The sequence below is a fragment of the Triticum urartu genome, chromosome 1A (assembly GCF_056163025.1).
Source record: "Triticum urartu cultivar PI428250 chromosome 1A, HENAU_Tu73, whole genome shotgun sequence".
Classification (NCBI taxonomy): domain Eukaryota; kingdom Viridiplantae; phylum Streptophyta; class Magnoliopsida; order Poales; family Poaceae; genus Triticum; species Triticum urartu.
In genome coordinates, this window is record NC_141873.1 from 129,947,175 (window position 1) to 130,019,263 (window position 72,089).

At 45.1% G+C, this 72,089-nt stretch overlaps 1 protein-coding gene across 1 annotated transcript; it reads right to left on the reverse strand.

Annotated features, from left to right (window-relative positions):
• Positions 1 to 32,367: 32,367 nt before the first annotated feature.
• On the reverse strand, positions 32,368 to 38,405 carry LOC125551387 (putative cellulose synthase A catalytic subunit 1 [UDP-forming]). The gene is made up of 14 exons (XM_048714602.2): positions 37,993 to 38,405; positions 37,131 to 37,326; positions 36,729 to 36,919; positions 36,531 to 36,615; positions 36,248 to 36,440; positions 35,804 to 36,070; positions 35,357 to 35,702; positions 35,140 to 35,277; positions 34,924 to 35,049; positions 34,612 to 34,824; positions 34,279 to 34,537; positions 33,916 to 34,112; positions 33,470 to 33,820; positions 32,368 to 33,255 (listed from the first exon to the last, which is right to left on the reverse strand). The coding sequence occupies exons 1-14, from the start codon at positions 38,077 to 38,079 to the stop codon at positions 32,668 to 32,670; spliced, it is 3,237 nt and encodes a 1,078-aa protein (XP_048570559.1). The 5' UTR covers positions 38,080 to 38,405; the 3' UTR covers positions 32,368 to 32,667.
• Between the last annotated feature and the right edge of the window lie 33,684 nt (positions 38,406 to 72,089).

The following is a 72,089-nucleotide window of genomic DNA, read 5'->3' on the forward strand; positions in this document are numbered from 1 at the left end:
GCTACTGCATATTATTATGAGGGAGGAATATATGCTTGTAGGAATTGCAATAATATCAAGTTTCCTCTCTATGTGCTTAAAGTTTTGAAGTTATGCTTGTTTTGCCCTCCTATGCTAGTTGATTATTGTTCCCACAAGTTGTTTGCTCACAAAATCCCTATGTATAGGAAGTATGTTAGACTTAAATGTGCTAGTCATATTCTTCATGATGCTCTCTTTATATTTCAATCCTTATCTTTTATGTGAGCATCATTGAAATCATCATGCCTATCTAGGGGCGTTAAAAGATAGCGCTTGTTGGGAGGCAACCCAATTTTATTTTAGTTCCTTGCTTTTTGTTCCTGTTTAGTAATAAATAATTCATCTAGCCTCTTTTTATATGTGGTTTTATGCTTTTAATTAGTGTTTGTGCCAAGTAGAACCTTTGGGAAGACTTGGGGAAAGTCTTGTTGATCATGCTGTAAAAAACAGAAACTTTAGCGCTCACGAAAATTGCTGCCATATTTATTTGGAAAGTGCTATTTAGTTAATTATTTTTGCAGATGATTAATAGATAAATTACTCAGGTCCAGCAATTTATTTGAGAATTTTATGAGTTCCAGAAGTATACGTTTGATTCAGATTACTACAGACTGTTCTATTCTTGACAGATTCTGTTTTTCATGTGTTGTTTACTTATTTTGATGAATCTATGGCTAGTAAAATAGTTTATAAACCATAGAGAAGTTGGAATACAGTAGGTTTAACACCAATATAAATAAATAATGAGTTCATTACAGTACCTTGAAGTGGTGCTTTGCTTTCTTATACTAACGGAGCTTACGAGTTTTCTGTTAAGTTTTGTGTTGTGAAGTTTTCAAGTTTTGGGTAAGGATTCGATGGACTATGGAATAAGGAGTGGCAAGAGCCTAAGCTTGGGGATTAACAAGTCACCCCAAGGTAATATTCAAGGACAAACAAGAGCCTAAGCTTGGGGATGCCCCGGAAGACATCCCCTCCTTCGTCTTCGTTCATCGGTAACTTTACTTGGAGCTATATTTTTATTCGCCACATGATATGTGTTTTGCTTGGAGCGTCAATTTATTTTGTTAGGATTTTCTTGATGTTATTTAGAACAATGTTTTTCATCTTTTATTTCAATAAAAGTGGCATTGATAGCCTCCACTATGCCTATGTTACAAGTATACATGTTGCTGTTTGAAAACAGAAAGTTTACCGCTGTTGCAATAATTCCCTACAAAAGTAAGAATGTGATAAAATGTTGAAACCATTTTCATATTAAGCTCTGATAAATTTACTACAGTTGGAATTTTCTTTCATAATTTTTGGAGTTAGGGAAGTATGGATGTTGCAGCATTCTTTACAGACTATCCTGTTTAGGCAGATTGCTGTTATGTTTGCATTGTTTGCATATGTTTGCTTCTTTAATGGTTCTATTTGAGGATAGGACTATTAAATATGCAGAGGCATTTAGTATCCAATGTTGAATAATAATTTTAGTGATTTGCTATAGTAGAGTATGATAAGGTTTTTGCAATGGTTTATACCAACTTATCACACGAGTCCTTGTTGAGTTTTGTGTGGATGAAGCTTTTGAGATTTAGGGAGACCGTGATATGAGAGGAATTAAGGAGACACAAAAGCTCAAGCTTGGGGATGCCCAAGGCACCCCAAGATAATATTCAAGAAGTCTCAAGCGTCTAAGCTTGGGGATGCCCCGGTTGGCATCCCACCTTTCTTCTTCAACAACTATCGGTTAGTATCGGTTGATCCTAAGTTTTTGCTTCTTCACATGATGTTTGCCATTCTTAGAATGTCATTTTATTTTTCTTTGCTTTATGTTTGAATAGAATACCAAGATCTCAAATTATTAGATGTTAGAGAGTCTTCAACTAGTTGCATAATTATTCAACTACTCATTGATCTTCACTTATATCCTTCAGAGTAGTTTGTCATTTGCTCTAGTGCTTCACTTATATCTTTTAGAGCATGGTGGTAGTTTTATTTTGAAGAAATAGATGAACTCTCATGCTTCACTTATATCATTATGAGAGTCTTAAATAGCATAGTAATTTGCTTAAAATCCTAATATGCTAGGTATTCAAGAATAATAAAACTTTCTTATGAGTGTGTTGAATACTATGAGAAGTTTGATACTTGATGATTGTTTTGAGATATGAGGATGTTAATATTAGAGTCATGCTAGTTGAGTAGCTGTGAATTTGAGAAATTCTTGTGTTGAAGTTTGTGATTCCCATAGCATGCACGTATGGTGAACCGTTATGTGATGAAGTCGGAGCATGATTTATTTATTGATTGTCTTCCTTATGAGTGGCGGTCGGGGACGAGCGATGGTCTTTTCCTACCAATCTATCCCCCTAGGAGCATGCGCGTAATACTTTGCTTTGATAACTTGTAGATTTTTGCAATAAGTATATGAGTTCTTTATGACTAATGTTGAGTCCATGGATTATACGCACTCTCACCCATCAACCCTTGCTAGCCTCTCTAGTACCGCGCACCTTTCGCCGGTACCATAAACCCACCATTTAACTTCCTCAAAACAGCCACCATACCTACCTATTATGGCATTTCCATAGTCATTCCGAGATATATTGCCATGCAACTTTCCACCGTTCCGTTTATTATGACATGCTTCATCATTGTCATATTGCTTAGCATGATCATGTAGTTGACATTGTATTTGTGGCAAAGCCACCATTCATAATTCTTTCATACATGTCACTCATGCATCATTGCACATCCCGGTACACCGCCGGAGGCATTCATATAGAGTCATCTTTGTTCTACTATCGAGTTGTATCATCGAGTTGTAAATAAATAGAAGTGTGATGATCATCATTCAATAGAGCATTGTCCCAAAAAAAGAAAGGGAAAGGCCAAATAAAAAAAGGCCAAATAAAAAATAATAAAAAATAAAATAAAAGGGACAATGCTACTATCCTTTTACCACACTTGTGCTTCAAAGTAGCACCATGATCTTCATGATAGAGAGTCTCCTATGTTGTCACTTTCATATACTGGTGGGAATCTTTCATTATAGAACTTGGCTTGTATATTCCAATGATGGGCTTCCTCAAAATGCCCTAGGTCTTCGTGAACAAGCGAGTTGGATGCACACCCACTAGTTTCTTTTGTTGAGCTTTCATACATTTGTAGCTCTAGTGCATCTGTTGCATGGCAATCCCTACTCACTCACATTGATATCTATTGATGGGCATCTCCATAGCCCGTTGATACGCCTAGTCGATGTGAGACTATCTTCTCCCTTTTTTTCCTCTCCACAACCACCATTCTATTCCACCTATAGTGCTATGTCCATGGCTCACGCTCATGTATTGCGTGAAGATTGAAAAAGTTTGAGAACATTAAAAGTATGAAACAATTGCTTGGCTTGTCATCGGGGTTGTGCACGATTTAAATATTTTGGGTGGTGAAGATGGAGCATAGCCAAACTATATGATTTTGTAGGGATAGCTCTCTTTGGCCATGTTATTTTGAGAAGACATGATTGCTTAGTTAGTATGCTTGAAGTATTATTATTTTTATGTCAATATGAACTTTTGTCTTGAATCTTTCGGATCTGAATATTCATATCACAAGTAAGAAGAATTACATTGAAATTATGCCAACTAGCATTCCACATCAAAAATTATCTTTTTATCATTTACCTACTCGAGGATGAGCAGGAATTAAGCTTGGGGATGCTTGATACGTCTCCAATGTATCTATAATTTTTGATTGCTCCATGCTATATTATCTACTGTTTTGGGCAATATTGGGCTTTATTTTCCACTTTTATATTATTTTTGGGACTAACCTATTAACCAGAGGCCCAGCCTAGATTTGCTATTTTATGCCTATTTCAGTGTTTTGAAGAAAAGGAATATCAGACGGAGTCGAAACGGAACGAAATCAACTGGAGAAGTTATTTTTGGAAGGAAACACACCTGATGGACTTGGACCCCACGTCAGAAGATACGGGAGCTGCCCACGAGGGTGGGGGCATGCCCCCTGCCTCGTGGGGCCCCCGTGGCTCCCCTGACATGCTTCTTCTGCCTATATAACTCCATATACCCTAAAACTTCCAGAACACACAATAGATCGGGAGTTCCACCACCAGAAGCCTCCGTAGCCACCGAAAACCAATCTAGACCCGTTCTGGCACCCTGTCGGAGGGGCAATCCCTCTCCGGTGGCCATCTTCATCATCCCGGTGCTCTCCATGACGAGGAGGGAGTAGTTCTCCCTCGGTGCTGAGGGTATGTACCAGTAGCTATGTGTTTGATCTCTCTCTCTCTCGTGTTCTTGAGAAGATACGATCTTGATGTATCGCGAGCTTTGCTATTATATTTGGATCCTATGATGTTTCTTCCCCCCTCTTCTCTCTTGTAATGAATTGAGTTTCCCCTTTGGAGTTATCTTATCAGATTGAGTCTTTAAAGATTTGAGAACACTTGATGTATGTCTTGCCATGGATATCTGTGGTGACAATGGGATATCACGTGATTCACTTGATGTATGTTTTGGTGATCAACTTGCGGGTTCCTCCCATGAACCTATGCATAGGGGTTGGCACACGTTTAAGTTGTGATTCTCCGGTAGAACTTTGGGGCACTCTTTGAGGTCCTTTGTGTTGGTTGAATAGATGAATCTGAGATTGTGTGATGCATATCGTATAATCATACCCACAGATACTTGAGGTGACATTAGGGTTTTGGTTGATTTGTGTCTTAAGGTGTTATTCTAGTACGAACTCTAGGGCTGTTTGTGACACTTATAGGAATAGCCCAACGGATTGATTGGAAAGAATAACTTTGAGGTGGATTCGTACCCTACCATAATCTCTTCGTTTGTTCTCCGCTATTAGTGACTTTGGAGTGACTCTTTGTTGCATGTTGAGGGATAGTTAAGTGATCCAATTATGATATTATTGTTGAGGGAACTTGTTGTAACGCCCCGAGACCGATGTGCCAGGGGTCCTCTAGTTATTCGCTGTTGTTGCCTTGTCTTTGCTTGCGTGTCATGCATTGCATATCATGTCATCATGTGCATTTCATTTGCATACGTGTTCGTCTATTGCATCTGAGCATTTTCCCCGTTGTCCGTTTTGCATTCCGGCGCTCCGTTCTCCTCCTGTGGTCATTTCTACCTTCTTCACTTGTGTGGGGATTAAACATTTCCGGATTGGACCGAGTCTTTCCAAGCAGCCTTGGTTTACTACCGGTAGACCGCCTGTCAAGTTTCGTACCATTTGGACTTCGTTTGATACTCCAACGGTTAACCGAGGGACGGAAAAGGCCTCGTGTGTGTTGCAGCCCAACAGCCCTCCAATTTGGCCCAAAACCCACCTAAACCTCCTCCATCATCTCGGTCGTTCGATCACGATCGTGTGGCCTAAGACCGCACCTCATTTGAACCCCGCCGCTGGTCAACGCGCCCCGCCGCGGGCCGAGGAACCCAGATCGGGCCCTCCCGGCCTGAATCGCCGCCCGCCGCCGCCAAGTGCGCCCGCGCCTCCTCGCCAGGCGTCCCATGCCGCCGCTCGTCCTTCGCCGGCGTGCTCCGCCGCGCCGCCACATCGCTGCTTCGCCGTTGCTCCGGCCGCCTGGGAGCGTCTCCGCCGCCGCCATGGGCCGCCCCCGCCACCGCTCATCGCGGATCCGGTCGGGCCGGACCGGATCCGACCGCCCTCACTTCTCCGGCGCCTCCCTGCCTTCTTTCCCATCTCCGGCGAGTCTCTCCGGCGAAGATCCGGCCACCTCGAAATCCGTGCCAAACCCTAGATCTGGAGGTGGTTATTTCTTCTAAGTCCTCGATTTTCCTGTTTCATATGCCCATGTTCATCGCCTCATAACTTTGCACCCATAGCTCCGATTCATGCATATAGCATATCAAAATGTTCGTCCCAGAGAGTACATCATTTCATCTCATTGCATCATTTTCATTTGAGTTCATTTTGATGACCGAAATGCTGTTAGAAGAGTGCTATTTGAGATAATTGTCAGATCTGCTGCTCCATTTAGATATTTGTCATTTTTGCCATGATTATTGTGTGTATGATATGCCCATGAGTTATACATATGTTTTGTTAAGGGTTTTGCCATCTTTCCAGAGGTGCAACCCATGTATTTTTGTGATGTGTGTGGTGACGAGCACAAGCTTGCAAATTGAGGCACTTGGTAATGCTGATTTCTGGGACTTAGCATTTCCACTAAGTCCTTGATCTGTTGCATTTCCACTAAGTCCTTGATCTGTTTATCTCATATGGCCATATGTTCATGTTGTTTCCTAGTGATCCGTGCCTCTTTTGAGGATGATCAGTAAGGATGTTTTGTTAATCTTGTAGTGCTCTATCCATCCATGTCTTTGTTTGCAATTATGGAGCACCCTAGCTTGAGTCAATCGAGCTCTACTTTTGCTATTTCGTGAATCTGGGCAGATTGTCTACTTGTTAGCGATTTTGCCGAGGATGTTGTAGTTTATCCGTGCATGCCATGTTATTGTTCTTGCCATGTCTAGCTTGTATAATGTGTATTCTTGATGGGTGTATGCTTATATTGTCATGACTTGCTCTGTAGTGAGTGCATCGAGCTCGTAAACATGCCTACTTGATATCTGATTTGCATGCTCCACTTTTTCTCTAAGTCTGTGATCTGATTATGTTTTTGCCATATTCACATGCTTGCAATTGTATTTTCTGATCCCTTTTGGCTCAAGGTCATTAAGGGACTTTTGTTAAGCTCTTTGAGTAGCTCCATTTAATGCCTTACTTTGCCATGTTCAGTTCCTGTAGTATCTAGTTTTCATGCTCCAAAGTGTGCTACCTGATCTGAAATTCCAGACAAGTGTTAATTTCACTAAGTCTGAGATCTGTTTACCGTTTGCATTTTTGCCATGCTTGTTTGAACCTGTTAATGGATGAATTGGCCGTAGCACGGTGCTAGACTTTTGTTAAGCATCTTGAATGGATCCCTGCCATGTATTTTGTTGCCATGCTTGAGTGCTGTAGCATAATTAACTTGTTGCATTTAGATGGCTACTTGCTGTAAATCGCAGAGCGTGGCCATATTTGAATTGCTTGCCATTTCCAAACCGTAACTCCGATTCCGGTGATCTTTATATCGTTTTCAAGCGATTTCATCTCACCTTTCTAGTGGCACACTTGGATTCCCAAGATGAGGCCAGGTTCATGCATTCCTTGTCAATTCTTGCATATGCATCGCATCCCGCATCCCGCATATCATACCATGTTCATGTGTTGGTTGTTTACTATGTTGTATGCTTCTTTCCGATGTTTGCTTCTTCGGGTTGGTTCCGGTTACGTCGCGTTTGTGAGGACCCATTCGTCTACGTCCGTTTGTTCTTCTTCATGGCCTCGTTCTTCTTCCTTGCGGGGTCTCAGGCAAGATGATCATACCCTCGAAATCACTTCTATCTTTGCTTGCTTAGATGCTCGCTCTTTTGCTATGCCTATACTGCGATACCTACCACTTGCTTATCATGCCTCCCATGTTGTTGAACCAAGCCTCCAACCCACCTTGTCCTAGCAAACCGTTGATTGGCTATGTTACCGCTTTGCTCAGCCCCTCTTATAGCGTTGTTAGTTGCAGGTGAAGATTGAAGTTTGTTCCTTGTTGGAACATGGAGATGCTGTTCCTTGTTGGAACATGTTACTTGTTGGGATATCACAATATCTCTTATTTAATTAATGCATCTATATACTTGGTAAAGGGTGGAAGGCTCGGCCTTATGCCTGGTGTTTTGTTCCACTCTTGCCGCCCTAGTTTCCGTCATATCGGTGTTATGTTCCCGGATTTTGCGTTCCTTACGCGGTTGGGCTATTATGGGAACCCCTTGACAGTTTGCCTTGAGTAAAACTCCTCCAGCAATGCCCAACATTGGTTTTACCATTTGCCACCTAGCCTTTTCTTTTCCCTTGGGAGTCGCGCTCCTAAGGGTCATCATTATTTTACCGCCCCCCCCCCCCCCCCGGGCCAGTGCTCCTCTGAGTGTTGGTCCAACCTGTCAGCTGTCGGTGGCCACCAGGGGCAACTCTGGGCTGGCCTACCTGTACCTAAGACAATCTGAGTGTGCCCTGAGAAAGAGATATGTGCAGCTCCTATCGGGATTTGTCGGCACATTCGGGCGGTGTTGCTGGTTTAGTTTTACCCTGTCAAAATGTCTTGTAGAACCGGGATACCGAGTCTGATCGAAATGTCTCGGGAGGAGGTCTATTCCTTCGTTGACCATGAGAGCTTGTCATGGGCTAAGTTGGGACACCCCTGCAGGGATTTGAACTTTCGAAAGCCGTGCCCGCGGTTATGGGCAGATGGGAATTTGTTAATGTCCGGTTGTAGAAAACCTGAAGTTGACCTTAATTAAAATGAATCAACCGCGTGTGTAACCGTGATGGTCTCTTTCCGGCGGAGTCCGGGAAGTGAACACGGTGTTGGAGTTATGTTTGACGTAGGTTGTTTTAGGATCACTTCTTGATCATACTTTTATCGACCGTGCTTTGCTTTCTCTTCTCGCTCTCATTTGCGTATGTTAGCCACCATATATGCTAGTCGCTTGCTGCAGCTCCATCTCATTTGCGTATGTAGGCCTGCCCTAAGGATCCCCTCCCCCGCATCGACCAGATTATCGATACCACCACAGGACACGATTCGCTATGCTTCCTCGATGCATATTCCGGATACCATCAAATCAAAATGAAGGAGTCCAATCAAGCCACAGCGCCATTCATTACCCCATACGGGCCATTCTGCTTCAACACCATGCCCTTCGGGCTCAAAAACGCTCGGGCCACCTACCAACGCATGATTCAAACATGCCTGGAGAAACAGATCGGCAAGATAGTTGAAGCATACGTGGATGACGTCGTCATTAAAACTAGGCACGTCGAGTCACTAAGAGACGATTTACGTCTCACATTCGACAACCTCCGTACATATGACATCAAGCTCAATCCAGCAAAGTGTGTTTTCGGCGTTCCTACTGGAAATCTGCTGGGCTTCATCGTTTCCAATAGAGGAATTGAAGCAAATCCAGCCAAAATCCGAGCCTTGGCACAATTGGCCACACCAACGGACCTTAAACAGCTCCAAAAACTCATTGGGTGCGTGGCCGCTTTATCTCCAGATTGGGGGGAAAGGCATTGCCATTGTATCGCCTCCTCCGGTGCACCGATCACTTCGAGTGGACGGATGCGGCAATAGCCGGACTGGAAGAAATAAAAACCCTTCTCGCGAGCAACCCAATCCTGGCCGCACCGAACATCGGTGAACCCATGCTATTATACATATCGGCAACACATCAGGTGGTGAGCGCCGTGCTCGTCGTGGAACAAGACCAGGATGGACGCAAATTCCCAATTCAGAAGCCGGTATATTACGTATCCACCGTCCTCACACCATGCAAATCCCGGTACCCTCATTATCAAAAGATAGCATACGCGGTCTTCATGGCATCCCGGAAGCTACGACACTACTTCCAAGAATGTTCTATCACGATGGCTTCCGAAGTACCACTCAATGATATAATAAACAACCGCGATGCTATGGGCCGGATAGCCAAATGGGCCATTGAGCTCCTTCCATTCGACATAACATACAAACCGCGCCGAGCCATCAAATCCCAAGTACTGGCGAACTTCGTCGCCGAATGGACAGAGCCCGAACTCCCTAAAGAGTACGGCACATATTCCAACTGGGTTATGTATTTCGATGGTTCCAAAATGCTGGCAGGATTAGGGGCGGGCGTCATTTTAACGTCCCCCACAGGAGACGTAGTCCAGTACGTACTCCAAATATTATACACAGACTCCAATAATGCAACCGAATACGAGGCCTTATTACATGGTCTCCGGATGGCTGTCTCTATGGGCATACAACGCCTGGAAGTGCGTGGGGACTCAAACCTCGCAGTATCTCAAATAAATGGAGATTTTGATGCCAAAGATCCGAAGATGGCGGCTTACCGCAACGCTGTCCTAAAAATGTCGGCTCGATTTGAGGGGCTTGAGTTTCATCATGTGGCTCGAGAAATTAATCAAGCGGCGGACGTCCTCACTCGCATTGGCGCCAAACGCGCCCCCGTCCCACCTAATATCTTTCTGGAAAGGCTCTTTAAGCCGTCCGTGGTGTGGCAAGGGGAGAGCGGCAACGCCAGTCCGGATCCGAACACAACCCAGCCTCAGAACACAATGATATAATCGGGGGCTCAGCCACCGAAATAACACCGTCGGCCCACCTAATCATGGAAGTCATTGTCCCATGGACCAAACCCTTCTTGGCCTACCTTAATAGTAAAGAACTCCCAGAGGACCAGAATGAGGCTCGCCGCATCATTCGGCGCTCGAAGGCCTACAAGGTTCATGAAGGAGAGCTCTACAAGAAAAGGGCTACCGGAGTTCTTCAAAGATGTATCTACGAAGAAGAGGGGCGGCAGCTCTTGGCTGAAATTCACTCCGGATTCGGCGGGCGCCACGCTGCATCTCAGGCCCTTGTTAGCAAGGCCTTCTGTACAGGTTTTTACTGGCCGACGGCCCGAGCAGATGCACAGGGCCTTGTCCAACGTTGCATCAGATGCCAGCTATTCGCCAACCAAAGCCACATGCCCCCCACCGCTCTACAAACAATCCCCATCACTTGGCCTTTCGCGGTCCGGGGGCTCGATATGGTCGGGCCCCTTAAAGGTGGAAGCCATAAGAGAAAGTATCTGCTGGTCATGGTGGATAAATTCACTAAGTGGATAGAGGCCAAACCAGTCAAAACGGCTGAGGTGGGGCCAGTAATAGACTTCATATCCGGCGTGGTGCACCGTTATGGTGTTCCACACAACATCATCACTGATAACGGCTCCAATTTCACAGCCAATGAGGTGAAAACTTGGTGTGCTAATCTGGGCATTAAGCTTGACTACGCCTTTGTCTACCACCCGCAAACAAATGGTCAAGTCGAACGGGCTAATGGTCTTATTATGAGCGGCATCAAACCCCGACTAGTGCGGTCTTTGAAAGAATCAAACAAGCACTGGGTTGAGGAGTTTGACTCCGTACTCTGGGGGCTGCGGACCACGCCTAACCGCACTACTGGATATACACCTTTCTTCATGGTGTACGGTGCGTAAGCTGTGTTGCCTTGCGATATTATCCATGACTCACCTCGAGTGCGCATGTATGAAGAGAGAGAGGCCGAGCTTGATCGGCAGGACAGCCTAGATACCCTGGAGGAGGAGCGTGATGTTGCAAGAGCCCGTTCCGCATTTTATCAACAACAGGCCCACAAATATCAAAGCAGAGAAGTACGGGCCAAGACCTATAATATAGGCGAACTCGTACTACGCTTGCCGGAGAAGAAAAAGGACAAACTCAAGACCAAGTGGGGGGTCCCTTCATAATTGACGAGGTTCTCACGGGAGGAGCGTACCGCCTGCGTGCCGCATCAGAAAATCGCCTAGAGCCTAACCCCTAGAACGCGGCCAGACTCCGAAGATTCTATGCCTAGCACCGAACTATGTGTTTGTCTCCTTCTCCCTATTGTCTCCTTTATTTTTTCCTTTTTTCTAGAACTTAAACTCTTTCGCATGGCTAAACCGTGCACCTGTGATGTACACATCCTTGAGCATGTGCGTCCACTATACCTGGAGGCTTCCCGGACAGAAGCTTATTTTCCGAGCATCAAGCTCATCACATATGTGTTTCTTCTCATATGTACCTTTTCTTTTTTTCGCCATTATATGCATCGATATGACTTAAGTTTTGGCCAAGCTGGGTTGCCTGGATCCTGTGCTTATGCCCTACATTCCCGTTAGTTCGGCTAGGGCATAAAGGGAGCACCTCTGCGATTGTTACTGTCGGGTCATCCGGATGTGTACCTCAGACTGGGTGAAGCCGAAAGCTAGCGTTCTTAACAGCATACTCGGTCGGCGGACTAAAGATGCTTTATATTCCTTCCATTATGAACCCCCAGATGATTACCTATACTGTAATGTTATCAATCATAGTTCGGACATGCATTTTAATGCATGCACACCCAGGGAAAGGAACCCCTAATGGAACTATTCTCCCTGGAAGATGTTTATTACAATCATAATGTAATATAACATAACTAGCCGGATACACATTGTCTATTCAAGCAACTATGACCCCTACGCCAGGTTCCCACGCATACCCTGGTCTATTTTACCGGTAAGGTATTCGGAAACACTCCACACCTTCGGGTCCAGAGGTTGAAGCGAAAAGATCTGCCATGACACTTGTTTTTATAATTCAGCTAGAGTCACATATGTCAAGGAAAGTACATAGTCACTAGGACTCAAAAATTTCCTCCTCTATGCCGTCCAGCAGGCAGTCTAACTTACAATCCTGCTGGGAATACTTGGCGGCTGCTTTTAGTTGGTCATATACCAAATTAACGGGAATTTCTTTTCCATCTGACCCTAGAGGTCCGACCCGAGCCATATGATTCGGATCAAGCTTGGTATACCGTGTTTTCACCATGGCCCAGGCTTCCCGTGCACCTTCCCGACAGGCCGATATCTTCCACAGTCAAAAGCGCCGCCGTGCTCCCTTGAATAGTTGTATCAGCTCCTCCATCTTTCCTGGAGGGGAGGCGGATGGCCATAGGGCCTTGGCAACACTTCGCATCGCCTACCAAGCTTGCTCGTGCACTTGTGACAGCTCTTGTAGCAGATCGGTCGATGATCCGGACATCTCCTCTTCGGGACGACCGGTCAGCATACCTGCAGATATAACTCTATCAGCACCTTCTGCCTCCGAATTATTCGAATGTAAGTTCGACCACATACTGAATATGCCGCCTCGTAGCCTTTTATTCTCCTTTACGAAGTTCGCCAGCTGGGCCCCTACATCCTTCAGTTCCTCGCCCAGTTGGGTGTTCGAATTCCGGAGCTTGTTTTTCTCCACAATGACCTTTGTTAACACACGCTCACCCGCGGCTAGCAGTTTTTTGGATCCTCATTCTCCTCTTCGAGCGGCTTCCAGTTATTCTTGCAGTTGACCTAATGATCCAATTAAGAGGTAAGCAACCATGTTAGCATTATTGGTATGCCATTATGTTTTCTCGATGGAGGGAAACATTACCACGAGATGCCTTCTTGGATTTCTCCAGTTCGGCATTGGCAGCATTAAGCTGGCTCTGACACTTTTCTAGTTCCTGAGATAACAGGATGTTCTTCTCCGTAAGCACCTGGTTATACATTGATCCTTAAATCAGTTGTATCAACTACTTTAAGTCTCGGGGGCTACTGGTGTATGATTATCAAATCTATGCTTACCTACATATCTTTCAAATGCTGGTCTGTGGCTCTGCCAAGCCCATCCCGAGCAGCTCGGATGTACGCATCGGCCGAATTAAAGTCATCAAATGCCTCTTTTGAAAATCCAGGGTTACGAAGAACGGCCCTCCGATGATGATGATTCATAGCGCTCTCCACTTCAGAGTTCATGACGGACATGTCATCTGAATCATTTGTGGGAGGACAGTTCGGCGCCAGTCCCATGTCAGCCCCCGTCCTTTGGCAAGGGTCCGGAAACTGACTAGTGAAGGCACGTCCGACCAGATCCCCGGGCACAGTCCGGCGGATACTTTTCCTGATAGGATGCGGCGAATGGCATTACAATTTGATGTGATGATCAGAAAGGGTATCCTTGAAGAGAAAAGCCTTACCCCTTTGACGAGGGTTCTGCCATGTTATCATTGGCCTTCCTCTTTGAAGATGTGCCAGGCATGGGCGCTGCTCTCCTCGGAGATTATTCTGGTGCATATTGCGGTGCCGAGCGCCTCCCCTTTGGAACACGGAATAGTGTATTGGGTGAGGCATAGTAAGGGAACTCTTTCAAAGAAAGTTCCTTTTAAATTACTTACATGCCAAGCAGGAAGGAGGCCGGGGTAATCGGCGATGATAGGTACATCTGTGCCGTCATAGCTCGTCTGATAGAATATTCCATCCTCGAGCTCCACAAATATGTCTGGATCTTCTTCATATCCGGGGTCAAGATCCCGGTTGTGATTCTTCGGCTGAGGGGCGGGGTCATGGATCCCTTCGACAGCCTTTCGCCATTCCTGTCAGGAGTAGATAGGATACTCCCCGTCAAAGATAATTCAGGGAGAGGAGTAAAATTGTGGAGTTAGAGCTTACCCAGCTAGGAGGATTATACATGGAAAATACGTCTCGATATTGGAGATGGGTGAACTCCTCCTTCTCCCCTTTATATAGTTCGGCCAATATTTTGGCCAGAGTGGCGGGGGTCTTTGGGCCTTTCTGACCGCAGCGTGAGGCGCTGTCTTCCCCATTGTAATGCCACATGGGCAGCCCTATGTATTGGAGTGGTTGGATCCCCCGCGCTATGGAGATTGCCATTACCTCGACTATTGACAATCCGGACTGAGCGAGCATCTTAATCTTGCCCATCAGCAGACTGGCCTCTGCGTTATCCTCTTCATCGAGGCTCCGAGGACGCCAGCTATGGCGTTTCTTCAACGAAGCACTTGAAAATTCGGGAAGGCCCATACGGACTGGGTCAGAAAGAGCGACATCGTAGATATAAAACCATTCGGAAGGCCACACTTCGGAAGCCTTCTTCGGCGTGCTGGACAGGTATCCGGTGTCGGCGATGCGCCACACTTCAGCTCCCCCACTTCAAATATTGACCCTCCTTGATTACAAGGGACAAGGCAGAACAGTCTTCTCCATAAATCGAAATGGGCCTCGCAGCCCAGGAATAGCTCGCATAGAGCAACATAACCCGCAATATGCAGGATGGAGGCGGGAGTAAGACTGTGCAGTTGGAGGCTGTAATACTCCAGCAGACCTCGGAGGAAGGGATGGATCGGAAATTCGACACCTCTTAACAAGAAGGGGACGAAGCATACTCGTTCCCCCCTGGACGGATTGGGGAAGTTCTCCGCTTGAGCCCCGCCATTGAAGGACGTCATCCCTGCTCATACGGGGACCAAATCCACGGGAGGAAGAAAGCCCTGTATTTGCAGCTTCACCAGCTGACTGTGAGAAACAAAACATCTCTCCCAATCCCCCTTTTTAGAGTTATGGTGGCGAGAGGAAGAGCTGGGAGCGCTGGCCATGTTGGGGTGGTTCTGCTCCGCAAGCTCTGAGGAATTTTTCCTTGGGGTTTGGAAGGGATCTGAGATCTATTCTCTTTAAATGGGCACCTTTCTGGTACGGTCAGGGTGGTATATGTAAAAATACCCCAACCTCTTGTATTCACTCGACACGTGGAAGCTGAAGTCAGGAAGGCGCGGAAGCCTAAGGGTGCGACATTAAATGGAGAGTTGAATACATCACTTTAAAGTCATAGGAGGAGGAACCCGCCTTGCAATGCCAAAGACTATCTGCACGCTGAAAACCTCGTCATTGAAGTCTGGTTCGGGGGCTACTGAGGGAGTCCTGGACTAAGGGGTCCTCAGGCGTCCGACCTATTGGATATGGGCTGGACTGATGGGCCGTGAAGATACAAAGACCGAAGACTCTACCCGTGTCCGGATGGGACTCCCCTTGGCGTGGAAGGCAAGCTTGGCGGCCAAATATGAATTTTCCTTTCTTTGTAACCGACCTTGTGTAAACCCTAGGTCCCTCCTGTGTCTATATAAACCGGAGGGCTAGGAATGTAGATACCCCCCGAATAATCATAGCCAGGTTAGACTTTTAGAGTTTAGCCATTATGATCTCGTGGTAGATCAACTCTTGTAACACTCATATTCATCAAGATCAATCGAGCAAGAAGTAGGGTATTACCTCCATAGAGAGGGCCCGAACCTGGGTAAACATTGTGTCCCCCGTCTCCTGTTACCATCGATCCTAGATGCACAGTTTGGGACCCCCTACCCGAGATCCGCCGGTTTTGACACCGACAGCGGTTAAGCCCACGCTACTGCTAAACATTAGTTGTAGCGCCGTACTAGTAGAGCTGCCACCCGCGCTACTAGTAGGCCTAAAACCCGCGCTACTGCTAGGCTTTTCCCTAGTAGTGTATGTGCTTTGTGAAAGTCCAATTAAGCGTCTTGATCTATCTCTATAGATCTTGATGACCAATATATAAGCAGCTTCACCGAGGTATTTCACTGAAAAATTCTTATTCAAGTATCCTTTTATGCTATTCAGAAATTCAGTATCATTTCCGATCAATAATATGTCATCCATTATAATATCAAAAATGCTACGGAGCTCCCACTCACTTTCTTGTAAATACAGACTTCTCCAAAAGTCTGTATAAAATCATATGCTTTGATCACACTATCAAAGCATATATTCCAACTCCGAGAGGCTTGCACCAGTCCATAAATGGATCGTTGGAGCTTGCAAACTTTGTTAGCACCTTTAGGATTGACAAAACCTTCTGGTTGCATCATATACAACTCTTCTTCCAGAAATCCATTCAGGAATGCAGTTTTGACATCCATTTACCAAATTTCATAATCATAAATGCGGCAATTGCTAACACGATTTGGACAGACTTAAGCATCGCTATGGGTGAGAAGGTCTCATCGTAGTCAACTCCTTGGACTTGTCGAAAACCTTTCGCAACAAGTCGAGCTTTGTAGACAGTAATATTACCGTCAACGTTAGTCTTCTTCTTGAAGATCCATTTATTCTCTATGGCTTGTCGATCATCGGGCAAGTCAACCAAAGTCCACACTTTGTTCTCATACATGGATCCCATCTCAGATTTCCTGGCCTCAAGCCATTTTGCGGAATCTAGGCTCATCATCACTTCCTCATAGTTCGTAGGTTCATCATGGTCAAGTAACATGACCTCCAGAACAGGATTACCATACCACTCTGGTGCGGATCTTGCTCTGGTTGACCTACGAGGTTCGGTAGTAACTTTATCAGAAGTTTCATGATCATCATCATTAGCTTCCTCACTAATTGGTGTAGGAATCACTGGAACTAATTTCCGTGATGAACTACTTTCCAATAAGGGAGAAGGTACAGTTACCTCATCAAGTTATAGTTTCCTCCCACTCACTTCTTTCGAGAGAAACTCCTTCTCTAGAAAGGATCCATTCTTAGCAACGAATATCTTGCCTTTGGATCTGTGATAGAAGGTGTACCCAACAGTCTCCTTTGGGTATCTTGTGAAGACACATTTCTCCGATTTGGGTTCGAGCTTATCAGGTTGAAGCTTTTTCACATAAGCATCGCAGCCCCAAACTTTAAGAAACGACAACTTGGATTTCTTGCCAAACCACAGTTCATATGGTGTCGTCTCAATGGATTTCGATGGTTCCCTATTTAATGTGAATGCAACCGTCTCTAAAGCATAACCCCAAAACGATAGCGGTAAATCAGTAAGAGACATCATACATCACACCATATCTAATAAAATGCAGTTACGACGTTTGGACACACCATTACGCTGTGGTGTTCCAGGTGGCGTGAGTTGCGAAACTATTCCGCATTGTTTCAAAGGAAGACCAAACTCATAACTCAAGTATTCACTTCCACGATCAGATCGTAGAAAACTAATTTTCGTGTTACGATGATTTTCCACTTCACTCTGAAATTCTTTAAACTTTTCAAATGTTTCAGACTTACGTTTCACTAAGTAGATATACCCATATATGCTCAAATCATTTGTGAAGGTCAGCAAATAACGATACCCGCCGCGAGCATCAACACTCATCGGACCGCATACATCTGTATGTATTATTTCTAATAAGTCTATTGCTCGCTCCATTGTTCCGGAGAACGGAGCCTTATGCCCATGAGGCACGGTTCGCAAGCATCAAGTGATTCCAAAAGCCCATCAGCATGGAGTTTCTTCATGTGCTTTACACCAATATGACCTAAACGGCAGTGCCACAAATAAGTTGCACTATCATTATTAAACTTATATCTTTTGGCTTCAATACTATGAATATGTGTATCACTACTATCGAGATTCAATAAAAATAGACCACTCATCAAGGGTGCATGACCATAAAATATATTACTCATATAAATAGAACATTCATTATTCTCTGATTTAAATGAATAACCATCTCGCATCAAACAAGATCCAGATATAATGTTCATGCTTAATGCTGGCACCAAATAACAATTATTCAGATCTAAAACTAATCCCGAAGGTAGATGTAGAGGTAGCATGCCGACCGCGATCACATCGATTTTGGAACCATTTCCCATGCGCATCATCACCTCGTCCTTAGCCAATCTTCGCTTAATCCGTAGCCCCTGTTTCGAGTTGCAGATATGAGCAACAGAACCAGTATAAAATACCTAGGCACTACTGCGAGCATTAGTAAGGTACACATCAATAACATGTATATCAAATATACCTTTCACTTTGCCATCCTTCTTATCCGCCAAATACTTGGGGCAGTTCCGCTTCCAGTGACCAGTCCCTTTGCAGTAGAAGCACTCAGTCTCAGGCTTAGGTCCAGACTTGGGCTTCTTCACTTGAGCAGCAACTTGCTTGCCGTTCTTCTTGAAGTTCCCCTTCTTCCCTTTGCCCTTCTTCTTGAAACTAGTGGTCTTGTTGACCATCAACACTTGATGCTCCTTATTGATTTCTACTTCCGCGGCTTTTAGCATTGCGAAGAGCTCGGGAATTGTCTTATCCATCCCTTGCATATTATAGTTCATCATGAAGCTTTTGTAGCTTGGTGGCAGTGATTGAAGAACTCTGTCAATGACACTATCATCAGGAAGATTAACTTCTAGTTGAGTCAAGTGGTTGTGGTACCCAGACATTCTAAGTATATGTTCACTCACAAAACTATTCTCCTCCATCTTGCAGCTATAGAACTTATTGGAGACTTCATATCTCTCAATTCGGGCATTTTCTTGAAATATTGACTTCAACTCCTGGAACATCTCATATGCTCCATGACGTTCAAAACGTCGTTGAAGTCCCGATTCTAAGCTATAAAGCATGGCACACTAAACTATCGAGTAGTTATCAGCTTTGCTCTGCCAGACGTTCATAACATCTGGAGTTGCTCCTGCAGCGGGCTTTGCACCTAGCGGTGCTTCCAGGACGTAATTCTTCTGTGCAGCAATGAGGATAATCCTCAAGTTACGGACCCAGTCCGTGTAGTTGCTACCATCATCTTTCAACTTAGCTTTCTCTTGGAATGCATTAAAATTCAAAGGAACAGTAGCACGGGCCATTTATCTTTAACAACATAGACATGCAAAATACTATCAGGTACTAAGTTCATGATAAATTAAAGTTCAATTAATCATATTACTTAAGAACTCCCACTTAGATAGGCATCCCTCTAGTCATTTAGATGATCACGTGATCCATATCAACTAAACCATGTCCGATCATCACGTGAGATGGAGAGGTTTTCAATGGAGAACATCACTATGTTGATCATATCTACTATATGATTCACGCTCGACCTTTCGGTCTTAGTGTTCCGAGGCCATATCTGCATATGCTAGGCTCGTCAAGTTTAACCTGAGTATTCTGCTTGTGCAAAACTGGCTTGCACCCGTTGTATGTGAACGTAGACCTTATCACACTCGATCATCACGTGGTGTCTCGGCACGACGAACTGTAGCAACGGTGCATACTCAGGGAGAACACTTGTACCTTGAAATTTAGTGAGAGATCATCTTATAATGATATCGCCGTACTAAGAAAAATAAGATGCATAAAAGATAAACATCACATGCAATCAAAATAAGTGATATGATCTGGCCATCATCATCGTGTGCCTTTGATCTCCATCTCCAAAGCACCATCATGATCACCATCATCACCGGCTTGACACCTTGATCTCCATCGAAGCATCATTGTCGTCTCGCCAACTATTGCTACTACGACTATCGCTACCGCTTAGTGATAAAGTAAAGCAATTACATGGTGATTTCATTTCATACAATAAAACAACAACCATATGGCTCCTGTCAGTTGCCAATAACTGTTACAAAATATGATCATCTCATACAACAATTTATATATCATCACGTCTTGACCATATCACAACACAGCAAGCCCTGCAGAAACAAGTTAGACGTCCTCTACTTTGTTGTTGCAAATTTTACGTGGCTGCTACGGGCTTCTAGCAAGAACCGTTCTTACCTATGCATCAAAACCACAACGATTTTTTGTCAAGTGTGTTGTTTTAAACTTCAACAAGGACTGGGTGTAGTCAAACTCGATTCAACTAAAGCTGGAGAAACAGATACCGCTAGCCACCTGTGTGCGAAGCACGTCAGTACAACCAGTCTCATGAACGCGGTCATGTAATGTCAGTCTGGGCCGCTTCATCCAACAATACCGCCGAATCAAAGTAAGACATGTTGGTAAGCAGTATGACTATTATCGCCCACAACACATTATGTTCTACTCATGCATATAACATCTACGCATAGACATGGCTCTGATACCACTGTTGGGGAACGCAGTATTTCAAAAAATTTACCTACGATCACGCAAGATCTATCTAGGAGATGCATAACAACAAGAGGGGAGAGTGTGTCTACGTACCCTCGTAGACCGAAAGCGGAAGCGTTTAGTAACGCGATTGATGTAGTTGAACGTCTTCGCGATCCAACCGATCCAAGTACCGAACGCTCGGCACCTCCGCGATCAGCACACGTTTAGCTCGATGATGTCCCTCAAACTCTTGATCCAGTGGAGGACGAGGGAGAGTTCCGTCAGCACGACGGCGTGGTGACGGTGATGATGAAGTTACCGACGCAGGGCTTCGCCTAAGCACTACAACAATATGACCGAGGTGTGTAACTGTGGAGGGGAGCACCGCACATGGATAAAAGATCAACGTGTGTGTCTATGGGGTGCCCCCTGGCCACGTATATAAAGGAGGGGAGGGAAGAGGTGGAGGCCCAAGGGGGGCATGCCACGTGTGGGGAATCCTACTAGGACTCCCTAGTCCAAGTAGGATTCCCCTCCTCTTTCCTATTCCTAGTAGGAGAAGGAGGGAAGGAGAAGGAGGAGAGAAGGAAAGGGGGGCCGCCCCCCCCCCAACCCTAACCCAATTAGGATTGGGCTTGGGGGCGCGCGCCACTCCTTGGCCAGCCTTCTGATGAGGACATCAATACCATTGTTACACCCACAACCCCTGCTGCTATACATACTGGACCAATTACTAGAGCTCGCGCACGCCAATTGAATTATCAGGTACTTTCGTTTCTTGGTAACGATTCTAATGCTCATGAGAATATGATGCTACCTAAATTGGATACATTTTTTTGCTTACAAATGAAGGGCCTAGCTTGGACAAGAAAGATGAACCTTGGAGCAAGTTCAAGCATGGAGATGATGGCATGCGCAAGGGGATAAAGAACGGAGTTACAAGTGATGATTTCAGGACTTTGAAGACACCATAAGGAGTGCCTGAAGCCTTGGACGAAATATACAAGATGTCACTTCATAAAATTTGTCCAGAGGCTATTCTAGGTGTTGCGTCACCTTATTATTAGGCCAGGCCCATGTATTTTCGAAATACTTAAGTATAGGCTGTTTTTAGAGTTCGTATGTGTGGGGAAATAAGAGTTAGGGTTGGTTTCGGACCCCTCCTCCAAGAGCCACGAAATCCCCCCTCTCTCCTCCATATATACAGCCCTTAGGGCATCGTTTAGACTTTGGGTTTTGTTTAGATTAAAAGTTTGCCATAGCTGCAACTTCGCGTACTTCGTTTGTGTCCAACGACCAGACCAAGACGTCACAGAACCCCACGTTGATCAATAAAGCTTTCATCTTATATTCGCAATATCCATATTGCAATCTCAGTTTCTTGCTTGTTCTTTGTTTGCTCGCAGGAAACAGACCCTCGTGGTCAGGTTGATCGTGCTCCGGCGTGGTCAATAACCCCTCGGAAGTTGGTTTAGCGATTGCTAAGGTGCGACGTCTCGCACGTTCGTAGTCGGATCGTCAAGGTCGACTCCCACAGAAACGATAGCCACCATCTCATCGAAACATCGGGACACCATTGCCTCTATCAAGTGGTATCAGATTTCCAGGTTGCTCGGTGAGATTTTACAGTTTTTCGTAGTTTAGATCGAGTCTGTTCTTCATACCTACAGTCCATGAAAAAAAAGCCAAAAAAAATTTAGGGTTAGTTCATCATCTCCGAACCAATCTGAGCCTTTGCATAGTCTTTTCAGTATTTTGCTTTGTTGAATTTGTGGTTGCATCGTCGTGTCTAGTTGCTGGTCTTAGAGTCTAGTCTTTTAGAGTTTCAAGTTCTGGTCATAAGTTGTCACGCCACCGCCGCACCATCATCATCGCTCCTGCCATCTACCACCACCGCTTATCCGCCATCGATCCATATCCATATACCACCACCAATCCGTATCCATATACCACCACCGCTGCCATATCCTACCATCATATATCCACTACCAATTCGAGTTCCTTTCATATTAGGTTTGTTTTCGAGGTCCATCTAATTTCCGATTCGTGTTTCCTTGCCTGAGTAGGTTTCGAAAAAAAGAGTCTGGAGACCCCCGGGCAGTTTTTAGGCCAAAATTTTCACAGGCAAAAATATTTTTCCCTATCCTATTTTTAGGCTTTTCTGAGTCTTTTGAGCCACGTGCCATCATAGTGATTTTTTGTCGCACTTTTTCGTCGTCGCTGCCCTGATTTCCGAAAAAAAGTAAAAAAAAAATCGTGCCCATCCTGTCAGTTTGACGAGGGAATAGTTTTGAGACACTCGCCATTATAGTGATTTTTCGCAAAAAAAAAGAGGAGCGCAAAAAAAAGAGCAAAAAAAAAGTTCCAGAGTGTGTTTTTTCCTTGTTTACGTGCAGCGCCGTGATTTTGTTAGTATTCTAGGCTCGCATCTCTAGCACGGTCTAGTCTAGGACCAGCACAGTACCGTCGTTGAGCGTTTATTCAACTTTGCATCTCTGAATTGATTATTGCTGACCCTTTTTGCTACCATATTATAAGCCTTCCTAGCTCCACATACATCTACGTCGTGCATTTGACTCTCCCTGGTAATCGCTCTATCCATGCTTTGAGAGTTTTGACTACGACGGTTGCCGATCATCGCCTGCTGCTGGGTAAGAATTGGTAAGAATTTGAGATTTGCTTGACGGATTTGTGACATCCACCACCACCTCTTGTTAGTAGTCTGTAGGATCATATTCTTGTGTGTTTCTATTGCTGCTAACCATGGCAGGATCACAAGCCGACGATACTGACTGGGAGAACATGACGAATAAGGAGTTGCATGATAAATTTCAGCAAATGATGAGTGGACAGGTGCAAGACGTGCTAAACAGATTTGAAGAGGCCATGGAGAAGATAGATGGCATGGAGAAGACGTTCGAAACAAAGCTCGATAACAAGTTTAATGAATTGCTCGCGCGTCTTCCACCACCACCACCAGCTGCCCCTAACGCACCTCTACAACAACAACGTCGCTTTCCAAATCAAGTGGGACGAGCACAGCACGTTCCCATTGACCCTGGGCAAAATTCTAGTGCCGCTGTTGATGCTTCTGTCGCTCCTGCTACTACTGCAGAGGTGGAGGACCATTACGAGGATGAGGTTGACCACAATTAGAACTATGTGCAACCACCAACACCACCACCACTAGGTCGTCCTCATGCATATCATCGCAATGGTAGGGCTGCACCACCACCTGAGGTACATGACCATCTTCCTAAACTAAAATTGAATATTTCACCATTTGAGGGTAGATATGTTCCTGATATATATCTTACTTGGGAGTTAGAAACTGAACAACGATTTACATGTTTACAATATCCTGAGGAGAGACGTGTTCCTGCTGCTGTTTGTGCTTTCACTAGCTTTGCATGTGTTTGGTGGTCTGAACATTATAGATTATATCCTATTCCAGCTACTTGGGCTGCTTTGAAAACTGCTATGCGTACTCGTTGGGTTCCACCATATTATCAACGTGAATTACTTCAAAAATTGCAGCGTTTAAGATAAGGAAAAAATTATGTAGAAGAATATTATCAGGAATTACAAACTGGCATGATTAGATGTGGTATTGCTGAGGAGAATGAAGCTATGCTTGCACGTTTTATGGGTGGATTAAATAGAGAGATTCAGACCATTCTAGAGTATAAGGAGTATACTAATATCACTCGTTTATTCCATCTTGCTTGTAAAACTAAACGTGAAGTGCAGGATCGACAGGCATTGGCGCGAACTAACTTTTCTACAGGTCGATCTTCATCATGGACACCACGTGCATCCTCTACTTCCACTCCACCAGCACCTCCATCAGGTGCCACCTCCAGCCGTGATACAAGAAAGCAGGTACAACCACCACTATCTGCCAAGAGCACACCTGCCGGACCTGCGTAGAACTCTTCTTCTTCCATGGCATCAACAGGGCATACAAGTGATATTATTTGTCGCTGTTGTAAGGGAAGAGGACATTTTGCGAGAGAATGCCAATCCCAGCATGTGATGATTGTTACTAAGGATGGTGGGTATGAGTCCGCTAGTGACTATGATGAGGAGACTTTGGCTCTTATTACACATGAAGAACACTGAGGAGAGGATTCTGATCATGAGATGCAATACATGGCTGTTGAAGATGCTGACATGTATGAATGTTTAGTTGCTCAACGTGTTTTGAGCGTGCAGGTTACACAAGCTGAGCAAAATCAGAGGCATAATTTGTTCCATACAAAGGGAGTTGTGAAGGAACGTTCTGTTCGCGTCATCATAGATGGAGGGAGCTGCAATAACTTGGCTAGCATGGAGATGGTGGAGAAGCTATCTCTCACCACAAGACCACATCCACATCCTTACTACATCCAATGGTTCAACAACAGTGGTAAGGTTAAGGTAACACGTATTGTTCGTGTGCATTTTAGTATCTCTACATATGCTGATTATGTTGATTGTGATGTGGTCCCTATGCAAGCATGTTCCTTATTACTTGGTAGACCATGGCAATTTGATAAAAATTCTGTAAACCATGGTAGAAACAATCAGTATACTCTTGTTCATAAGGATAAAAATATTACTTTGCTTCCTATGACTCCTGATTCCATTTTGAAAGATGATATTAATAGAGCTAATAAAGCAAAACAGGAGAAAAATAAAAGTGAAAATCAGATTGTGGCAAAAGAATTTGAGCAACAAATGCAGCCTAATAATAAACCATCTAGTGTTGCTTATGAAATTAAATTGAAAAGTGCATGTTTAATTGCCACCAAATCTGATATTGATGATTTAGATTTTAGCAAATCTGTTTGCTATGCTTTTGTGTGCAAAGAGGCATTATTTTCATTCGAGGACGTGCCTTCCTCTTTGCCTCCTGCTGTCACTAACATTTTGCAGGAGTTCGCTGACATCTTTCCACAAGACGTGCCACCGGGATTACCACCTATTCGAGGAATTGAGCATCAAATTGACTTAATTCCTGGTGCATCATTACCCAACCGTGCGCCATACCGTACCAATCCAGAGGAGAAGAAGGAGATTATGCGTCAAGTACAGGAGCTGCTCGACAAAGGTTATATACATGAATCCCTTAGTCCTTGTGTTGTTCCTATCATTTTAGTGCCGAAAAAGGATGGTACGTCGCGTATGTGTGTTGATTGTCGAGGCATTAATAATATTACTATTCGTTATCGTCATCCTATTCCTAGGCTAGACGACATGCTTGATGAATTGAGTGGCTCTACAATATTCTCCAAAGTTGATTTGCGTAGTGGATACCATCAAATTCGTATGAAATTGGGAGATGAATGGAAAATAGCATTTAAAACTAAGTTTGGATTATATGAGTGGTTAGTCAGGCCTTTTGGGTTAACTAATGCACCTAGTACTTTCATGAGGTTAATGAACGAAGTTTTACGTGCTTTCATTGGACGATTTGTGGTAGTCTATTTTGATGATATACTGATTTATAGTAAATCTTTGGAGGAACATTTGGAACATTTGTGTGCTGTTTTTATTGCTCTACGTGATGCACGTTTGTTTGGTAACCTTGGAAAATGCACCTTTTGCACCGACCGAGTATCTTTTCTTGGCTATGTTGTTACTCCACAGGGAATTGAAGTTGATAAAGCCAAGATTGAAGCTATTAAGAGTTGGCCGCAGCCCAAAACGGTCACACAAGTGAGGAGTTTCCTTGGTCTCGCTGGTTTCTATAGGCGTTTTGTGAGAGATTTCAGCACCATTGCTGCACCTCTCAACGAGCTTACAAAGAAGGATGTGCCTTTTGTTTGGGGTACCGCACAGGAAGAAGCCTTCACGGTATTGAAAAATAAGTTGACACATGCTCCTTTACTCCAACTTCTTGATTTTAATAAGACTTTTGAGCTTGAAAGTGATGCTAGTGGAATTGGATTAAGAGGTGTGTTATTACAAGATGGCAAACCAGTTGCATACTTTTCTGAAAAATTGAGTGGGCCTAGTCTGAACTATTCTACTTATGATAAAGAATTATATGCTCTTGTTTGGACCTTAGAAACATGGCAACATTATTTATGGCCTAAGGAATTTGTTATACATTCTGATCATGAATCTTTGAAACACATTAAAAGTCAAGCAAAACTGAACCGTAGACATGCTAAATGGGTTGAATTCATTGAGACTTTCCCTTATGTCATTAAACACAAAAAGGGTAAAGAAAATGTTATTCCTAATGCTTTGTCTCGTCGTTATATTATGCTTTCACAACTTGACTTTAAAATATTTGGTTTGGAGACCATCAAAGATCAATATATGCATGATGCTGAATTTAAAGATGTATTGCAGAATTGTAAGGAAGGGAGAACTTGGAACAAGTTCATTCTTAATGATGGATTTGTGTTTCGTGCTAACAAGCTATGCATTCCGGCTAGCTCCGTTCGTCTTTTATTGTTGCAGGAGACGCATGGAGGAGGATTAATGGGACACTTTGGCGTCAAGAAGACGGAGGATATACTTGCTACGCATTTCTTTTGGCCAAAGATGAGACGGGATGTTGAGCGTTTTGTTGCTCGCTGCACTACTTGTCAAAAAGCTAAGTCACGACTCAATCCTCATGGTTTATATATGCCTTTGCCTGTACCTAGTGTTCCTTGGGAGGATATATCTATGGACTTTGTTTTAGGTTTACCTCGAACAAAGAAGGGGAGGGATAGCATATTTGTTGTCGTGGATAGGTTCTCGAAAATGGCACACTTTATACCATGTCATAAAAGCGATGATGTTGTTAATGTTGCTGATTTGTTCTTTCATGAAATTATTCACTTGCATGGTGTGCCAAATACTATTGTTTCAGATCGTGATACTAAATTTCTTAGCCACTTTTGGAGATGTTTATGGGCTAAGTTGGGGACTAAACTACTTTTTAGTACTACTTGTCACCCCCAAACTGATGGGCAAACTGAAGTAGTCAATAGAACATTGTCTACTATGCTTAGGGTTGTTTTGAAGAATAATAAGAAAATGTGGGAAGAATGCTTGCCTCATATTGAATTTGCTTATAATTGTTCATTGCATTCTACTACTAAGATGTGCCCTTTTGAAATTGTGTATGGTTTCCTACCTCGTGCACCTATTGATTTGTTGCCTCTTCCATCTTTGGAGAAGGTTAATTTTGATGCTAAAGAACGTGCTGAATTGATTTTAAAAATGCATGAGTTAACTAAGGACAACATTGAGTGTATGAATGCTAAATATAAACTTGCTGGAGATAAGGGTAGAAAACATGTTGTGTTTGCACCTGGAGATCTTATTTGGTTACATTTGCGCAAGGATAGATTTCCTAATTTGCGCAAACCAAAGCTAATGCCACGTGCTGATGGTCCTTTTAAGGTGTTAGAGAAAATAAATGATAATGCATATAAACTTGAGCTACCTGCAGATTTTGGGGTTAGTCCCACTTTTAACATTGCAGATTTGAAGCCTTATTTGGGTGAGGAAGATGAGCTTTCGTCGAGGACGACTTCATTTAAATAAAGGGAGGATGATGAGGACATCAATACCATTATTACGCCCACAGCCCCTGCTGCTATACATACTGGATCAATTACTAGAGCTCGCGCACGCCAATTGAATTATCAGGTACTTTCATTTCTTGGTAACGATTCTAATGCTCATGAGAATATGATGCTACCTAAATTGGATACATTTGTTTTGCTTACAAATGAAGGGCCTAGCTTGGACAAGAAAGATGAACCTTGGAGCAAGTTCAAGCATGGAGATGATGGCATGCGCAAGGGGATAAAGAACAGAGTTACAAGTGATGATTTCAGGACTTTGAAGCCACCATAAGGAGTGCCTGAAGCCTTGGACGAAATATACAAGATGTCACTTCATAAAATTCGTCCAGAGGCTATTCTAGGTGCTGCGCCACCTTATTATTAGGCCAGGCCCATGTATTTTCGAAATACTTAAGTATAGGCTGTTTTTAGAGTCCGTATGTGTGGGGAAACAAGAGTTAGGGTTGGTTTCGGACCCCTCCTCCAAGGGCCATGAAATCCCCCCTCTCTCCTCCATATATACAGCCCTTAGGGCATCGTTTAGACTTTGGGTTTTGTTTAGATTAAAAGTTCGCCATAGCTGCAACTTCGTGTACTTTGTTTGTGTCCAATGACCAGACCAAGACGTCATAGAACCCCACCTTGATCAATAAAGCTTTCATCTTATATTCGCAATATCCAGATTGCAATCTCAGTTTCTTGCTTGTTCTTCGTTTGCTCGCAGGAAACAGACCCTCGTGGTCAGGTTGATCGTGCTCCGGCGTGGTCAATAACCCCTCGGAAGTTGGTTTAGCGATTGCTAAGGCGCGACGTCTCGCACGTTCGTAGTCGGATCGTCAAGGTCGACTCCCACAGAAATGATAGCCACCATCTCATCGAAACATCGGGACACCTTTGCCTCTATCACCTCCTCTCTTCCACCACTAGGCCCATGAGGCCCAATAACTTCCCGGGGGGTCCGGTAACCCCCGGTACTCCGAAACTCATCTGAAATGTCCCGAACAATTCCGGTGTCCGAATGTAACCTTCCAATATATGAATCTTTATGTCTCGAACATTTTGAGACTCCTCCTCATGTCCGTGATCTCATCCGGGACTCCGAACAACCTTCGGTCATCAAATCACATAACTCATAATACAAATCATCATCGAACGTTAAGCGTGCGGACCCTACGGGTTCGAGAACTGTGTAGACATGACCGAGACACATCTCCAGTCAATAACCAATAGCGGAACCTTGATGCTCATATTGGTTCCTACATATTCTACGAAGATCTTTATCAGTCAAACCGCATAACAATATATGTTGTTCCCTTTGTCATCGGTATGTTACTTGCCCGAGATTCGATCATTGGTATCATCATACCTAGTTCAATATCATCACCGGCAAGTCTCTTTACTCATTTTGTAATGCATCATCCCGTGGCTAACTCATTAGACACATTGCTTGCAAGGCTCATAGTGATGTGCATTACCGAGAGGGCCCAGAGATACCTCTCCAATACACGGAGTGACAAATCATAATCTTGATCTATGCCAACTAAAAAAACACCATCGGAGACACCTGTAGAGCATCTTTATAATCACCCGATTACGTTGTGACGTTTGATAGCACACAAGGTGTTCCTCCGGTATTCGGGAATTGCATAATCTCATAGTCTGAGGAACATGTATAAGTCATGAAGAAAGGAATAGCAGAAAAACTAAATGATCATTATGCTAAGCTAACGGATGGGTCTTGTCCATCACATCATTCTCTAATGATGTGATCCCGTTCATCAAATGACAACACATGTCTATGGCTAGGAAACTTAACCATCTTTGATTAATGAGCTAGTCAAGTAGAGGCATACTAGGGACACTCTGTTTGTCTATGTATTCACACATGTACTAAGTTTCCGGTTAATACAATTCTAGCATGAATAATAAACTTTTTTCTTGATATAAGGAAATATAAATAACAACTTTATTATTGCCTCTAGGGCATATTTCGTTCACAAGACCCATCTGTTAGCTTAGCACTATGATCGTTTAGTTTATTGCTATTGCTTTCTTCATGACTTATACATGTTCCTATGACTATGAGATTATGCAACTCCCGAATACCGGAGGAACACTTAGTGTGCTATCAAACGTCACAACGTAACTGGGTGATTATAAAGATGCTCTACAGGTGTCTCCGATGGTGTTTGTTGAGTTGGCATAGATCGAGATTAGGATTTGTCACTCCGAATGTCGGAGAGGTATCTCTGGGCCCTCTTGGTAATGCTCATCACTATAAGCCTTGCAAGCAATATGACTAATGAGTTAGTTACGGGATGATGCATTACAGAACGAGTAAAGAGACTTGCCGGTAACGGGATTGAACTAGGTATGATGATACCGACGATCGAATCTCGGGCAAGTAACATATCGATGACAAAGGGAACAACGTATGTTGTTATGCGGTTTGACCGATAAAGATCTTCGTAGAATATGTAGGAGCCAATATGAGCATCCAGGTTCCGATATTGGTTATTGATCGGAGATGTGTTTCGGTCATGTCTACATAGTTCTCGAACTCGTAGGGTCCGCACGCTTAACGTTCGATGATGATTTGTATTATGAGTTTATGTGATTTGATGACCGAAGGTTGTTCGGAGTCTCGGGTGAGATCACGTACCTGACGAGGAGTCTCGAAATGATCGAGACATAAAGATTGATATATTGGACCATGTTATTCGGACACCGGAAGTGATCCAGATAGTTTCGGGTAAAAACGGAATGTCGGAGGGGTTACCGGAACCCCCCAGGGGAACTAATGGGCCACCATGGGCCTTGTTGGAGAGAGAAGAGGGCAGCCAGGGCAGCCCCCCCCCTTTGCAGTCCGAATTGGACAACGGAAGGGGGCGGCGCCCCCCCTTTCCTACTCCCTCTCCCTCTCCTTCCTTCCCCCTCTCTTCCTTGTGGAGGAATCCTACTAGGATTGGTAATCCTAGTAGTACTCCCTCTCCTTGGGCGTGCCCCTAGGGCCGGCCGGCCTCCCCCTCCCTCCTTTATATACGGGGGGCAGGGGGCACACTAGAACACACAAGTTGATCTTTTAACCGTGTGCGGTGCCCCCCTCCACAGTTACACACCTCGGTCATATCGTCGTAGTGCTTAGGTGAAGTCCTGCGCCGGTAACTTCATCATCATTGTCGCCACACCGTCGTGCCGACGGAACTCTCCCTCGACCTCAGCTGGATCAAGAGTACGAGGGACGTCACCGAGGCTGAACGTGTGCTCATCGCGGAGGTGCCGTATTTTTGGTACTTGGATCAGTTGGATCGCAAAGACGTTCGACTACATCAACCGCATTACTAAACGTTTCCGCTTTCGGTCTACGAGAGTACGTGGACACACTATCCCTACTCGTTGCTATGCTTTTCCTAGATAGATCTTGCGTGGTCGTAGGCAAAAAATTTAAAATACTACGTTCCCCAACAAAACAAGCTTACTAGATACATTAGAAACAAACACCACCCTAGACGTTTAGGAGCTCCTAAGCCATCTCCACACATTGACGAACCGGCTTCCTAACCCATCTCCGCACAGATCTGCAAGGTCACAAGACGTGAGGGAGAGAGGACTCATGAGCTCCCAAGCGACCATCAAGAGGGATAAGTGCAGTTGCGTAGCCAGGATCGATGAACGCCTCGGGCCAACCTTGCATCTACAGTAGCCACAGTGGTGAATAGTAGCTGTAGAAATGAACAGTATACAAAGGATTATGCCTCCACACCCCAGACCAAGGAAAGGAGAGCGGGGAATGGGCTGGTAATCCACATCTGAGCCGCTCCCGATGAACGGTAAATGCAAAAAAAAAAAACTATTTTACATCTAAGAAGCTCGAGTTTTTTATTAGCGTGCATTTTTTCATGCTCAAATGACATTCGAGAAGCTCATGCACAAAAAAATCAAGAGTAAACAATGCAGTTTTTCAAAGTTTCTTTGAGTTAAAAAATTTCTTTTTCACGAGCTTCTCAAATGTCCTAACACTGAAAAGTTGCACACACCTTGCGCACTCAAGCATCTTAGATGCAGGGGGGGGGGGGGGGGGGGGGGCGATCTGATTTCTTTGATTATTTTTCGTTTTGCTGATTTTGATAAATTTACTGTACACGCACGTGTAGATGAGCCCGTGTTATGCTATTCTCCGATCTCGGGAATGGCCCTCGATTTCATAGGCTGTACGGCCCGGTGCCGAATGGCAGTGTTTCAAGCATCAAAGCAAGCTAATAGCAATAGTTCAATCTACCAAACATTATTAACTGAAATTTCGCCACGCATCGGTTCATGCCAAATTTTTAACCAACACAAAGAACATCACAATCAAGCGGATGCATGACAATTCATATTCCTTGGCCCGGTTGACACCAGGATTGCAGAAGAGTTGATGAACAGCTGCCTTATATAAATAGTTTGTGTTATAGTGTGTATAAATACGTTCTGACATAATATTTATACTCTATAAGCAACAAACAACAGGTAGTACCATCACAAATGGAAAAAGAGAGACAGAGAGAAGATTGCAATGTACGCTGCAGGTTTCGTAGGCAAGGGTACTAAATACTCCTAACAAAGGGGCAATAATTTAATAAAACTCCGCCTTCATCTACAACAACAACAACAAAAATCCCATCTAACCCCCTCCGGTATTTACACGAGGGGGGCAGATACTCTCCGGCGCCGATCAGCAGTTGACGCCGCACTGCCCCATGGCGACGGCTTTCTGGGTATCTGATATGAAAGGGTCGATCTTCACCCACAGGAGGGAGAAGATGGAGGCGAGGAGGATGGACCAAACGATGACGATGGTTGGCGTGCGGTTCTGCTTCCCCATGAGACCCTTGAGGAAGGGGTAGAGATGGAGGATCACCCAGATTGAGAAGAAGAGCTTTCCGAAGAGTGGACCCCAAGACTGGTAACCGCTGTTGATGGCATATGATATGCCTGCCACCATACCCACCAGGTTAATCACAAGGACGGTGGTCGGAGGGATGAGGAGACTGGTCCACTTGAACACATATAGCTCGGCAAAGTCGCCGTCCTCGTCGTTTGCCTTCGAGGTAACCGTGAAGTTGGTGTCGATCCCGGCCAACACCTTCAGCAGACCCTGGAACACTGCAAAAAGATGGGCAGATGTGCCACCAATAACCCAGAACTGCTCGTTTCTCCACCAGTCCTCGATGCCGACACCACTCCATCGGAGCTCCAATATACCCGTGGCAAAGATGGAGGCAAACATAAGAATAAAGAACATCCCAGCATAATTACTGATCTGCATGTCAGAAAGAATATATCAACATCAAAAAAAAATCTGACACAAAGACACCTGATTGTGAGGGTTTTAGCAATGCGAGATTTAACAAGAGGAACAAAGCTCTGCAGAAGTAGGATGATCAGCCAAAACATTTTTCGCTCATGGTCATTAACAACATATCAAGTGACATAATGCAGATAACAATAACACGGAAGGGTTTCTTGTTACTAACCTCAGGAATGATAAATTTGTTGGTGAGGAGACAGATAGCAGGAAGCACACAATAGGCAATAAGTGGGAGGGATGTTATTGGATAAACAATGGTGTTGATGTAAGCCACCCTCTCCAGAAGTTTCAACCGCCCACCGTAGTTGTACCAGATAGGACAATGTCTGCTAAACAGAATTTCAACTGACCCAAGAGCCCATCGGAGAACTTGATTAAGTCGGTCAGAGAGATTGATTGGTGCAGAACCCTTGAAACAAGGCCGTGGTGGCATGCAGTAGATTGATATCCATCCTCTTGCGTGCATTTTAAACCCAGTAAGAATATCTTCAGTAACTGAACCATAGATCCAGCCAATCTGAAACAACATAAAAGAAAATCTCACTTCCAGTTTCGTATCTCAGCATAAGACTTAGAGAAAAGAATAAGGAAAACTATGACTCTCACACTAACCTCTTTTCCCCATTCGGTTTTGTCCTCATATCCACAGCTGATGACATGGATGGCTTCCTTTAGTAGGGAAGCTGGATTCGTTGAAGGTGGTATGCCTCCTTGAGTCATAAAGGTGGATGCAGTAAATATAGGAGACTGACCAAATCGTTTCTCCAATCTCTTCTGGGACATAAGCATGGACCTTTCATCCTCATAACCTGATGAGATCCAGAAAGAGTGATTAGTTGAAGCAAGTCATAGCTCAGAATCTCAAGAACCAAAAGGAAGACTAAATAGAAGCATAATATTGTAGGGATTCAGTATATACAGCGCTTGCTTTCAGATGCCAAGAATAAATGTAAGGTAAAAATTGCAATCACATACCTTCTATACCCTCTTCTATATCATCCATGTTGAAGATGGGAGCAGAAGACTCAGTTCTCTTCATCATACGGTTTTTGTTATCCATATAGCTCTTGCTCTTTTTCTTTCTGCCACCACAGCAGCTCTTGACAACAATGTTAGGTTCCAAATCAGCCTCAGTTAATACAGGATCATAGCCATACAAGGCCTGCCTATTGAAACAGCATCCTGTCCCGACATACATTGGACCCTGAATGCCATCTAAACCTTTCATGTTGATCTGCAAAGAGGAAAAGCATGTAAGAGACAAGAAAGTGTTGTCGTCATGATGAACACAGACAGCACCAGACTTACATCAAAGAAAACTATGTTGCGATTAGCATATCGATCGTGCAAATCAATGCCGTCAAATCTTTGTGGAAATTGGACATAGCAAGTTTTCCTTCCTAGAGCGGGATCCATCATGAAGCACATTGCTTCTCTAAGAGCTTTGCTGCTATTGAAGTAGTGATCACAATCCACATTAAGAAGATAGGCACCATTTGTCAATACAGCAGATACACGAATCTGCCAACCAGCAAAAGGTATGTAATTGTATAATTAGCAACGAGCCAGATAAAATCCAATGCAATGTACATAAGTAAATTTGCAGAAGAGAACACATACCAGTGCATTCATCGCACCAGCCTTCTTGTGATGCTGGAAACCTGGTCTCTTTTCACGAGAGACATACACAAGCCATGGTAACTCATTACCATCAGTGTCAAGGCCACCACTGTGCCCCAAGAACACCTGAATTCCACAAAAAGTAAGTTTAATACATAAGATTCAAATTAGGTCAACATTATTTTCAAGCGACAGACGCATTGAAGTAAAAGGTACCTGAATCATGCCAGGATGGTCCCTAGGGTTATTCCCAGGCCAAGCAGTGCCATCGGCCATGGTCCACCCCTCTTCAGGCACTTTTTGGGCTTTGGCAACAAGTGCATTGATTCGTATTTTAAATTCTTCATACTCTCTCTGAAACAAAGCATACCCCAAAGTTAATGTCCAAGCAGAATTTGGGGAAAGCAATCTAAGCATGTGGTTTGTAGCTTACCTTCATTGCTCGTCTTTCCTTCACAAAAGAAGGCTGGATTTTGTCCTTTAGGTAATCTATTTTTTGCTGAAAGTAAAACTCCGGGGCCCTTGGTTCAATGTTGTGCTTCTTGCAAAACGGAACCCACTTCCTAGCAAATTCTGCAGTTTCTGAGAGCGACTCGAATGTCAACATAGCCGAACCATCATCAGAAACATAGCATGACACTTTGTCAACAGGGTAATCCACAGCAAGAATGGACAGGACAGTATTTGCTGTGATCAGGGGAGGTTCCTTCAGTGGATCCACTGTACTGACAAAGATATCAATGGGACACAGCTGTGATGGCTCTCCCTCCCTATCATACCTGCGACATTAGATTACGCACCTCAGGACACATAATGTAAATGAAAGATGTTATGCTGCCAAAAATCATGAACAAATGTAGACCCATTTGTCGTAACTTACCTCAATGCAAGCCTGTCAAGGTATGTTTCACGGTTGATTGGATACCATTTTGGAAACTGATCTAGAAGCCAAGACAAGGCGAACCAAATCTCACAGATAACAGACACTAGCCATAATCCATAAGCATCACGCACTGGATGAGTGACACGATACTGGAAGAAGAAGCACAGGATGATAAGTCGGAGAATGATCACTATCCGGTAAAGGTTGAGCTGGTTTGCAGGAATAGGCACTATACGGCTCAGAGGTAGACGTGCATCATCAACCCTGCAAAGACAAAAGTACAGATATCTCAGTTTCATTGAGTCATTTCCAATCGAACAACAAAGTGTAACAACACTACAGGTAAAGCGTAGTCAAGAGAAAAATTACAGATCCTAATCAACTCAGAAACATAAATTATCAGAATAGTCACTGATTATAATGGAGAAAGGTTATTTATACATTTGCATATCTTCGCCATTTGAGCCAGTTCCTTCCATGTCTCCTCCTCCTCTTGCATCTGGATATTTATTGGTCACCTGCATCATGTTTTTGTCCTGCTTAACCCTCCAGCTTTCAACTCTTTCCTTCCAGTCAACACTGTTAAGCCCATAGGAGTTCAAGTCCTTCGAAGGGTCCACAATCCTCACAGGAACTGATATCATAGTAGAGAAATGTTAATATTTTCATCAGATGAGCAAACAAATTGTCCAAAAGAAGCTATTTATGATAGACAGGAATATACCTGGGACACTTGGATCGACATAGCTTGATGTTGGGCTGCGGATAGAGTGGCGATCAGGGGAAGCATCAGGGATTTCACCGGAGATCTGGAAAAGATTTTCAATGCATTAATGCACAAGAGCAAGGGATTCTGACAGAAACAAGCTCAGCTTTCGAGAATGCATGAAAAAAAACAAGTGTCTGAATGATAGGTATTTACCTGTTGCCCACTTGTCAGCCGAGGAATACGATGATGAGGTTCATGGCGAGAGGATGAAGACAAATCAATGTCTTCTCCTTGACCCTGCAGCTGCCACTCTGGACCTTTGCCATTCCCTTGCTTATAGTTGAACTCATTGTCCAGGTCATCAACATCTTCTTCCTCCTCATCTCCCGGAACTCGGGGGCTACCTGAATTTTGTCAACGAGTGATGCATACATCAATTAGCATGACTTATAAACAAAAACATAAGAATATGAGGTGGATGGGTTTAATTTTATATGTCGAGCAACAAGCAGTATACCACAACTTTGGCTCATATAAAGCAAGCAGAAAGCAGACTTCCATATGTAATTCTCATACAGATCACATAACAAATCAACATGTTGTATAGAAACAAACCTTTCAGCCTCTTGTATCTGGTCTTGCACTGAGGACAGCATTTGACCCCATCCTTGCGTTCATACTCATAGCAAGGGCGGCAGACCGGGAAGGCGCACTCATTGCAGGCGACAAAGACATCGCCGGTGGCCGAAACGCCAACAGTGTCACCACATATCTGGCAGCCCTGACCACCCGCGCCTTTTACCTCCTTACCCTGCATCAGTAAGATCAAAACAAGGTCAGCACACACCCGTGCGAAATTACACAGCTTGCTAGGAGACACAGCAATCCCCCATGTACCATAATCGATCAGCAATAAGTCATCTTCTTGGCTTAAGGTTGAAACTATGATCCAAAATCGGGAATGGCATGAATAGTTTGATGTTAAGGTAAGGTAGACTGATCAGTCAATACTGAACATGGTCCCAATATATCGGTGAGGTCTGGAACAGATAATCCCCATGTCATGAATGGCATGTCATTGAGAGGAACAGTTTGCGGTTGTGGGTGTGGGTGTGGGTGTCGGTGTGTGGGTGTCGGTGTGTGGGTTGTGGATGTGGGAGTGTGGGTTGTGGGTTGTGGGGGGTACGGATAACCCCGACGCTGAACATCTCCCAATTGCTCCACCGCTCGTCAATTCCATACATGAAAAGGGCCACCATTAACGGACAGGGGAAATGCGGCAAGACTACGAATCCAACGCACGAGCACCCCCACAGATTCATGCGTAATCGGGGGAAATTCGAGCTGTTACACCTAACACCGCAACCTAGATCCACCGACTCGCCTTTCGCACCAGATCCACCGACGCGCGGACACGCGCACCGCATGAACGAGCCGTGACGAACAGAAATGGCGCCGACGAATTAAGGCACCGTACCGGGGCGGGTGCGTCGCCGTCGTGGCGGATCATGACGAACTCATTGCGATTGTGCGACCCCGCGACCATCCCCCGGTTGGCCGCCATCTTTCCGCTGCCCGGCCGCCCTCACACACCACCGGCGGCGGTGACGAAGGCGAGAGAGAGAGGCACGGAGAGGCCGAGCTGCCGCTCTAGATCCGAGAGGAATAGGTGGAGATCGCCACCATTCCCGGATACCCCCGCGCGCGAGCTCTCTCTCAGCTCGCTTCTGCAATGCTGCTGCCGCTGCTGCTCCTCCTCCTCCACTCCTCCTATCTTGTCATGGCAAAGAGAGAGAAAAAGTGTTGTCCTTTGTCTCCTATTTCAGCGATTCCCGGAAGCCACCTTTGTGTCTGCGACTGTGCACAGCGTGGGAGCGATGGAGTGTAAACAGCGCAGCTGGCTCGGCTCATGCTTTGCATTAAACTAACCCGTCTGGTAATCCGTTCTTGTCCCAATAATGGCGGTTGAGGCGCCGCTGTCAATGCCCGTCGGTGGCCTCTTTCTTTACTCCTCTGTTTCTGGTCTAACGAAATTTGGTTGGGGGTCGGAATCTTCTTCCGTCTCGTAGCTCCGTGCATGGAAAAGGATTTGAGATTTGTCATCGCATTTCAACAACATTCGTTCGTTTATTTGTGGTAATGGTAGTATATCGTCGGCGAGATGCATGAAAGTCAAGTGCCAAGCCCTCTACATAATGTTAAATTTGAAAAAATATCAGGAATTTTTTTTAAAAAAAAACTAAAATTTTGGATATCAAATCTGGGTGTCCATTCTACTCTCATGTTTAGTTTCGTGAAGAAATAAAATACTCCCTCCATCACAAAATAAGTGTCTTAAGTTTAATACTACAATTTATGTTGGGCCCGGGAAATACATGATATCCATGCATGGAAAAAGATTTGAGATTTGTCATCACAATTCAACAACATTCATTCTTTTTTTTTGTGATAGTGGTAGTATATCGCCCATGAGATGCATCGGAGCTCTCGGGTGCCAAGGTCCTTATATAATACTAAAAAATTCTTGAATATGCACGAGTGTGCATATCATATATTAAAAAAGAAAGGCAAATGATGTCTCCTCCAGAAGTTTACAAATACATGTCCGTATGGCTTTTACTCCCATAAACACTCTACGTATACAAATACAGACCCTACTCCTCCCGACTAACCCACCTATGTAATCCACGCAGAAATGCATCCAACTTCCCTTTGAGCAGTCCTGTCGGAGCCCACACCTTACTCTCAGACCTCACATTGCTGATGAGCCTCTCAATCGATGGCGAAGCTGAAAGTGCTAGTTATCGACTAAAGGGGGATGAATAGGCGATTTTTATGAAAGTCTTCAATGCACAGGGGTTTTGAAGACCAGCGGTATAAATGAACCTATTGATATGCAGCGGAAGGTAGACTACACTAGACAGGCCATAGTCAAGTAAGCAATGAAGTGAAAGCACGAAGGCTATCAACAGCTAGGTAGTATGGATCATGATGGAAGAAGGTATGAAGCCAAACAGTAAACAGACTTTAAGCAGTGAAGACACTCAGATCATGCAAGCAGTCAATGACTTCACGAAGACAAACTGTAAAGTAAAAGGAAGTGAAGGATAGAACCAGTTGCTTGGTGAAGACAAGGATTTGGTAGACCAGTTCCAGTTGCTGTGACAATTGTACGTCTGGTTAGGGAGGCTGAGATTTAACTCAGAAGACCGCGTCTTCACCTTATTCCCCTTAAGCTAAGGACACACGTTCCTCGCCCAATCACTCTGGTAAGTCTTCAAGGTAGACTTTCAAACCTTCACAGGCTTCGTTCGCCGGCAATCCACAATGACTCTTGGATGCTCAGAACGTGACGCCTAACCGGCTAGAGGATTCACAGTCCTCAAGTGTAACAAGTCTTCAGATCACGTGGACAGAAAGACTTCAGTGATGCCTAACACTCTTTGGCTCTGGGTGTTTTGGGCTTTGTCCTCGCAAGGATCTCTCTCTCAAATGCTTCGAAGGTGGGTTGCTCTCAAACGACAAAAGTCGTGCACTAACTCTGAGCAGCCACCAATTTATGGTGTAGGTGAAAGTGCGTTATATCGACTAGAGGGGGGTGAATAGGCGATTTTTATGAAAGTCTTCAAAACATGGAAGTTTCGAAGACAAACGATAGAAATAAACCTATTACCATGCAGCGGAAGGTAGACTACACTAGGCAAGCCATAGTCAAGTATTCAAGTGAGAGCACAATGACTAATAGCAACAATGCAGTAAGGATCAGGTAGGAAGATATTATGAAGCCAAACAGAACACGCAGTCACTTAGTGAAGACAAAAGATAGTGCAATCATACAATGACTTCACAAGGAGTAACAGTAAGTAGAGGGACGGGAAGGATGAAACCAGTGACTCGTTGAAGACAATGATTTGTTGGACCAGTTCCAGTTGTTGTGACAACTGTACGTCTGGTTAGGGCGGCTAGGTATTTAAACCTGAGGACACACAGTCTCGGACACCCAGTCCTGAACACGCAGCTCAGGACACCCAGTCCTCACCGTATTCCCCTTGAGCTAAGGTCACACAGACCTTGCCCAATCACTCTGGTAAGTCTTCAAGGTAGACTCCCAAACCTTCACAGACTTCGTTCACCGGCGATCCACAATGTCTCTTGGATGCTCAGAACGCGACGCCTAACCGGCTGGAGGATGCACAGTCCTCAAGTGTAATAAGTCTTCAGATCACACAGACACGAAGACTTAAGTGATGCCTAATTCTCTTTGGCTCTGGGTGGTTAGGGCTTTATCCTCGCAAGGAATTCTCTCTCAAAGGCTTCGAGGTGGGTTGCTCTCAAACGACAAAAGCCGTACACTAACTCTGAGCAGCCAACCGTTTATGGTTGTAGGGGGTGGGCTATTTATAGCCACTAGGCAACCCGACCTGATTTGTCCGAAATGACCCTGGGTCACTAAGGAACTGACACGTGTTCCAACGGTCAGATTTCAAACTCACACGGCAACTTTACTTGGGCTACAAGCAAAGCTGACTTGTCCGACTCTGGACAAGATTCGCTCTCATAGTCTTCACTCGAAGACATAGGTTTTGTTTAAGCATCACTTCAGTCATTCTGAATGGTTCTCTTGGACCCCACTTAACAGTACGGTGGTTCCTATGACTCAACAAGGAAGAGGAAAAAGAGCTACGAAAGATCTAAGTCTTCGAGCTCCACAGGCTTCATGCGATGTCTTCTCTTGTCATAGTCTTCAATGTGAATATCTTCATATACCACCTTTGACATCAATGTCTTCATACATTTTTAGAGGTCATCTCTGGTAAGAAAACCGAATCAATGAGGGACTTCTACCTATGTTATCCTGCAATTCTCACAAACACATTAGTCCCTCAACTAGGTTTGTCGTCAATACTCCAAAACCAACTAGGGGTGACACTAGATGCACTTACAGTAGGGGTGGCTATTTATAGCCAGGGGCAACCCAACTTGATTTGTCCGAAATGACCCTGGGTCACTAAGGAACTGACACGTGTCCAACGGTCAGATTTCAAACACACGCGACAGCTTGACTTCGGCTACAGGTAAAGCTGACTCATCCAGCTCTGGATAAGATTTGTTCTCATTGTCTTCGCTCGAAGACTTAGGATTTGGTTGAGCATCACTTCAGTCACTCTGATTTTGTTCACTTGGACCCCACTTAACAATACGGTGGTTCCTATGACTCAACAAATAAGAAAAGAAAATGACGAAACAACTATGTCTTCGCACTCCATAGTCTTCATGTGCTTCTCATGTCATAATCTTCACTGTGAATATCTTCATAGACCACCATTGTCTTTAATGTCTTCACACATTTTTAGGGGTCATCTCTGGTAGGTAAACCGAATCAATATGGGACTACTACCTGTGTTATCCTGTAATTCTCACAAACGCATTAGTCTCTCAACCAAGTTTGTTGTCAATACTCCAAAACCAACTAAGGGTGGCACTAGATGCACTTACAATCTCCCCCTTTGTGGTGATTGATGACAAACCGGTTGAAGTTTTCAACGGGGATAAGAGTATGTGAAAGTTTAAGGATTAAGGCATTGTATTCATAATTAGCAAAGGCTCCCCCTAAAGATGCACATGTAAGTAGTTTGCTTTTGAATGCAGATGCACATGGCAGGTTTTACTTTGTGAGATCCCTTTCAACTTATGAAGACAATTCATCATGCATATATAAAGAGATAACGAAGATAATGACATGCATAATGAAAAATGGACATCTGCGGAATGACTTCATGCGGAATTTATCATTGCATCACAAGATAGCAGAAAAGGTAGCAAACGACCATCGAGTTTAAGTGTTACAACTCAAAAAACCAAATGTTTCAAAAGACAAGAGTTATAAAGACTTAGCAAAAATAATGCAACCACCCAATAAGGACCCGCTTGAAGACTATCAACTCATAAGCTTCTCCCGCTTTTGTCAGTAATGACCAAAAAGGTTTGAAGACATAGAGTATCTACGCGTTCCCATCAGGAGTAGATGAAGGAGCAGGGTCGACGTTGGAGATCGGTGGTGCAAACGGGCCCGATGCAGTGTTGAGATGCAGTGCAGCCATGGTTGGTGAAGTGGCGTCCTCTTCTTCATCAACGACTCTCGCAACAACAGTTGCAGCCGAATATGAACGCTCAGAATCTTCAATTGAGGGACTGTGGCGCCAGCTTGCATTTTGTGGAGGCCTGGAATCAAACTTGAAGTTCTTAGTGAAGCCATCTTCACGAAAGATCGTCTTCAGGACAAAGCACGAGACTCTTCCAGTACCGCCGACAGGCTTCATGGGCAACAAACGAGTTCTTGGTGGCCAAGTTTCAAATGCGATTTACATCCACCAAGATACTCTGCATCTGACGCTTTAGCCAGTCATGATGCTTATCCTGCCTCTGATGCAAGGCCACAAGAAGCTCTCGATCATTGAGTACATGAAATCTCTTTCGAGGCCTTTGGGCAACCGTACTTGCAGTGGCTTCGGTGTTGGCACGATGTGGCACTCTCATATTCCCAGCCAGAGGATAAGTAGGGGTTGCAACATTGGGGACAAGAATTCCCTCCATTGGTTGTGAGAAGCTTTGATGATCAGCATTATGAAGATGTAGAGGCTTCTTGGTAGGCTCAGGGTAGATGGCTTCAATGGACAGATCAACCTCAAGAAGAAAAACAAGATGGTTGCACGCTGAGGGCTGATAGTCAACAGTAGAATGGAGCTTGATCAGGCGCATCACCCATGGAGCATAGAATTTCAGGCCAAACAGATCAATCCCAGATGCAGCGAGTTATCTGATGAAGAAATCCTGGGTATTGAATCTGATGCCATTGATGATATAAAATACCAAAGTCTTCATGGCTCCTTCAAGTTTGGCTTCAGAAGAATGTCCCTTGATTGGCCATAGAGTACGCCTCAGAATGTGGTATACTATGCGGGGTAAGTACTCGAGGTCTTTCACGAAGAATTCTTTGGGGTATTCAGCATCTTGAGGCAATGACTTCATCATACTGAGCATCTCACTCATATTTGGCTCACGCCTCTGGAAGATACTCTGCAGTTCATCTCGATGACGCTGACAGCCAGGCTCATAGAACTCACCTGGAGTGGGCAGGGAAGTAAGCTCGATGATGTCTTGAGCTTTGGCTCCATGATGCACATCACCTGTCATCCACTCAAGAATCCATGTCTTCATATCCCTGTTGTAGCCATGAATATGAAGTGTAGCATAGAACTGCAGTAGAAGCTCTTCATTCCAGTGCTCTTTCTCTGTCACAAATGGCAGAAGACCAACATCCCTGAAGTAGTCAAGCGCTTCTTCAAGACAGGGCAGCCCAGTAATAGCTTCACAGTCAAGACGCATGTGTGGAAAGATTCGCTCTTGATTTTATAGAATGCAGGAGTAGTAGTTGCGCTGCTGATGGCTCCAGAATCGATCGGAAGAGATCTTTGGCTTCGAGTAGGGATTCTTGGCACCGTCAAAGAAGGTGTTGTGGGCTCTGAAGCTGTGCACGTTGAAAGAACCCGGTGTAGTTGCAACACCTGGAAGCCTTGGCAGCCGTGGCTTGGGCTTCTGAACTTGTGGCCTCTACTCCTGATAGTCATATTGTGGTCCGGGAGCAGTGGGAGGAACCATAATAGGACATCTAACTGTGACAAGCTAACCATGATCATAGTCATGTTCCATGGTGTGAGGCCTTGGAGGTGGAACAGTGACTTCAGCTTCCACATTGGCTTCAGGCTCCACATGAGCTTCAGGCTCCACATGAGCTTCAGCCATGACTTGATCAGGCTCCACAGTGTCATTGGCTTTAGTGGTGTTGTTTGTGGCAGCCTCGGTGTTTTCAACCTCCATTTGTTCAATAACAGGAGGTTCGGGCACAATCACATTCTCCTCGAGAATGACTTAATCAGGAGCAAGGGGTGTGGCAACTCTTTCTTCTTCTCTTGCTTCTTCATTATCTTCATCGGCTGATGCAGCCAGAATGTCTTCAGCATCTTTGGCTTCAGGCTCAGAGACATTCACATTAGGGGTGGCTTCAGGAAACACTTGACGTGCTACTAAGCTTTGTTGCACCTCCCCTTCTGAAATGCTCAACATGGCAACCTGTGGCCTGGGGCCTTTGTGAAGCCTGCGAAATGCGGGCGACGCCTCTAGTGATGGAGTGGTCTGCACCATGTAGTTGTCGTCGTCAAGCACCGAAGTGGTGACTTGAGGAGTTGGTGTTATTGGTGTCTCATCATGGAATGGGGTGTCTTGCTGAGGGCGCTCGGCCCATGAGTCATCCTGAGCGATTAGCGTCAAAGGATGACCAATGCTGATAAGTTCACTGTTCGTAAGAACAGGCGATGATACCGACTGGGGCTCGAGCTGAGGAAGGACTACATCATCATTAACATTGTCTTCATGACCAATGTCTTCAGCTGTGATGGGGTCAACAGCTGGAACTTCTTCATCTTCAGGAGCCTCTGTGGAAGCAGGCTCATGGATCACAAGACGGCGCTCTTGGTTGGTGGAGGCTGGACAAGCAACAAAAATGGGGTCAATGATGAGGGGCTCAGAGGCCAAAGCACACTCTTTCTTGGATGACTTTGTCTTCAATTTATTCTTTGATGGGGCATCATCAGACGCATCCTTGTGCTTGCATTTCCTAGCTTCGGCTTCAGCTGCCCTTGTCTTCTTCAGCTCTGAAGCTGCTGAGGTGACCTTAGGCTTTGAGCCTGTCATACTGGCAGGGAAGACAATGTGAGGTTCTTCCTGCCTTGGTACTTCACTTTGGGCTTCAGCAAACTTCTTCTTTGCCTTGGCAGCCATTCTGGGGTCGATGCCAGGATGCCCAAGAGCTTTGCGCTTTTCAGCTTCATTGTGTGTTTGAACGCACTTCTGTGCGTAGTACTTCATGCGCTCACAAGAGCCTTTGTCTTCTTCCCTCTTCTTGTGAAACTCGGCCTTGAGGTCATCCATCGTTTTCTTGAAGATTTGCACATCAGCCACACTCAGTTTGGCCATGTGCTTCTTGAAGTGGGCCTTTTTCATAGTCAATCTTGTTCTTGATCTCAACAATTTTCTTGGCCAAGGCCAGTTCATTTGTAATAGCTCCATGGAACGTGACGCTTATGTCCACAAGCAGCTAAAGATCATCAATATTGATGCTTTGGTCATTGAACCACTCATCGACGAAGTTGTTCAGAATGTCAACATCAAAGAGGGGCAGATCATTGAAGATCTCCGCCTCTTGCTTGCTCTTGATCATTTGGTCAAGTGCATCATCACCAAGATCTTCATCACTGGACAGATCAATGGTGTTTTCCTCGTTGCGCAGAACGGCAACAGGAGCCAGTTCATGCCCAGAAATCTTCTTGGGCTTCTTGATTTTCTTGGACTTATCGGCCTTCTTGGGGACACAAGAAAAATCTTTAGACTGCACACTGGGTTTAGGAGGTGCAGTTGTCAATGGCTTCACAGTCGAAGCTTTTGGTGTGGCAGAGGGCTTCGAAGCTTTTGTCTTCTTCTTCTGCTTCGGTGGTGCTGGCGCATCTTCAGAATCTGCGTCATCAACAGATTGATCCACCATAGCCCTCTAAGCAGTGCTACCTCTTGAGCATGCATTGGTTTTCCCTTGAAGAGGAAAGGGTAATGCAGCAAAGTAGCGTAAGTATTTCCCTCAGTTTTTGAGAACCAAGTTATCAATCCGGTAGGAGACTACACGCAAGTCCCCTAGTACCTGCACAGACAAACAAGAACCTCACAACCAACGCGATAAAGGGGTTGTCAATCCCTTCACGATCACTTACGAAAGTGGGATATGATAGAGATAAGAAGATAAATATTTTTGGTATTTTTGTGGTATAGATTGGAAAATAAAGATTGCAAAATAAATAGTAAACTAGAATTGTAGATTGAAAACTTATAAGATGTAAAGTAGATCCGGGGGCCATAGGTTTCACTAGTGGCTTCTCTCAAGATAGCATGAATTATGGTGGGTGAACAAATTACTGCCGAGCAATTGATAGAAAAGTGCATAGTTATGATGATCTCTAAGGCAATGACTATGAATATAGGCATCACGTCCGTGACAAGTAGACCGAAACGATTCTGCATCTACTACTATTACTCCACACATCGACCGCTATCCAGCATGCATCTAGAGTATTAAGTTCATAAGAACAGAGTAACGCATTAGGTAAGATGACATGATGTAGAGGGATAAACTCAAGCAATATGATATAAACCCCATATTTTTATCCTCGATGGCAACAATACAATATTGTCATTTCCCTTTCTGTCACTGGGATCGAGCACCGCAAGATTGAACCCAAAGCTAAGCACTTCTCCCATTGCAAAGAAGATCAATCTAGTAGGCCAAACTAAACCAATAATTCGAAGAGACTTGCAAAGATATCAAATCATGCATATAAGAATTCAGAGAAGAATCAAATAATATTCATAGATAATCAAGTTCATAAACCCACAATTCATCGGATCTCAACAAACACACCGCAAAAAAAGTTACATCGAATAGATCTCCAAGTAGATCGAGGAGAACTTTGTATTGAGATCCAAAGAGAGAGAAGAAGACATCTAGCTAATAACTATGGACCCGAAGTCTGTGTTAAACTACTCACACATCATCGGAGAGGCTATGGTGTTGATGTACAAACCCTCTGAGGGAGTCCTGGATTAGGGGGTCTCCGGACAGCCGGACTATATCCTTTGGCCGGACTGTTAGACTATGAAGATACAAGATTGAAGACTTCGTCTCGTGTCCGGATGGGACTCTACTTGGCGTGGAAGGCAAGCTAGGAAATACGGATATGTATATCTCCTCCTTTGTAACTGACCTTGTGTAACCCTAGCCCTTTCTGGTGTCTATATAAACAGGAGGGTTTTAGTCCGTAGGACAACATACAATCATACCATAGGCTAGCTTCTAGGGTTTAGCCTCTCCGATCTCGTGGTAGATCAACTCTTGTAATACCCATATCATGAAGAATAAATCAAGCAGGACGTAGGGTTTTACCTCCATCAAGAGGGCCCGAACCTGGGTAAAACATCGTGTCCCCTGCCTCCTATTACCATCCGCCTTAGACGCACAGTTCGGGACCCCCTACCCGAGATCCGCCGGTTTTGACACCGACATTGGTGCTTTCATTGAGAGTTCCTCTGTGTCGTCGCCGTTAGGCTTGATGGCTCCTACGATCATCAATGGCGATGCAGTCCAGGGTGAGACTTTTCTCCCTGGACAGATTTTTGTATTCGACAGCTTTGCACTGCGGGCCAATTCGCTTGGCCATCTGGAGCAGATCGAAAGTTATGCCCCTGGCCACCAGGTCAGGTTTGGAAGCTTAAACTACACGGCCGATATCTGCGGAGACTTGATCTTCGACGGATTCGAGCCCCTGCCTTGTGCGTCACACGGTCACGATGAGTATGATTTAGCTCTACCATCGGACAGTGTTCAGGAGATCGCACCGGCAGCCGCTCCGACCCTCGATTCGGAGCCAGTTGCACCGTCCATGGACGGGTGGATGGACCCCGCCACGGAGGCCTTATCCTCAGCGGCGATCGAGCCGAACATCGACCTTACCCTGCACGAGAACCGTGTTGTCAAACTGCCGGGTCCTTCTCCGGCCACGGACTACGAACCGCCTGCGCCCGTTCCTAGCGAACCCGATTGGGCCGATCATGGAGTTTACCTCCGCGGATATTTTTTAGCACCCGCCCTTTGGTGACATACTGAACTCATTAAGGTCTCTCTCCTTGTTAGGAGGATCCTGGCCGAACTATGTCTGGCAGGATTGGGATGCGGATGACGAAGAAATTCGCTGCCCACCCACCACCCACTTAGTAGCCACTGTCGACGACTTAACCGACATGCTCGAGTTCGATTCCGAAGACATCGACGGTATGGACGACGATGCAGGAGACGAAGAGGAACCACTGCCCACAGGGCACGGACAGCCACCTCATCATACAATATATACATGGTGGACACACCCAAAGAAGGCAATGGCGACGAGACAGCGGAGGACGACCCCTCCAAGAAGCAACCCAAGCGCCGACGTCAGCAGCGCCGCTCTAAGTCCCGCCAAAGAAAAAATGGTGATACCGGCACAGGAGATAATAGCACTCCGGATAGTGCCGAAGATGGCAATAATCCCCTCAAGCACGATTTAGGGCAGGAGGATGGAGAGGCCAGCCCTCCTGAGAGAGCGGCAGATGAGGAGCATAATAATTACATGCCTCCCTCCGAAGACGAGGCAAGCCTCGACGATGACGAATTCGTCGTGCCAGAGGATCCCGTCGAACAAGAGCGCTTTAAGCACCAGCTTATAGCCACGGCAAATAGCCTTAAGAAGAAGCAGCACCAGCTTCAAGCTGATCAAGATCTGCTAGCTGACAGATGGACTGAAGTCCTGGCGGCCGAGGAATATAAACTCGAACGCCCCTCCAAGAGTTACCCAAAATGCAAGTTGCTACCCCGACTAGAGGAAGAAGCGTATGACGCGGCTGACCGGCCACCTCATGGCCGCGATAGAGAGGCATTCCAGCCAAAAGCTCAGCCTGCACCCCAACGCCATTCAAATAAAAAGGCATGGGGAAATACGCCAGACATGCGAGACGTATTGGAGAACAAAGCAAAACATGCAAGATCAATCTACGGATCACGAGGTCGCGCCACTATGTGAGACGATAATCGTCACACTGGATACAGTAAAAGTAAATCCGGCCGGGCCGAGCACAGCAGGCAAGACTCATTGGAGTTGCGTCGCGATATAGCCCAGTATAGAGGCGCCGCACACCCCTTATGCTTCACAGACAAAGTAATGGATCATCAAATCCCAGAGGGTTTCAAACCCGTAAATATAGAATCATACGACAACACAACAGATCCTGCGGTATGGATCGAGGATTTCCTCCTGCATATCCACATGGCACTCGGTGATGATCTACACGCCATTAAATACCTCCCACTCAAACTCAAAGGACCAGCTCGGCATTGGCTCAATAGCTTGCCAGCTGAGTCCATCGGCTGTTGGGAAGATCTGGAAGCCGCATTCCTCGACAACTTTCAGGGCACTTATGTGCGACCACCAGATGCCGATGACTTGAGCCACATAATTCAGCAGCCAGAGGAATCGGCCAGGCAATTCTGGACACGGTTCCTAACAAAGAAAAATCAAATCGTCGATTGTCTGGATGCAGAGGCCCTAGCAGCTTTCAAGCACAACATCCGCGACGAGTGGCTAGCCCGACACCTTGGGCAGGAAAAGCCGAAATCTATGGCAGCCCTCATGACACTCATGACCCGCTTTTGTGCGGGAGAAGACAGCTGGCTGGCTCGCAGTAATAACATATCAAAGAACCGGGGTACTTCGGATACCAAGGACGGCAATAGCAGGTCACGTCGCAACAAACATAAGCGCCGCATTAACAGCGACAATTCCGAGGATACGGCAGTCAATGCCGGATTCAAAGGCTCTAAACCCGGTCAGCGGAAAAAGTCATTCAAAAGAAGCACTCCGGGCCCGTCCAGTTTGGACCGTATACTCGATCGCTCGTGTCAAATACACGGCACCCCTGACAAGCCAGCCAACCACACCAATAGGGATTGTTGGGTGTTCAAGCAGGCCGGCAAGTTAATTGCCGAAAACAAAGATAAGGGGCCGCATAGCGATGACGAGGAGGAGCCCCGGCAGCCGAATACCGGAGGACAGAAGAGGTTCCCCCCACAAGTGCGGACGGTGAACATGATATACGCAACCCACATCCCCAAGAGGGAGCGGAAGCGTGCGCTCAGGGACATATATGCGTTGGAGCCAGTCGCCCCAAAGTTCAACCCATGGTCCTCCTGTCCGATCACCTTCGATCGCAGGGACCACCCCACTAGTATCCGTCATGGTGGATTTGCCGCGCTGGTCCTAGACCCAATCATTGACGGATTTCACCTCACTCGAGTCCTTATGGATGGCGGCAGCAGCCTGAACTTGCTTTACCAGGACGCAGTGCGCAAAATGGGTATAGACCCCTCAAGGATCAAACCCACAAAAACGACCTTTAAAGGCGTCATACTGGAAGTGGTCTTCGAATCTCCGGATAACTTCCAAAGCGAAGAGTTAATCTTCGACATAGTCCCGTTCCGCAGTGGTTATCATGCACTGCTCGGGCGAACCGCATTTGTGAGATTCAATGCGGTACCGCATTATGCATACCTCAAGCTCAAGATTCCAGGACCTCGGGGGGTCATTACAGTTAATGGAAACACAGAGCGCTCTCTCCGAACGGAGGAGCACACTGCGACCCTCGCAGCGGAAGCGCAAAGCAGCCTCTTAAGGCAATCCACTAGTTCGGCGTTTAAGGACCCGGACACCTTCAAGCGCGCCCGGAGTAATCGGCAACAGGACCGCCTGGCACGTCCCGAGCTCGCATAGCAATGCAGCCCCCACCCCGACCCAAGCCATACGGCGAAACTCGTGCCGCGCGTACATAATTACGCATTAACAATACCATGGGCACAGGTAGGGAGGGGCACGATCACGGCACGCCCCAAGACGTGGCTTAAACCGCACTAGGGGCTTCCCGCTTTGTTATTTTTCTCTCTTTCAGGACATTAATCTCTGGAAACCTTGTCCGGCAACATGATTGTCAAACACATGATGCAGCAACCAAGGAGGCAGAAAGCTACATCACACCACAGAACTCCCAGGTGGATTACGATAACGAGTGAAATACTTGCTTTAATATTATTCCTCAGCTTGCCCTTGGAGGGGACATAGTACTACTTTTTTCTTATCGCACTACCTGTATCATTTCGCTTTAACGCACGTTTTTGAATAAACAACGCATTGCATTAAGGCTTTTATTGCATTCTTCTTTATATATATATATATGTGTGTGTGTGTGTGTGTTCATTAATGACACCTTGCAACCGTACACTTTGGTACGACCAATACACCAGGGGCTTAAGTACCCCACAATATGGTGTGAGAAGTCCGAACACTTTCACAAGTGCGGCACCCCGAACTTATAGCATTATATGCATCAGCTCCGAATCATGTCTTTGGTCAATAGTTGGGTTTGCCCAGCTCCCATGTTTTGGTACCTTACGTTCCGCTATATCGGCTAAGGTAGCACTGGGAGCACTACTGCGATTGTGCCCCGGATCTGCTGGGCTAAACACCTCAGTAGAGAAAGCTAAAACTGACTGTCATGATAAGGTGAGAGACTGGTCGCTGTTCGAGAGGTTTTCGAGTCCTTAAAGACTTATGCCGCTTAGAGCGGGGAGTCGGCCCTGTCCGACTTAAGGCGTGTATCGCGCCCTAGATTCGGCCTTCCGAATATTAGGGGCTTCGCCGAAATTTAAAATTATAGAATTCTATGGCTAAGTGAGAGTGATAACGCATTACAGTCTGATTGCCTTGTTCGTTGTGCTAAGCACCTCCCTCGAAGGACCCAAAAATGGGAACAAGAGTGCTCAGGTTTATCCCGAACACCCCAGCACTCGTGGCATGGGGGCAGAAGCCGACGACTAGCCATCTCTCAGATTTGATAAACAGCCGCACAGAAGGTAATATTTTAAATTCAAACAAGCGTTGCATAGCGCATATGAACAAGTTTTCATAAATACAGGATTACACGAGCGAATTTACTCGAATATTATATCTTTCGTACACTCGTCCGCTACGAGACGAGCACCCTTCAGGACACCCTCATAGTACATCTCGGGGTGGCGATGCTCCTTGCCCTCCGACAGCCCTTCCTTGATCAGCTTCACGGCGTCCAGCTTGGCCCATTGTACCTTCACACGGGCGAAAGCCCGGCATGCACCTTCAATGCAAACGGACCGCTTGATAACTTCCAGCCGTGGGCAGGCATCCACAAGCCACCTCACCAAGCCGAAGTAGCTGTTGGGAAGGGCGTCGCCAGGCCATATCCGGACTATAAAGCCCTTCATGGCCTATTCGGCCGCCTTGTGCAGCTCGACCAGTTGCTTCAGCTGGTCGCTCATAGGTACTGGGTGTTCGGTCCCAGTATACTGGGCCCAGAACAACTTCTCCGTCGAGCTTCCCTCCTCGGCCCAGTAAAATTTGCGGCATCCGACACGCTGTGGGGCAAATCTGCGAATGCTCCTGGAGAGCTCCGGATTCGGGTAAGTAACAAGTAATTTACTTTCACATGCTTACTTTGCATATAGAATGCCTTACCCGCCACTATCTTCTTCATCGCATCAATCTCCTGGAGGGCCTTTTGGGCTTCGTCCTTGGCACTCTTTGCACTCTCAAGGGTCGTGGCAAGCTCGGACTCCCGCGTCTTCAAGTCAAGCTCCAGCGCCTCGTGCTTCGTCACGAGAGCGTGGAGCTCTTGCTGCACCTCGCCCACCCGTGCCTCATGCCTTTCTCGCTTGGTGCACTCCTTGGCCGCTTTGTCTTCGGTCTCGGATAGCGCTTGCTTCAGGGTCGCCACCTAGGTCGTGGCCCCTGGCAAATTTACGATGATCCTGTCATTTTGCAATCGCATTCTCTTTATACATATCCATAGACTAGGTACTACTTACCTTTGTTCTCCTCGAGCTGCCTCTTAGCAAGGCCGAGCTCTTTCTGGGACCCTTGGAGGTCCTGCTTCAGTGCAGCAACCTCCGCAGTCAGTGCGGTAGAGGCCAGCAGCGAAGCTTGCATACGCATATTGACATACTTATATTAAACTCCTGCGATATTGTTTGATCCTCCGCTCGGCTTTTCTTTGTGAACACCGAACAGAGCATCAGGGGCTATTGTCTATGCGGTAATATTTTTCATATATTTTAAATACTGTCTATACTGAACCTTCTAGACAACCGCACTCATAATAGTGCGGTGCTCTTCGTCGATGGTAGCGCTGCGAAGCACTCCCAGCAGATTGTCTGGTGCCTCTGGATGGACAGAGGTCACCGGCACAGGCGTCTTGCCCCTTTTGGAAGGAGGCCGCCTGCCCGAGTCCGGATCCGCCGGGGGTTCCAGCGCGATGTTCGGCTGAGGGCCGAACTCGGAGCCCTCGGGAACCTTGCTCCCTCTGCTCCCGGAGTCCGGAAGGTCGCCTTGAGGCGCCTCCGGGACTGTCTCCCCTCGACCCGGTGCCTCTTGAGACAATACCTCGGCGTTGTCTGTAGGGCAAGGGGAGGTGGCAGTCGGAAGTGGATCGCTATCCATATCCGATGAGCCCAGGGAGCCGTCCGACGATACGTCGATACGGGCTCATGGTGGTCTGCATAGTCATAATTCGGCGTTAGGAAAGGCAGTGCGACAAAGGTATGCTATGAGTTGCTCTGGCATCCGAATACTTACGACTTCGCCAGGGGCTTGTCCCTGAGCAGCCACTCGTCTTCATCTTCGGCGGCGGTGGTGGAGTAGTCCGGAAGGAGAGTCCTTCCCTTCTTGGACCCTTCGGCCTCCCCAGTTGGGGCGGCCTTCCTTTTCTTGTCTCCCCCGGCTGGAGGGGGAGCATCTTCATCTTCCTCCTCGTCTTCGGGGGAGGAGTGCGTCACGGAGTTACCGGACGATGAGTCTGATACCACCTGGCGCCGGGAACTCTTTCGGGTTACCTTGGCCTTCTTGGTCTTCTCCGGCACCTTGTAAGGAGCCGGAGTTAGCATCTTCGTTAGGAGAGCGTCTGCTGGGCCTTCGGGCAAAGGAGCCGGACAGTCGATCTGTCCGGCCATCTCCTGCCAGTCCTGTCAAAGGTATGGGAGCTTAGATCCCGCATAGAGTCAAACTATGAAAAACGAGTATCCTGTAAGAGGTAAAATAGCTTATCGCGCTGAATCCGCGATCCTCGGTAGTGGGAGGGGGAACCTCGGCACCCTTGAATAGCACCTTCCAGGCATCCTCGTGTGTTGTGTCGAAGAGCCTGTTCAGAGTTTGGTGCTGGGCCGGGTCGAACTCCCACAAGTTGAAAGCCCGTTGTTGACACGGGAGGATCCGGCGGATGAGCATGACCTGGACTACATTGACGAGTTTGAGCTTCTTGCTCACTATGTTTTGGATACATGTTTGGAGTCCGGTCAGCTCTCCCGAACTACCCCAGGACAGGCCCTTCTCTTGCCAGGAGGTGAGCCGCGTGGGGATGCCAGATCGGAACTCGGGGGCCGCTGCCCATTTAGGGTCACGCGGCTTGGTGATGTGGAACCACCCCGATTGCCACCCCTTTATGGTCTCCACGAAGGAGCCCTCGGGCCATGTGACATTGGGCATCTTTCCCACCATGGCGCCTTCGCACTTCGCCTGGCGGCCGCTCACTACCTTCGGCTTGACATTGAAGGTCTTCAGCCATAAGCTGAAGTGGGGCTTGATGCGGAGGAAGGCCTCACACACGACGATAAATGCCAAGATGTTGAGGATGAAGTTCGGGGCCAGATCGTGGAAATCCAGGCCGTAGTAGAACATGAGCCTCCGGACGAATGGGTGGAGAGGGAATCCCAGTCCGCGGAGGAAATGGGTAAGGAACACTACCCTCTCATGGGGCCTGGGGGTGGGGATGAGCTGCCCTTCATCTGGGAGCCGGTGCGCGATGTCGTCGGGCAGGTATCCGGCTCTCCTCAGCTTCTTGATGTGTCCCTCCGTGACGGAGGAGACCATCCACCTGCCTCCCGCTCCGGACATGGTTGGAGAAGGTTGAGGTGGGAAGTGCGGACTTGGACGCTAGAGCTCGAGTGTGCGAAAATGGATGAGAAAAGGAGGAAGAAGGCGTGGATGAAAAGGTGAATCCTTGTCCCTTTATATGGGCGGCCGAAACTATGCGCCCCCACTAGCCTGGTAAAACTCGCTTATCCCCCAAGCGTCGTAATCGATGGCGCGGTTGGGTTACCCACACCCGTATTGATGAGAATCCCGTAATGAGGGGGACACGATCTCTGCTTTGACAAGACGTGTCAAAAAACTGCCTCGCGTTATGTGCGGGGCTAGTTAAAGGAAATAGTTCGAATAATCATCGGGCCATTGCATAACGTCATGTTGCCAAAACAAGTCAGCAGATTAGATTCTTGGAAATATTATTCTCTCTACGGTGGAATGTGGAACTTATTTTGCAGGGTCGGACACTAGATTTGTATTCGAATTTTTCCGTGGTGTATTCAGAGGAGGAACCCGCCTTGCAATGCCGAAGACTATACTGCGCGCCGGACTCATCGTCATTGAAGCCTGGTTCAGGGGCTACTAAGGGAGTCCTGGATTAGGTGGTCTCCGGACAGCCGGACTATATCCTTTGGCCGGACTATTAGACTATGAAGATACAAGATTGAAGACTTCGTCTCGTGTCCGGATGGGACTCTACTTAGCGTGGAAGGCAAGCTAGGCAATACGGATATGTATATCTCCTCCTTTGTAACCGACCTTGTGTAACCCTAGCCATTTCCGGTGTCTATATAAACCGGAGGGTTTTAGTCCGTAGGACAACATACAATCATACCATAGGCTAGCTTCTAGGGTTTAGCCTCTCCGATCTCGTGGTAGATCAACTCTTGTAATACCCATATCATGAAGAATAAATCAAGCAGGACGTAGGGTTTTACCTCCATCAAGAGGGCCCGAACCTGGGTAAAACATCGTGTCCCCTGCCTCCTATTACCATCCGCCTTAGACGCACAGTTCGGGACCCCCTACCCGAGATCCGCCGGTTTTGACACCGACACCCTCCGTGATCGAATCCCCCTCCGGCGGAGCGCTGGAAAAGGCCTCAAGATGGGATCTCACGGGTACAGAAGGTTGCGGAGGTGGAAAAGGTGTTTCGTGGCTCTCCTTGAAGGTTTCAGGGTATAAGAGTATATATAGGCGAAAGAAGTAGGTCAGTGGAGCTGCGAAGGGCCCACGAGGGTGGGGCGCGCCTGGCCCCCCTGGGCGCGCCCTCCTGCCTCATGGCTTCCTCGCTGCTTTCTTGACGTCCACTCCAAGTCTCCTAGATCACGTTTGTTCCAAAAACGATCCCCGCGAAGGTTTCATTCCGTTTGGATTCCGTTTGATATTCCTTTTCCGCGAAACACTGAAATAGGCAAAAAAACAGCAATTTGCACTGGGCTTTCGGTTAATAGGTTAGTCCCAAAAATAATATAAAAGTGAATAGTAAAGCCCATTAAACATCCAAAATAGATAATATAATAGCATGGAACAATAAAAAATTATAGATACGTTGGAGATGTATCAAGCATCCCCAAGCTTAATTCCTGCTCGTCCTCGAGTAGGTAAATGATAAAAACAGAATTTTTGATGTGGAATGCTACCTAACATAATTTTCAATGTAATTATGTTTATTGTGGCATGAATGTTCAGATCCAAAAGATTCAAGACAAAAGTTTAATATTGACATAAAAATAATAATACTTCAAGCATACTAACTAAGCAATTATGTCTTCTCAAAATAACATGGCCAAAGAAAGCTTATCCCTACAAAATCATATAGTTTGGCTATGCTTCATTTTCGTCACACAAGAATGCTCTCATCATGCACAACCCCAATGAGAAGCCAAGCAATTGTTTCATACTTTAGTAATCTCAAACTTTTTTCAACTTTCACGCAATACATGAGCGTGAGCCATGGACATAGCACTATGGGTGGAATAGAATATAATGATGGGGGTTGTGTGGAGAAGACAAAAAAGGAGAAAGTCTCACACTGACGCGACTAATCAACAGGCTATGGAGATGCCCATCAATTGATGTCAATGCGAGGAGTAGGGATTGCCATGCAACGGATGCACTAGAGCTATAAATGTATGAAAGCTCAACAAAAGAAACTAAGTGGGTGTGCATCCAACTTGCTTGCTCACGAAGACCTAGGGCATTTGAGGAAGCCCATTGTTGGAATATACAAGCTAAGTTCTATAATGAAAATTTCCCACTAGTATATGAAATTGACAATATAAGAGACTCTCTATGATGAAGATCATGGTGCTACTTTGAAGCACAAGTGTGGAAAAAAGGATAGTAGCATTGTCCCTTTTATTTTCTTTTTTGGCCTTTCCTTCTTTTTTTATTTGTCCTTTTTACTTTTTGGGACAATGCTCTATTAATGATGATCATCACTCTTCTATTTATTTACAACTCAAAGATTACAACTCGATACTAGAACAAAGTATGACTCTATATGAATGCCTATGGCGGTGTACCGGGATGGGCAATGAATCAAGAGTGACATGTATGAAATTATGCATGGTGGCTTTGCCAAAAATACGATGTCAACTACATGATCATGCAAGGCAATATGACAATGATGAAGCGTGTCATAATAAAAGGAACGGTGGAAAGTTGCATGGCAATATATCTCGGAATGGCTATGGAAATGCCATAATAGGTAGGTATGGTGGTTGTTTTGAGGAAGATATAAGGAGGTTTATGTGTGATAGAGCGTATCATATCACGGGGGTTGGATGCACCGGCGAAGTTTGCACCAACTCTCAAGGTGAGAAAGGGCAATGCACGGTACCGAAGAGGCTAGCAATGATGGGAAGGTGAGAGTGCGTATAATCCATGGACTCAACATTAGTCATAAAGAACTCACATACTTATTGCAAAAATCTACAAGTCATCAAAAACCAAGCATTATGCGCATGCTCCTAGGGGGATAGATTGGTAGGAAAAGACCATCGCTCGTCCCCGACCGCCACTCATAAGGAGGACAATCAAAGAAACACCTCATGCTTCAAATTTGTCACACAACGTTCACCATACGTGCATGCTACGGGACTTGCAAACTCTAACACAAGTATTTCTCAAATTCACAACTACTCAACTAGCATGACTCTAATATTACAATCTTCATATCTCAAAACAATCATCAAGTATCAAACTTCTCATAGTATTCAATGCACTCTATATGAAAGTTTTTATTATACCGATCTTGGATGCCTATTATATTAGGACTAATTTTATAGCAAAAGCAAATTGTCATGCTGTTCTAAAGGACTCCCAAAATAATATAAGTGAAGCATGAGAGATCAATAATTTCTATAAAATAAAACCACCACCGTGCTCTAAAAGATATAAGTGAAGCGCTAGAGCAAAATTATCTAGCTCAAAAGATATAAGTGAAGCACAAAGAGTATTCTAATAAATTCTGATTCATGTGTGTCTCTCCAAAAGGTGTGTACAGCAAGGATTATTGGGGGAAGATAAAAAGCAAAGACTCAAATCACACGAGACGCTCCAAGCAAAACACATATCATGTGGTGAATAAAAATATAGCCTCAAGTAAAGTTACCGATGGACGAAGACGAAAGAGGGGATGCCTTCCAGGGCATCCCTAAGCTTAGGCTTTTGGTTGTCCTTGAATTTTACCTTTGGGTGACTTGGGCATCCCCAATCTTTGGCTCTTGCCACTCCTTATTCCAAAATCCATCAAATCTTTACCCAAAACTTGAAAACTTCACAACACAAAACTCAACAGAAAATCTCATGAGCTCCGTTAGTATAAGAAAACAAACCACCACTTTAAGGTAATGTAATGAACTCATTCTTTATTTATATTGGTGTTAAACCTACTGTATTCCAACTCCTCTATGGTTCATACCCCCCGATACTAGCCATAGATTCATCAAAATAAGCAAACAACACACGAAAAACAGAATGTGTCAAAAACAGAACAGTCTGTAGTAATCTGTAGGTTTCGAATACTTCTGTAACTCCAAAAATCCTGAGAAATTAGGACATCCTAAATAATTTGTATATTGATCTACTTCAGTTAGAATTGGTATTTTATCGCTCTCTGGTTAAAAACTGAAAATTATTCTCGTGAGCGCATACTTTCTGTTTTTTCAGCAAGATCAAACAACTATCATCCAAGAAGATCCTAAAGGCTTTACTTGGCACAAACACTAATTCAAAACACAAAAAACACAATCATAGCAGTAGATAGATGATTTATTTATTACTAAACAGGAACAAAAAGCAAGAAACAAAAATAAAATTGGGTTGCCTCCCAACAAGAGCTATCATTTAACGCCCCTAGCTAGGCATAAAAGCAAGAATAGATCTAGGTATTATCATCTTTGGTATGCAATCCATAAGTGTCTCTCATAATAGATTCATAAGGTAATTTAATTTTCTTCCTAGGAAACTGTTCCATGCCTTTCCTTAATGGAAATTGGAATCTAATATTTCCTTCTTTCATATCAATGATTGCACCAATCGTTCTAAGGAAAGGTCTACCAAGAATAATATGACAAGTAGGATTGCAATCTATATCAAGAACAATAAAATCTATGGACACATAATTCCTATTTTCAACAAGAAGAACATCATTAATCCTTACCATAGGTTTCTTAATGGTGGAATCTGCAAGATGCAAATTTAAAGAACAATCATCAAATTCACGGAAACCTAACACATCACGCAAAGTTTTTGGAATCATGGAAACACTAGCACCCAAATCACATAAAGCACAACATTCATGATCTTTAATATTAATTTTAATAGTAGGTTCCCACTCATCATAAAGTTTTCTAGGGATATAAACTTCTAATTCAAGTTTTTCTTCATAGGATTGCATTAAAGTATCAATGATATGTTTAGTAAAAGCTTTGTTTTGATCATAAACATGAGGAGAATTTAACATGGATTGCAACAAGGAAATACAATCTATCAAAGAACAATTATCATAATTAAATTCCTTGAAATCCAAAATAGTGGGTTCATTGCTATGTAAAGTTTTGACCTCTTCAATCCCACTTTTACCAATTTTTGCATCAAGATCTAAAAACTCCGAATCATTGGGACGCCTTTTAACTAAAGTCAACTCATCTGCAATCCCATCTTTATCAAGATTCATATTGGCAAACAAAGACTTAATAGGAGACACATCAATCACATTTAGATCTTCATCATTATTATCATGAAAACTAGAAGAACACGCTTTTACAAAGCAATCCTTTTTAGCACGCATCTTAGCGGTTCTTTCTTTGCAGTCATCAATGGAAATTCTCATGGCTTTGAGAGACTCATTGATATCATGCTTAGGTGGAATAGATCTAAGTTTCAAAGAATCAACATCCCGAGAAATTCTAGCCACGTTCCTAGACAACTCATCAATCTTAGGGATTTTTTCTTCAAGCAAGGCATTGAAATTCTTTTGAGAAATCATAAATTCTTTAACACTAGTCTCAAAATCAGAGGGCATCTTATTAAAATTTCCATAAGAGTTGTTGTAGGAATTACATAATTATTAGAGGAATTACTAGGGAACGGCCTAGAATTAAAATTTGCTCTATACGCGTTGTTACCAAAATTGTTCCTACCAACAAAATTCACATCCATAGATTCATTATTATTCTCAATCAAAGTAGACAAAGGCATATCATTAGGATCAGAAGAAACACTCTTATTAGCAAACAATTTCATAAGTTCATCCATCTTTTCACTCCAAACATTAATCTCTTCTATCGCATGAACCTTTTTACTAGTAGATCTTTCGGTGTGCCATTGAGAATAATTAACTATAATATCATCTAGGAGTTTAGTAGGTTCTCCTAAAGTGATTTCCATAAAAGTGCCTCCCGCGGCCAAATCTAAAAGATTTCTAGAAGCAAAATTCAATCCAGCATAATTTTTTTGTATAATCATCCATAAATTCAAACCATGTGTAGGGCAATTACGTATCATTAATTTCATCCTTTCCCAAGCTTGTGCAACATGCTCATGATCAAGTTGCTTAAAATTCATAATATCGTTTCTAAGAGAGATGATCTTAGCGGGAGGAAAATACTTAAAGATAAAAAGCATCTTTGCACTTATTCCATGAATCAATACTACTTTTAGGCAAAGAAGAGAACCAAGTTTTAGCATGATCTCTAAGCGAAAAAGGAAATAGATTCAATTTAACAATATCATTATCCACATCTTTCTTCTTTTGCATATCACAGAAATCAACAAAGCTGTTTAGATGGGTAGCGGCATCTTCACTAGGAAGGCCAACAAATTGGTCTTTCATGACAAGATTCAGCAAAGTGGTATTAATTTCATGAGATTCAACATTGGTAAGAGGAGCAATCGGAGTGCTAATAAACTCATTATTGTTGGTATTGGAAAAGTCACACAATTTAGTTTTATCTTGAGCCATCGTGACAAACAATCCAACACACAAGCAAACAAGAAGCAAGCAAAAAGAGGTGGACAGAAAAGAAGCGAATAAAACGGCAAAGGTGAAGTGGGGAGAGGAAAACGAGAGGCAAATGGCAAATAATGTAATGCGAGGGATAAGGGTTTGTGATGGATACTTGGTGTGTCTTGACTTGGCGTAGATCTCCCTGGCAACGGCGCCAGAAACCCTTCTTGCTACCTCTTGAGCATGCGTTGGTTTTCCCTTGAAGAGGAAAGGGTGATGCAGCAAAGTAGCGTAAGTATTTCCCTCAGTTTTTGATAACCAAGGTATCAATCCAGTAGGAGACTACACACAAGTCCCCTAGTACCTGCACAAACAAACAAGAACCTCACAACCAACGCGATAAAGGGGTTGTCAATCCCTTCACGATCACTTACGAAAGTGCGATCTGATAGAGATAATAAGATAAATATTTTTGGTATTTTGTGGTATAGATTGGAAAATAGAGATTGCAAAATAAATAGTAAACTAGAATTGTAGATTGGAAACTTATATGATGTAAAGTAGACCCGGGGGCCATAGGTTTCACTAGTGGCTTCTCTCAAGATAGCATGAATTACGGTGGGTGAACAAATTACTGCTGAGCAATAGATAGAAAAGCGCATAGTTATGATGATATCTAAGGCGATGATCATGAATATAGGCATCACGTCCGTGACAAGTAGACCAAAACGATTCTGCATCTACTACTATTACTCCACACATCGACCGCTATCCAGCATGCATCTAGAGTATTAAGTTCATAAGAACAGAGTAACGCATTAGGCAAGATGACATGATGTAGAGGGATAAACTCAAGCTATATGATATAAACCCCATCTTTTTATCCTCGATGCCAACAATACAATACGTGTCGTTTCCCTTTCTGTCACTGGGATCGAGCACCGCAAGACGGAACCCAAAGCTAAGCACTTCTCCCATTGCAAGAAAGATCAATCTAGTAGGCCAAACTAAACCGATAATTCGAAGAGACTTGCAAAGATATCAAATCATGCATATAAGAATTCAGAGAAGAATCAAATAATATTCATAAATAATCAAGTTCATAAACCCACAATTCATCAGATCTCGACAAACACACCGCAAAAAGAGTTACATCGAATGGATCTCCAAGAAGATCGAGGAGAACTTTGTATTGAGATCCAAAGAGAGAGAAGAAGCCATCTAGCTAATAACTATGGACCCGAAGGTCTGTGGTAAACTACTGACACATCATCGGAGAGGCTATGGTGTTCATGTAGAAGCCCTCCGTGATCGAATCCCCCTCCGACAGAGCGCCGGAAAAGGCCCCAAGATGGGATCTCACGGGTACAGAAGGTTGCGGCGGTGCAAAAGGTGTTTCGTGGCTCTCCCCGAACGTTTCATGGTATAAGAGTACATATAGGCGAAAGAAGTAGGTCGGTGGAGCTGCTTGGGGCCCACGAGGGTGGGGGGCACGCCTGGCCCCCTGGGTGCGCCCTCCCGCCTCGTGGCTTCCTCGTTGCTTTCTTGACGTCCACTCCAAGTATCCTGGATCACATTTGTTCCAAAAATGATCCTCGCGAAGGTTTCATTCTGTTTGGATTCCGTTTGATATTCCTTTTCTGTGGAACACTGAAATAGGAAAAAAAATAGCAATTTGCATTGGGCTTTCGGTTAATAGGTTTGTCCCAAAAATAATAAAAAAGTGAATAGTAAAGCCCATTAAACATCCAAAACAGATAATATAATAGCATGGAACAATCAAAAATTATAGATACGTTGGAGACGTATCAAGCAGCGATGTGAGAGAGGAGGCCACCGAAGTTGTGGAAGGGGCCGATGAAATTTGGATTGGCATCGCGCGTGCCATCAGCCCTTGGAGCAGATGGACCAGGGTTGAAGTTGAGTCCTAGATCATCCTTGTTCTTTATAACTGACTCCTTGGCAAACTGATAGTTGCACTTGAACAGATTGTCTTCGTGACACCATAACATAGATGATGGGTCGACATTCTCAGGCTTCGGTCCTCAGACCATGCATGGGTAGAAGCCTTGAGCAATGGCTTCAGGCTTCAAATTTGGCTGCAGATTCCTGTACAGGATATCACCCCATGGGTGCTTAATAGCGTTCTTCTCAGCATATTCGGCAGTGACGAAGTTGTATTTGAACCACTGTTCTGCCCAATATCTTTGAATCCATTGGATTCGGGTCTTGCGCTGATTGTAACTTTCTTCAGGAACCGACTTGTACGATTCATACAGATCGGGAGGCAGATCTAGAGTTGTATTGCCTCTGCGCTGCCTGCCACCTTTCCTGACAAATTTATCTGTGGCCATTATATTCAGACTGAATGGCTTCCTTCTACTGGTCAGACAAGAGCTGGCTTTAGGGGAGTGAATGTGATGTTGTAAGAACTCTGCAGATGAATGCAGACTATGAGAACCAAGGGATTCTCCTATGGACATGTACCTGTGACAGCATTAAAGGTGCGAGGGAAGGGGAAGAGGTCATATGCATTCTCAGAATATTTTGAAGATAAATCGGTTTGAAGACATTGACCTCATAGTGCGAAGACATTCACTTATTTGAAGAGAGTTGGTTCCAGATTTGTACGAATCCATGAATAAGTACAAGTGAGGAATCTAACTAGTTATGAAGCATAAGTGAGTAACCTTAGCATAATATGAGATGCAGATAAAATCAGATATAGATTTGGAAGTGTAGAAACCACTTTTGGTCGAAGTGGATCGATTTGATGGATCAAAAGACAGGAAAAAGAGGTTTATTTACTACTGACGAACTGCTAGACGAGGCAGAGTTTTGAAGCTGAGCATTTCAATCTCCCGTGCCCTAACTTGGCGATGGAAGACACCTACGGCGGCGGCGGAGAGGATGAGGTCTGCGGCTGGCATGAGGACGGCGTCGAAGAAGCCGCGGCAGCTAAGCGCTTCGTCTCCGGCGTCGACGCGAGCTAGCGGAGGCACTAGGGTTTGTGCGAGGTGGCGAGGGGGAAGAAGAGATAATGACCGCAGTGTGTGTGTATTTATAAGGATAGGGACGGCACAGCGTAATTACGCGGGTGCCCCTGGCGGTTCACATCTGAGGAACATGTGGCTTGCATGCAACTTATTGGAAGTTGTTCCATGTTCCCACGCACGCCTGGATTGTCGGGTGGTCGTTCTGGCTTCTCTGGTATTCAGGCAAAAAGGATATGTCATTTAAAACAAATTTAAATGTTTGTCTTTGTGTCTTCTGCTGACAAGGACTCAGAGAAGACATTTGACAGGTTTCAACAGAGTGCATATGACTTGGATAGATAGAATTTGAGGTAGAATCACAGAGAGGGTTAGAGTCCGATCACATTCACTTAGATCAGAAAATTCAAGAGTGAAGACATAGCTATAAGTGAATGATGTAGAGGACAGAACACACATATAAATTAGTATAAGACCAACTCAACATTGCGAAGATAAACTTATAAGTCAAATCAATGTTGAAGACAAACCAAATGCGAAGACTATGCAATTATGACGCCAAATGAAACACTTCAAAAAGAATTTGGTGGTGGCGTTAGCCATCGTATAGGAAGTATTAGACCCAGACACGACGCACAATTATCGTGGCGCTCCGAAGTCAAATTCCACATTAATGTATTCACACTTAGAGTGTATGTCTTCATTGATTGAAGAGATACGTTACTTCGTGTGTTGCACATTTAAGCCATCAACATGCATAAGCGTTAGGATGTGTGTCCAACTACATGACATTTGAGGATTCTAAGATATTTAGCTCACACCGCAACTTGCAAAACCTTTTCTCATCCAAGGGCTTTGTGAAGATGTCTGCCAATTGCTCTTCAGTGTTGACGTGAATGATATCAATATCCTCCTTCATGACATGATCTCTAAGAAAGTGATGACGGATCTGAATGTGCTTCGTCTTCGAGTGTTGAACTGGGTTGTTGGCAATCTTGATGGCGCTTTCATTGTCGCAGTAGAGTGGCACACGTTTCAGATGTATGCCATAGTCCTTGAGAGTTTTCTTCATCCATAGAAGCTGAGCGCAGCAAGATCCAGCAACAATGTATTCAGATTCAGAAGTGGAGAGGGATACAGAGTTCTGCTTCTTTGAAGACCAATAGACAAGAGATTGTCCAAGAAAGTGACAGGTGCCTGATGTGGACTTGTGATTGAAGGAAATATGCCCTAGAGGCAAAATTATTATTTATTTCCTTATTTCATGATAAATGTTTATTATTCATGCTAGAATTGTATTGACCGGAAACTTAGTACATGTGTGAATACATAGACAAAACAAAGTGTCCCCAGTATGCCTCTACTTGACTAGTTCGTTTATCAAAGATGGTTATGTTTCCTAACCATAGACATCTGTTGTCATTTGATGAATGGGATCACATCATTAGGAGAATGATGTGATGGACAAGACCGATTCGTTAGCTTAGCATTATGATCATTACAGTTTCATTGCTACTGCTTTCTTCATGACTTATACATGTTCCACAGACTATGAGATTATGCAACTCCCGAATACCGGAGGAACACCTTGTGTGCTATCAAACATCACAACATAACTGGGTGATTATAAAGATGCTCTACAGGTGTATCTGATGGTGTTTGTTGAGTTGGCATAGATCGAGATTAGGATTTGTCACTCCGTGTATCGGAGAGGTATCTCTGGGCCCTCTCGGTAATGCACATCACTATAAGCCTTGCATGAGTTAGTTGTGGGACGATGCATTACAGAATGAATAGAGAGACTTGCCGGTAACGAGATTGAACTAGGTATTGAGATACCGATGATCGAATCTCGGGCAAGTAACATACCGATGACAAAGGGAACAACGTATGTTGTTATGCGGTTTGACCGATAAAGATCTTCGTAGAATATGTAGGAACAAATATGAGCATCCAGATTCCGCTATTGGTTATTGACTGGAGATGAGTCTCGGTCATGTCTACATAGTTCTCGAACCCGTAGGGTCCGCACGCTTAACGTTCTGTGATGATTTGTATTATGAGTTATGTGATTTGATGACCGAAGTTTGTTCGGAGTCCCGGATGAGATCGGGGACATGACGAGGAGTCTCTAAATGGTCGAGACGTAAAGATCGATATATTGGAAGGCTATATTCGGACATCGGAAAGGTTCTGATTGATTCAGGTATTTTTCGGAGTACCGGAGAGTTACGGGAATTCATATTGCGCCTTAATGGGCCATACGGGAAAGGAGAGAAAGGTCTCAAGGGTGGCCGCGCCCCTTCCCCATGGACTGGTCCGAATTGGACTAGGTAAAGGGGGTGCCCCCTTCCTTCCTTCTCCTTCTCCCTTCCCTTTTCCTATTCCATGTGGGAGGTGGAATCCTACTAGGACTAGCGAGTCCTAGTAGGACTCCACACTTTGGGCGTGCCCTATGAGGGTCGGCCTCCTCCTCCCTCCATCCTTTATATACGTGGCCAGGGGGCATCCCATAGACACACAAGTTGATCATTGATCCCTTAGCCGTGTGCGGTGCCCCCTCCACCATAATCCACCTCGATCATATCATCACAATGCTTAGGCGAAGCCCTGCGATGGTAGCATCATCATCATCGTCATCACACCGTCGTGCTGACGAAGCTCTCCCTAGATACTTAGCTAGATCGAGAGTTCATGGGACGTCACCGAGCCAAACGTGTGCAAATCGCGGAGGTGTAATACTTTCGGTACTTGGATCGGTCGATCGTGAAGACATACGACTACATCAACTGCGTTGTCATAACGCTTCTGCTTACGGTCTATGAGGGTATGTAGACAACACTCTCTCCTCTCGTTGCTATGCATCACCATGATCTTGCGTGTGCGTAGGAAAATTTTGAAATTACTGCGTTCCCCAATAGTGGCATCCGAGCCAGGTCTATGCGTAGATGTTATATGCCTGAGTAGAACACAAAGGAGTTGTGGACGTGAGTATATACATATTGCTTGCCGTTACTAGTTCATTCTTGATTCGGCGGTATTGTTGGATGAAGCGGCCCAGACCGACATTACGCGTATGCTTACACGAGACTGGTTCTACCGCCGTGCCTCGCACACAGGTGGCTAGTGGGTGTCTATTTCTCTTGGTTTTGCAAGGCATGTTGTGATGTGATATGGTCAAGACACAATGAGATATAAATTGTTTTATGAGATGATCATGTTTTGTTCAAGTTAGCGGCAACTGGCAGAAGGCTTATGGTTGTCTCTTTATTGCATAAGATGCAAGCGCCAAATAATTGCTTTACTTTATCGCTATGCGATAGCAATAGTTGGCGAGACGACCATGTGACGACACATTGATAGAGATCAAGATGATGGAGATAAGGTGTCATGCTGGTGACGATAGAGATCATGATGGTACTTTGGAGATGGAGATCAAAGGCGCAAGATGATCATGGCCATATCATGTCACATGTTTTGATTGCATGTGATGTTTATCCTTTATGCATCTTATTTTGCTTAGTTCGGCGGTAGCATTATAAGATGATCTCTCACTAAATTTCAAAGGTATAAGTGTTCTCCCTGAGTATGCACCGTTGCGATAGTTCATCGTACCGAGACACCAAGTGATGATCGGGTGTGATAAGCTCTATGTTCACATACAACAGGTGCAAGCCAGTTTTGCACATGCGGAATACTTGGGTTAAACTTGATGAGCCTAGCATATCCAGATATGGCCTCGGAACACTGGAGACCGAAAGGTCGAGCGTGAATCATACAGTAGATATGATCAACATAGTGATGTTCACCCTTAAGAAACTACTCCATCTCACGTGATGATCGGACATGGTTTAGTTGATTTGGATCATGTGATCATTTAGATGACTAGAGGGATGTCTATCTAAGTGGGAGTTCTTAAATAATATGATTAATTGAACTTTAATTTATGATGAACTTAGTCCCGATAGTATTTGCATAACTATGTTGTAGATCAATAGCTCGCGATGTAGCTCGCCGTTTATTTATGATATGTTCCTAGAGAAAAACTATGTTGAAAGATGATAGTAGCAATGATGCGGACTAGGTCCGTGATATGAGGATTATCCTCATTGCTGCATAGAAGAATTATGTCCTTAATGCACCGCTAGGTGACAGACCTATTGCAGGAGCAGATGCAGACGTTATGAATGTTTTGACAAGCTCGGTATGATGACTACTTGATAGTTTAGTGCACCATGCTTTACAGCTTAGAACCGGGACTTCAAAAATGTTTTGAATGCCACAGAGCATATAAGATGTTCCAAGAGTTGAAATTGGTATCTCATACTCATGCTCGTGTCAAGAGGTATGAGACCTCTAACAGTACTTTTCCTACAAGATGGAGGAGAATAGCTCAACGAGTGAGCATGTGCTCAGAATGTCTGAGTACTACAATCACTTGAATCAAGTGGGAGTTAATCTTCCCGATAAGATAGTGATTGACAAAGTTCTCTAGTCACTATCACCAAGTTACTAGAACTTCGTGATGAACTATAATATGCAAGGGATAACGAAAACAATTCCCAAGCTCTTCGCGATGCTAAAATCGGCGAAGGTAGAAATCAAGAAAAGCATCAAGTGTTGATGGTTAACAAGACCACTAGTTTCAAGTAAAAGGGCAAGAAAAAGAAAGGGAACTTCAAGAAGAATGACAAGCAAGTTGCCACTCCCATGAAGAAGCCCAAAGCTAGACCCAAGCCTGAAACTGAGTGCTTCTACTACAAAGGAAATGGTCACTCGAAGTGGAACTGCCCTAGATACTTGGCGGATAAGAAGGATGGCATACTGAACAAAGGTATATTGGATATACTTGTTATTGATGTGTACTTTACTAGTGTTTATAGCAACCCCTCGGTATTTGATACTAGTTCAGTTGCTAAACAGTAGTAACTCGAAACGGGAGTTGCAAAATAAACAGAGACTAGTTAAGGGCAAGGTGATGATGTGTGTTGGAAGTGATTCCAAGGTTGATAAGATCACCATCGCACACTCCCTTTACCTTCGGGATTAGTGTTGAACCTATAATAAATGTTTTTTGGTGTTTGCGTTGAGCATGAATATGATTGGATCATGTTTATTGCAATACGATTATTCATTTAAGTCAAAGAATAATTGTTGTTCTATTTACATGAATAAAACCTTCTATGGTCATACACTCACTACAAAAAAAGACACATCCATGACATTTTGGGCCGAACGAATTTTTTTGTCATACATATGACACTTCTATGACGATAATTGTGAAAAAACCCGGTATCATCATAGATGTGGTGGGATCCTACTTCTATGACAAAAAATCATGACAGAAAATGGGCTTTTCGTCCTGGGTGGGCTGGAGACGCAGTTGCATGACATTCTTTGGGCCGTCCATGACGGAAAAAACCGTGGTAGAAGCGAGGGCGAGGAAAATTTCGGGGAGTTCCCGGTTACGGTGGGAGGTCGAGGGCCGAGCGATGCGCGTTTCTCTCGTACACGTACGCGCGTGTGTGCGAGGCGTTGGCTCTAACTGAACCTGAGCGAGGCATTGGGCTCTAACTGAACCCGAGCGATTGCACTGCAGGCTACACGTTACTGAACCCGAGCGATCGATCGATGGCTGTTAACTAAACCCGATCGAGCGATTCCTTCGCTACTGCTGCTAACTGAAGCCGATCGATGCTGCCTCTGTATGAACAGTGAGCATTGTAGGGGGGGTTGGATGAACAGTTCCCGGTGGGGGTGGAAGAACAGGACCCCATGGTGTTGCCTCTGGATGAACAGGACCCCGATCGATCGAGCCGGTTGGGGCTGGATGAACAGGACCCCGTGGAGGGCTGGATGAACAGGACCACCCCGTGGAGGGTAGGATGAACAGTAGACGGTGGAGGGCAGGATGAACAGTAGCCCGTGGAGGGGTGGTTGAACAAGAGCCCGTGGAGAGGGCTGATTGAACAGTAGCCGGTGGAGTAGCGCGCGGTGGAGGCTGGATGAACAGGAGCCCGTGGATGAACAGTCGCAGGTGGAGGCTGGAGGAGGTCGACAGTGGATGAACAGTAGCTCGTGGAGGCTGGAGGGGGTCGACGGTGGAGATGAACAGTATCCCGTGGAGTCCCGTTTTGCGGTACGCCACACCCCTCCCGATGAACAGGACCCCGTTTCGACCGTAGCGCTCCAACACAAGTCCGTTTCCTCCGTTTTGCGGTACGCCACACCCCTCCCGATCAACAGGACCCCCGTTTCAACCGTAGGAGGTCCGTTTCCTCCATTTTGCGGTACGTCAGACCCCTCCCGATCAACAGGATCCCGTTTCGAACGTGGCCGGTCGAACACAAGGCCGTTTCCTCCGTTCTGCGGTATGCCAGGCCTCGTTTTCATCTCATGTTCCGTCCAAACCCTCCCGATGAACACGACGCATTCCGTTGCCTCCCCATGAACACGACGCATTCCGTTGCCTCCCCATGAACACGACGACGACACTGTTTCTCCGTTCCGACCCAACCATGTACACGAGCCCTGGCCGTACGTATGCGCGAGTAGGCGTTCGATACCCCGCCCGTATGTACACATACGTGGCCGTATTTTCTTTCTTGCACCCTGGCCGCTGTATGTACGTGTAAATGCTACGTGCGCGCCTCTACTACGACACGTGCGCGCCTCTACTACAACACGTGCGCGCCTCTACATCGACCAGTATGTACGTACACGTTCGCGACCAGAATGACAATGCTACGTGCGCTTCGACCAGGTGGGTCCCGACTGTCAGGCACTTCCTTGCCTGCAAAGATGTAGCTGGTCAGTCCCAGCAGTCAGGGGATGAATCGTTTTTTTGCCCGGACGCACTTCCTTGCGTGCGAAGATGTAGCTGGTGGGTCCCAGCAGTCAGGGGGAAATGTTTTTTTCGCGAATACAGTGACCCGTCCGATGGGTCCCGCTGTCAGGTGGAGGAATAATTATTTTGCACGTAATAAGGAGGCACTTCCTTGCTGCGGCCGTGGACCCAGCTGTCAGCCTCTCCATGTACAGTCCACGTCCGATGGAAGCCGTTCCTTGACCATGTTGACCACGCCGTGCCGAGAGCACCAGGGCGGTGGACGACGGTGAGGCCTAGGAAGGGGACGACGCAGAGCCGGGGAAGACGCGACAGTGGATGCCCACGCGTAGAGGAGTACGAGGGTTCACTGGTTCACTGCGGTGTGAGGCTGCCGTCGCCGCAGAATAACAGGGGGTGTGGGTGAGTAGAGGGATGGCCTGGCCAGCCGTGGGAGTAGTAGGGGGTGGTGAGGCCTCCGCCGCATCACAGCCGGCCACGGGAGGCAGGAGCACGAGGCACGACCAGCGCTGGTTTGGGCGGCTGGAACAAGAAGACCAGAGGTTGAAGAAGCACTACGGCCGTTGGATGGACATCGTACGGTCACTGGAGCTAGAATCGTGCATATTGACTAAGTTGACAAAGCCCTCCGTCCCCGTCAACTTAGTA

Excerpts from the sequence above, each read along its gene's own strand:
- LOC125551387 (XM_048714602.2), bottom strand. The coding sequence starts at position 38,079 with ATGGCGGCCAACCGGGGGATGGTCGCGGGGTCGCACAATCGCAATGAG. Across the intron at positions 34,538-34,611 it reads GCAACATAGTTTTCTTTGAT|ATCAACATGAAAGGTTTAGA; the intron begins GTAAGTCTGGTG and ends TCCTCTTTGCAG. Across the intron at positions 33,821-33,915 it reads AAACCGAATGGGGAAAAGAG|ATTGGCTGGATCTATGGTTC; the intron begins GTTAGTGTGAGA and ends ATGTTGTTTCAG.